Here is a 72,089-nt window from a genome sequence, read left to right on the forward strand (position 1 = left end):
ATTCAAAGATTTTTAATATTTAAAAATCAAGAATTCAACAAAGGCAATCAATGCTTCTTGGCTTAGTTTCTAAGCACCTCTTGGCCTATAAATGAAGCTGAATACTTCAACAACAAAACACACACGAAATTATAGCCAAGGCATAGCAAGAAAACTCACCAAAATTCTCTCAAAATTCCATAACTTGGTAATTTTCAATTTCCATATTCCAATCATTATCAATACAAACTATCACTTTCAATCTTCTCCTAAGGTGGCATAGAGTAAGAATGAACTCATAATATGGTCCTATAAGAGTTATAACACGTGTATAGTACTCTTCACTTTCATACATAATTAATTTTCGTTTTCATACATTTAATCAATATCAATGTAGTCTAATCATTCTAATGAGTTCATGAGGTCCCATAGGGTAGATCTGGGCCCTAACATGTTAGCTCCCACGTGAGAATCATCCCATGCCATTAACAAGTGCTCATGCATGTTCAAACTTCAACTCCATCGAACCCATGGCTACAGCGCTCAAACAGTGAAACTAATACCATATTTGGACTCAGAGCATCCTAATTAGGGGATCTGGGTCATTTGTTACTCTTCCTAACGTTTGTTCTTGCAGGTTTGTGAAGCTACCAAAAATGGTGTTTTTTATCGTAAAAATAGAGGGGGTTTAAAACCGCCGCTATCTATGTTAAAAAATGAAGGTGACGGAGGTTGAAGACGACCACGCGTCCAAGCGTGGTTCGTCAGTCAAAGCTGACTCTTCCCTCCGCTCGCGTGGCTCCTCATCATTGGCAGGTCAACTAGTCTTCCATCCACGCGTGCACTTGTGGGTCCCAGTCAGAAAGTTTGAATTCTCCTTGAATTCAGCGCATGTCCCCCACCATCATATCATGTTCCCTCACGATCTGAGCCCTTGGATCATCTCAACTTTTCATCCAACGCACCAGACAAGTGGTCCATACCATGGACTCATCAGCATCACACACCTGATTATTTTACTTTCTATTTTTCTATTTTTATTTTAATTTCCTTGCAAAATTAATTAAAAATAGTTTTAAAAATCCAAAAAATACACAAAAAATATTTTTAAGTTTCTAAAATAATATTTTATTTTCTGATATAAAAATATTTTATTTTTCTTCATAATTTAAATATTTTGTATAATTAATTAGATAATATGCATATATTTATATTTTAATTATTTTCAACCAATCAAAAATCATAAAAAAATTGTTCTTTATATTAAATATTGTTTATATATCATAGGATAATTTTGTACATATTTAGAATAATTTTCTCTTTAAGTTTTAATTATTTGTGTAATTATTTATATAATTATGTGTTAATTAACTTAATAAATTTCAAATCAATTTCAAAAATCCCAAATAAAATTAGTTTTGTTTTAAAATTAATTAACAAGCATTTTGAACATATTTTGAACTTAATTTTTAGGTTTGAAATTTATTTTCATCTTTATTCCTCATTTTAATTTAATTAATCATGCATTAATTATAATTAAAATCAATCATAAAAAATCCAAAAACATTTCTTTTATTTTCTTGCAATTTAAACTCCTAGATAAATGTATAGGTTGTCAAATTCATGTAAATAGCGTAGTTTACATTTCCTGCACAATCGATGTAATAACGTAGATTTACTTTCCGCATTTTACATTTCCGCATTTTAAATTCCAGCACATATAAACTGCGTGTATGCCAAAGATAAAATTGAATCGTTAGATCACTAACTTCAAAGATAAAATATCTGAATCCAAACACAATCACACTTGCACCTCTTAGGGTAATCCCTTTCTCATTCTTTTCAAAATCAAAATCAAATTCTATTATTTCAAACGCAAAATCGAACTTTTGTTTATATCCGGTGAAAGGATAGATTTTTAAAGGAAATAGGATAAAGACCTTATAACTCAGGGTAGACCTCCTAATTTGCTTGCTCAAATCAAAACAAACAAATCTCTCATATATCATTGTTTTTCAAAATAAAACTTTCAAAAAGACAATACTTTGTATATATCCAAACAAGGATCATTACGAAGTTAACGTTCTTTTTTCAAAAACATCTTTTGAAAGATAAAAACACTTTGTATACATCCGCACAAAGATCATTACAAAGTCAATTTACAAAGGTATTTGGAACCACATACGAGCATTTCAAGGCAATCGAAAAGTAATTGAAAACAAGTGAGCTAAGCAAATTAAAGAGCCCATGGATAACCATGGATACAAAGGGTGCTAACACCGTCCCTTTGTATAACCTACCCCCCTTACCCAGAATTTCTTAAAGGTCTTTTTTCTGTTTCTTTTATAAACCTTTCCTTAATTGGATAAAATAAAAGGTCGGTGGCGACTCTCTGATTTTCAAAAATACAAAAGCAGAAACAAAAAAGAGTCAGTTCGCGTATCTCTCCACGAGAGGTATGGCAAAAAACCGAGTGCACGACAGTTTCCTTAAAGGAAGCCCAACTCGACGTCCTTTCTACTAGTGATGAGGCTTTTGAGAGTGAAAAAGCGCAAGCTTTGTTCCTTCATCCCGATCTAAACGTTGAAGCCATATACTTCTTCAAAATTGTCTATGATGGTTAACTGGTGGACCTGGATGATGGAACTTCTGATGTTGAAGCTGGAAGCATGCATGACAAGGATGATAAAGAGCCCATCATGGAGAATCCCGAGGACCATCCTGTTAACCAACCCGGCGATTGATGCTTTATGTTCTTACTGTCTTTATATTTTGTGCTTTTAAATGTGTAACACCTTTAAGCCCCGAGTGGCATGCACAATTACTATGGCCTCTATGGCCCTCTCTTTTGAATGCATTATTTTGCTTTGAACTTTTAACTTGTATGTTTAAAATTATGTCTTGAATGTATGAATGATGTACAATCGACCTTGCACTATATGAATTCCCCTAAGCAAGAAGTCCGCATAGCGGGGTGAAGTGCTCTATAGACACAAAAGTATACTAAAGACAATTGATCCCTGGTTCATAATAACGTGGAGGGCCGACCAATTTAAGACACAAGACCATGATGGTCTAGTCGGCCTTTTTGTCTAAAGGGCCGCGATGGCGCAATTTTGACTAACGCGACAAGAGACCGCGATAGTCTAGTCGACTTGCGTCAAAAGAGCCATGATGGCGCAATTTTGACTAACGCGACAAGAGACCGCGATGGTCTAGTCGGCTTGTGTCAAAAGGGTTGTGATGGCACATTTTTTACTAACACAACAAGAGATCGTGATGGTCTAGTCAACTTGCATCAAAAGGGCTGATGTTGAGTAAAATCAAATGTAAGTATTGTGTATTATCGTATCCACATGGATTGGAGCAATATCAAAACCGTTCAACAATTTCTCTAGTTCTAAACATAAAGTTTCAAGTTTGTTTGGTTTAAAATTACGAAAAGTAAAAATGCATAAATAACGGAAGATAAGTTCAAAGGAGTGAACTTGTTGGGAATTGGTTTTCATCCACCGATTCGATATGCAAATCTTGGATCAGTTATACATAATTTAAGCTTGTTTCATTATCATCACGTATTGCTCACCAACAAAGTTCATGTCTAAACATTTGTTGAGATTTCTACCTTATGGTTTAATCGACGATTTCTCAGCCTATTAAATGAAATGGTAGCATAAAGATTCAATACTTAAAGTTAATATTAAACCTAAATCTATGTCTAGCATTTAGAGTTGAATAGTTGTTATCTTGGATCGAGATTAGAATCGTATTTATCAATATCAACTTAATCCATGAAATAGACGGTAAAAAAAAGATAACAACAATAATGATTCAAACATAAATTATGTATAACGCCATGATCAAAGAAAATACATACTGTTTCGGTGAACTACGACCAATCCCAACAAGAGAGGGATTTAGCTACTCATGGTAGCTTGATTAACAATGGAAGAATGGAGTTGAATCGACATCAACGATGATTTCCCGACTCTTGATGTGTATCCAGCTCCTTCTACCTAAATCCTCTTCTATTCCTATTTCTATTACAAGAGTATTATAAGGTAAAGAGTAAAAACTGAATGCCCTTCTGAACTGGTTTTCTACTCTATTTATAGCACTTCTGGCCATCATAGTTCGCTACGCGAACAGAAGTTCACTACAACAAACTTTTCCTTCATGGTTAAGTCTTTGAGTTTGAACCGCCTTCAGCAGACCGCCAAAGTTCGCTACAGAAAAATATGGTTCGCTACAGCAAAATATGGTTCGCTACAACGAACTTCCTTTCTTCAGCCTTAAGTATTTTAAATATCTTCCAGAAACCGCCAACGTTCGCTACAGCGAAATATGGTTCGCTGCAGCGAATCTCCTGCGCTGTTGCTTGCTGCTAGCGAAACTGGATGATTTTTTTATGACTTGGTTTGCTACGCGAAAAATGGTTCGCTGCAGCGAATCGGGCTTTCGCTACACATTCGCTGCAGCGAAGTATCTGTTTTCTGGAATTTGCCTTTGACTTCACTGGAGTTCGCTACAGCGAAATATAGTTCGCTGCAGCGAATGCTTTGATTGCTGGTTTTTGCTTTAAAGTCATATCCTGCACAAATATAAATCAAACCGAGTAAATTTGCACAATAATACATTTATTCAATAATTGGGGTTTTAATGTTATAAATTCTTCATTTGAGTAAGATAAATGCTATGTTTTAATATGACATTTTGACATGAATTAAGCATTTATCAAGGGCCGCGATGGCGCAATTTTGACTAACGCAACAAGAGGCTGCAATGGTCTAGTCGACTTGTGTTAAAAGGGATGCGATGGCGTAGTTTTGACTAACGCGACAAGAGACCGCAATGGTCTGGTCGACTTGTGTTAAAAAGGCCGCGATGGCGCATTTTTGACTATCGCGACAAGAGACGTGATGGTCTAGTCGACTTCTGTCAAAAGGGCCGCGATGGCGCAATTTTGACTAACGTGACAAGAGTCCGCGATGGTCTAGTCGACTTATGTCAAAAGGGACGTGATGGCGCATTTTTGACTATCACGACAAGAGACGCGGTGGTCTAGTCGACTTCTGTCAAAAGGGCCGCGATGGCGCAATTTTGACTAACGCAACAAGAGACCGTGATGGTCTAGTCGACTTATGTCAAAAGGGACGCGATGGTGCAATTTTGACTTACGCGACAAGAGATGCGATGGTCTAGTCGACTTATGTCAAAGGGCCGCGATGGCGTAATTTTGACTAACGCGACAAGATACCGTGATGGTCTAGTCGACTTATGTCAAAAGGGACGTGATGGCACAATTTTGACTAATAGAAGGATTGGTTTCTTCACTTTGATTAATACCTCCTTGATGATAGTAATACCTTGAATTAAAAGATCAGAGGCGCCTCATTAAAAACCCCAATAGGGAAAAGAGTACTCCTACTGACCATAATTTATTACAAGCTTCCCGACACAGTTCTCCATCATAGGAAACTAACAAACTTATTCAAAATCCAAATCCTAGCAAGTCCTAAACTGCAAATCTTCCATATAATTGCTCGACGACGGATCATGCTTATTTCTCCGAAGAAGATTGGTGAATCTATCGTTCCTCAACCTTTCGCATTGTCCTCCCTGCTGAAGTAACCCCATTCTCATTAAGGCGTGTCGGAGGACGAGCCCCTTGAATATTCTTCCTGAGATCTTTTACCTTCCTCCACGTGAGACTTTCTCTTTGTTACTCTTGACTGTACTGGATCCTTCTTATCTCCAGATGATGAAAAAGCATCGTTTACATAGGATGACAATTTACCGCGTTGAACCAAGGCTTCGATCTCTTTCTTGAGTTGTAAGCATTCTTCTGTGTGATGAACTCCTACTTGATGGAATGAGAACCAGGGTTCCTTCCCACTGAGCGTTGCCACCCTGCGAGTCCGTGGTGGTCTAATTTTTAGGCCCAGCTGATATACTTCTCGCAGGATATCCGATCTCCTCGAATTGAGGGGTATAAAAGGCCGCTTTCTCCTTCCTTGAGGCCTCCGGCTTCGTTCCCGCATATCATGTTGTTGCACATATAGTTTTTTTCCTTCCAAAGCGTGGTCTTGTTCGATTTGGTGTGAAGCTTCCTTGGGATGCCTGAGCGGTATTCTTCCTTGCTGCTTTCTTGCTCTAACCTCTAAGACACTATATCTGAAGAGGTATATTGTTTATTTGGTGCCAACATTTGGTTTTTGGACGGACTGCCCTTCCAAGTCACGAACCCGGGTGCCGTCCTGGGGAGCCCCGGTGTTATGAGCAGTTATTTCCTTGAAACAAGCTCGATATTCTCAAGCATGTCTGATCAGCCCCGCGCGGTTGCCGAGAAGAGGATTGACAGGTGCTTCCCAGTGCTTCCGAATGGAAAGAACTGAATCATTTTCTATACCAGGTAAGGGTATCCTGAGATGGAAGCCCTGGGGAGGCCCATGTACCAGTCTAACACTTCGCCTTTGAAAGTTCCTAACATCAGTATGCATTTAAGGGTATTTGTAGCCCCAAGTGTGGTGGCCTAATCATTTATGGCCCTGATGTGTTGTCCAGGATTCGTCGTGCCGTCGAAAACGGGTAAGGGATGGAGTTTGAAGTTTTCCGGGATCCCTTCCACCCATGCGGCGTTCGAAAGAGACTGTAAGTAAGGTGACTCGTGCGTGAATTCATCCTCCTTGGGAATTTGAGACTACAGGAATTGCACAAAGCCTTGCAGTGACTCGGTTTACTGTTTCAAAGCTTCTACCATGGTTAGTAAATGGACGATGCCAGATAGAGAACTTTCGTCCATGGTGGATATCTGGTTTCCCTTTCAGTGTGTACGTGTGAAAAATATGCGGACTGAGAAAGTTTTACCTAGGCCCATGGTGGACGCCAAATGTTCCTGCAAAACACTTTAGATTACTCCCCGGAAGAAGATTCCGGGAAAGTCACATAGGAGTTTGTAATTGATAGTTTTAGGGATTTGAGCAGTACAAGTGATGCAAGCTCAATATAGAATGTGTCTTGCTTATCCCTCGGTTGGGAGCCATATTCATAGTTGCAGGAGTAGTAATCACCATCATTAATGGAGGAACCTTGGATTCCCTCCATAATGAGAAACTACGGTAACCTTCACCGCTTGGTCATTAAAGGATTGTAACTCTCGTAACGGCGGTTTCCCTTTCGTGTATGGACGACGATTATGGCCGACTAGGGTGGACGGTTCCGACCCTACTTAGGATAACGTCTACCGACTTGGAGAGTCGGTCTCAACCGGGTTGGGGGTCCCCAACCGGGTAAATGGTTCACGCCGAGCTAAAGGTCCAGGCCGGGCTAAGCTAATAATTTCTTAAAATTAATCCTATGTCCTACCCATCTTATCTTGTGCCCACTTCCTTCTTCTGGCGCCTGATCGGCCTAAACATTTCAAATACGTACAAATCTTATTTTAAAAATTAATTAAATTTGTCTAATATAAAGAATACATGTTTTTAAATTGAAATTTTACAATTTTTATTAAAAAAAATTAAAAATAACGTATTTTAGCAAATATTAATAGAAATCACATGAGTTTTATTAAAGTTTATTATAGATAATCATAAATTAATGTTGACCCTCTATTTTAAACAAATCACAATTTTATAAATATTATTTTATATTATATTTACCTATTCCTATTAATATTTTTTAAAAATATATAATTTCTAATATGTATATATAAAAAACTTTATTTTTAAATAAGGAATATATATTTATTTTCTAAACTTTAAGCAAATTTTACTATTTTTATATACCAATCAAAATCATATAAAAACTCATTCATGTATATATTTTCGGATTAATCACTACTCATACTCTGTATACTTTGAATAGATATATGTTACCATTTTTAATGGATACGAATATTCTGTGTATTCATATGAAGTAAATTTAGATCCAATATCATAGTTAGTTTAAATAAATTTAACAATACCAAAAAAGAGAAGAAATCTAATAACTATTTACCAATTTAAATATTTTTCTTAGTCAAACATACCAAAATTTTATTATAGAAAATTAATAAATAAAATCCTATAGTTTAGCAATTCCCTTAAAAAAAATTAAATATTCACCAAATCAAAAATATTCTTCAAAATTCAATGTATAGTAAGGTAAAAAATAAAATAAAATTGAAAGGAATCATTCAAAATAATGCCACATAAATGAGTCATCCTTTTGTATTATGTGGTTTAAATTAATTTTTTTGGTCATAGGTTAATGCAGATGATTGACCACAGTGAATTTAAATTTTATGTTTAGTATTTTATTCTTTTGTAGTGAGTGTTTTAAAATTGAAAAATATATAATGTTTATATCTATTCGTATTTGTAATGGATTGATAGATGATGAACCATTCTAATTAAATTGTTTTGAATAACTAATTTAAATTAAAATTTAAAATTTATAATAGTGGAAAAAAACTATTGAATAAAACTTACCAAATAACTTATCGTCAATCATTGACTTATCAAACACTTTAGAGCCCATTTGGTGCGCAAGATAAGAGACAAGATAGAATATTTGTATCATATCTTATCTCAATCCAGTGTTTACTGACACAACATGATATGATAAGTTAATCCTGAAACTTATCCTATCCTGCCTCAGTAGTTTAAATTATTATCCTGAATATGACTGAATATGAGCTGGGTTAGAATCCGGCAGAATAAGATATAAGAAAATGATTTACAAATTTACCCCTATAAAATATAATTTAAATTAAAAAATTAAATATGACAAAATAAAAATTAATTTGATATTAAATTAAAAATATTAATAAATAATTTTTAAAAAATATGTATGATTGTCATAAGAATAACTTTGTAACTTAATAAAATATACAAAATTAGAATTTTTAAAATAAAATAATTATTAAAATTTTAAAAATATGAATATTAATTTTAATATTTTATCAAATTAAATATATGTTGTTGCAAGAATAATTTTGTCGTTTACATATTATATATTTTATATATATATATATATATATATATATATATATATATATATATATATTATATATATTATATATATATATATATTATATATATATATTATATATATTATATATATATTATATATATATATATTATATTATATATATATATTATATGTATATATATATATATATATATATATATATATATATATATATATATATATATATATATATATATATATATATACTAGAATTCATGATTTTTTTAATAAAAATTGAAATTATTTACTCAATAGTTAATGAATTTTTTTACTATAGAAAATTATTATTTCTATTACCAATTTTTAAATTTTTAAATATTTTACAAAATAATTTTAACACAAAAATAATTAGAGTAATGCTAACGAGTGCCCAATGGGCACTGGTTAAGAGATTAAAACGGTAAGTTGAAGATTGTTTAATAAAGTAAAAAAATATGTTTTTATCCAAAATATATGTATTAAATGCATTGAAAATATAAACAATTAACTTTTTTTAAAGAAGATTAGGTATATTCAATGCATTGAATCTAGAATATTTTCTTAATTTGGAATGCTTAACCGGTACCTCGGAGCACTCGTTAGCATCACCCAAATAATTATTCTCACCACAACACAAACAAGAAGTGAATGGATCATAAGTAAAATTAATTGTATTAAGAAAATAATCAATATATGAGATATGTAGAATTGTTCATAAAAGCTCATATTAAAGAATAAGATAGGATAGAATTATTATTCATAAAGTTTAGATTGACATTAAAATAATTATTCCCCGATGGATTCTTATCTACCCAATTTAAAAAGTTGAGTAGGATTACCTCTTTTTTAAAATACTTTGAAAATAACAAATATTTATAGTATTTTAATAAATAATTAAATGTGTTAAATTAGATAAAATCATGTGATTGATCGTATATTACCCAACTTTTTGTGATGTGGAGAGAAGTTGTTCCATTATTCCCACCACAACACAAACAAACCAGACACATGTGAATTCCATAAAATTTAATGGAATCAAAATAAATATCTAATCATTTACTCTCTTAACAAAAATGGTACAAAAAAAAACTCTCTTAACAAAAATGGTACAAAAAAAAACTCTCTTAAAAAATTTTAAATAAAAAATTAACTAATTTTATTTTATTTTGGTAGCTAGTCAAGCACAAAATGATCACAATTTATTAAAATGGGGTAGCACTAACTACTTTGCCAGCTACCCTAACAAAATACATTTATTGAACCTCATAAGAGTATTTCCTCCAATTTTTATTATAAATAATTTTTTAAAAAAGTATTTTATTAAATTATAAATGATTTCACAATATAATAAATTATTAATACTATTTTTTATTATATTCGTGAATAATTTTTTAATTTTTTTTATAAAATAAATTTTTATAATTTTTTTATATATTAAAAAATATAGTTTTATAATAATACGTGCCAAAATTTTAAAATAATTTATATTAAAAAAACAAATGGACATACATAAGTACTAAAATGAGACAAAAACAGTAACAGGGTAGGCAAGAATCATAGGAAGACGACAGCACCAGATCTGAACAAGACGACGATGACACTGACCATTTTTTTTAGATATTCTCACAATCATTAAACTATAGTATCTATTTTAATCATAATATAATAATATACTATTACTATTACTATACGTGGCGTGCCCTTCTATACGTAGAATAATTACCCAATATTAGCCTATTAAGTATTAATCATAACTTAACAAGTTAATTATAATTAATCACAAGAATATAAAACACAAACAAAAACCATTTGTTTTGATTCTCTTTTCACTCTTGAAGCTACAACTACTTTTAGTTCAATTGTTATCTTTTTTTTAAGAAAGCGGTTAAGCAACAACCTCTTACACTTACACGCATGTGATAAAAAGCGACAAATATTTTGTACTAACATATCAATTTCTATTTTATGATTTTGTTCCATTTTTGTATTTAAGAAACAAATCACATTTTATTTTATTTTATTTATTTTTTAGTTTCTTTTTATGTATTCCAGCCAAATCCTAAGTCATTGTTATTGCATTTACTTCAAGATAAGTGTGTCTTTAAAACAAGAGGTTGAGCCTTTAAATACAAGAACAAAGGTGTAAGGAATCATTCTTCATTAGCCTGTGTTGTGTTGGTTTATACTTTATCGTTTGTTTGTTCCTAAACCCCAAAAGGATAATGAGAGCGACTGAGATTGTGTTGGTTTTGATTTGGTTTCTTGGTGTTTATGTTCCTGCTTGTTTCTGTGCCAATGTTAGCTATGATCATAGAGCATTGCTCATTGATGGAAAACGCAGGGTCTTGATTTCTGGTTCTATTCATTACCCTCGTAGTACTCCACAGGTCTCTTTCTCGTTCTGATTGAATATGTGTCTCGGTTGTCTGACATGCAAAATGTCAGATACTGTTAAAATTTATGTTTGTGTCGTGTCTGATGTTTGTGTCTGTCTGTGTTTAATGTTTGAACTTAACAATGGTAGTATTGTTGTGATTGTAGATGTGGCCAGACCTTATTCAGAAATCCAAAGATGGAGGAATTGATGTCATTGAGACTTATGTTTTCTGGAACTTACACGAACCCGTTCGAGGCCAGGTTCTGTTCTTTTTCATCATATTGTTTTTCTTCTGTCTTCCATTCACTGTCTTTTACATTGTATTTTGTGAGTTTTCAAAATAAATGATGGATTACATATTTTGGCTTGGCAGTATAATTTTGAAGGTAGGGGGGATTTGGTTGGATTTGTGAAGGCAGTTTCAGCAGCAGGTCTATATGTTCATCTCCGGATCGGTCCATACGCGTGTGCGGAATGGAATTACGGGTAAAATCGGATCTTTTCAATGTATCATTTTTAAGGAGAGTTTCATATTAGTATCTAATCATTGGCTTTAATTTCTTTTTTCTTCTTAAACAGTGGCTTCCCTCTTTGGTTGCATTTTATTCCGGGGATTAAGTTCAGAACTGATAATGGACCATTCAAGGAAGAGATGCAGCGGTTTACGGCGAAGATTGTGGATTTGATGAAGCAAGAGAAACTCTATGCATCACAAGGAGGACCTATCATTTTATCTCAGGTTTCATTCTCTTAAAAACATAAAAATTCAAGCCAATTTTTCTTAATGACCTAATGCATAGTCCTTTAATGTTAAATGTTTACTTGTTTATGACAGATTGAAAATGAGTATGGAAACATTGACAAAAGCTATGGTCCTGCTGCTAAAACCTACATCGATTGGGCAGCATCAATGGCCACATCTCTTAATACAGGTGTTCCTTGGGTTATGTGCCAGCAAGCAAACGCACCCGATCCAATTGTATGTTTTCTCCTTTTAGCTATGCAGAGTTTTATACCGTTTATGTTTTCCCGGATTATATTTTTTAGTGAAAGCCGAAAGAATATGTCTCTGTGCTCATCACACGGTTTCATTTTACTATCTTCATGATAAGGCTATCTTACCATGTTGATGTCTACATTTGTCGTACTTGATTGTTTATTTTCGTGAGATTGTGTCTTGAATGCTCACAGATTAATGCGTGCAATGGATTTTACTGCGATCAATTCACACCAAACTCTAACCAGAAACCAAAAATGTGGACTGAGAATTGGACTGGATGGTTAGTAGTGACTTTTCCTATTTATATCATTTTGTAACTTGAATGGAGTGCTCAAAATATGATTTGATTCAACTTTTCCCCTCTATTGCAACCTTTTGAAATCACAGGTTTCTTGCATTTGGAGGTGCTGTGCCTTACAGACCTGTAGAAGATCTTGCATTCGCTGTTGCACGTTTTTTTCAGCGAGGTGGAACTTTCCAAAATTACTACATGGTAATTCAACCTCACATGTAGTCAGTTTTATCAAACTCAGCTAATATGTAGGATAGTAAACCAACTAATACCACAAATTTTTTTGCTTGCTTGCTCTGAAATAGTACCATGGTGGGACTAACTTTGGCCGAACAACTGGTGGACCTTTCATTTCTACGAGTTATGATTATGACGCACCTATTGATGAATATGGTATGCAATCTTTTAATTTTCATCTTTATTTTGATGGTATAGAAATGCAGAAACTAGCTTCCATTTTAAATCTAGAAGATAAATAAAAATGATTGCAACTCAACGCTATTCGACAGTAAAAATCACAGTGAACAATATTATGTGTATTATTGTTTAATTATAAAATGTGTTACTTTTGATGCAGGAATTATTAGACAACCTAAATGGGGCCATCTTAAAGATTTGCATAAGGCCATTAAACTTTGTGAAGAAGCACTTATAGCTACTGATCCAACAATTTCATCTCCTGGTCAAAATCTTGAGGTAATAAATAAGAGGCTCTTCTAAGGTTTGATCATAGTTTGCTGGTTTAAGTTTTAAGTTACTCGGTGACATGAATGGTTTTGTTATATCTCTTAAGATTTACTGTTCAATCTCAGACTGCAGTTTACAAGACAGGATCTGTATGTGTTGCCTTCCTTGCTAACACTGGCACGAACGATGCAACCGTTACCTTCAACGGCAATTCATATAACTTGCCTGGATGGTCTGTGAGCATCTTACCAGATTGCAAGAATGTTGTTCTAAATACTGCAAAGGTTTGCCTCATCAACTTCCAATTGAAATATATAATTCAATTTACTAGACCGAGTTTTAAACTTCATGTGATTAACCAATCTATCGGTGTTATCTTTTCTTCTATTTATTGTTTTCAAAATAAGTAGCATAAACTAAAGCCTTTTTTTCGTACAACAGATTAATTCTGCATCTACGATTTCAAGCTTTGCAACTGAATCTTTGAAAGAAGAGGCTGAGTCTTTGGACAGTTCAAGTTCGGGATGGAGTTGGATTAGTGAACCGGTCGGTATTTCAAAGGATGACGCATTCACAAAATCTGGACTGCTTGAACAAATAAACACGACGGCTGATAAAAGTGACTACCTGTGGTACTCATCAAGGTATAACAGATTCCAAGGTTGAGATAGCTTTATCTTGACGATTGTTTTTTCGTGTCCATGTTAACTTTTTTCAATTTGTTTTGAAGCATTGTTGTTGAAGATATTTCCGGTGCTCAACCTGTTCTTCACATTGAATCCCTTGGTCATGCCCTTCATGCTTTTATAAACGGCAAACTTGCAGGTATTTTTCTTTACTTCAATGAAGTATTTCAGGAATCATGTAATGAAATTTCTATATGTTAATACCGAGAACTATTTTCAGGGAGTGGAGTAGGAAACAGCGGAAACGCTAAGGTCAAGGTTGACATCCCTACTACTCTTGTATCCGGAAAGAACAAAATTGATCTCCTGAGTTTAACAGTTGGACTACAGGTTCATATTTTCTGATTATAAAATATATAAACAAGCTTCTACAACGATAAAATAATTATCTAGTCATTTCTCATTACTACATCAGCTAACGTGTGTTTTACGTACCACAGAACTATGGAGCTTTTTATGACTTAGTGGGTGCAGGGATCACTGGTCCAGTAACATTGAAAGGTTTGAAAAATGGCAGTACTTCCGATCTTTCCTCACAACAATGGACATATCAGGTTAGTCTCGGCATTATTTAAGGCCTGTTTTCGTTTCTTCTTTTGAGTTTTGGCGAATCAATCAACCGATGATATACAACTGAAACGAAATGAAATTCAAGTTTTTGTTTTTATTGAACTCATACATTACATGTCTGTGCTTTTGTAAACACAGATTGGTCTACAAGGTGAAGATTTAGGTCTGTCTAGTGGAAGTGTTGGAAAGTGGAATTCACAATCTAACTTACCTACAAATCAACCTTTGACTTGGTACAAGGTAATCTTATTAAGAATAGAGCATTTGCCAATATTCTCGTGTTTTTCTCCAGCTAACTAATCTCAATGTGTTATATTAGACGAACTTCGTTGCCCCTTCTGGAAGTAACCCAGTTGCAATTGATTTCACGGGGATGGGAAAAGGAGAAGCCTGGGTGAACGGACAGAGCATTGGGCGATACTGGCCAACATACATCGCTCCAACTTCTGGGTGTACTGACTCATGCAATTATAGAGGAGCCTATTCTTCATCGAAATGTCTGAAGAACTGTGGAAAACCATCACAAACATTGTAAGTGTTAGACATTTTTTCTATATGAATCGCACCTAATTAGTGCTAGCATGATCGCACCTAAAAACTAATGTGTATTTGTCGTTTATATTCAATTGTTCGAATAAAGTAGACCGTTTAGATACTCATTGAGTCAGTGATCCTGCAGATATCATGTACCGCGGTCGTGGTTGCGATCAGGCAGCAATATTCTTGTATTATTCGAGGAAAAGGGAGGCGACCCTACGAAAATATCTTTTACTACAAAACAGATAGAAAGTGTGTGTTCACATGTATCAGAATCTCACCCTGCACCTATAGACACGTGGAATTCGGATACAGAATCAGGAAGAAAGGTTGGTCCGGTACTGTCATTGGAGTGCCCTTATCCTAATCAAGTGATCTCTTCTATTAAATTCGCAAGCTTTGGAACTCCTCAAGGAACTTGCGGAAACTTCAACCACGGACGCTGCAGCAGCAATAGGGCTCTATCCGTTGTGCAGAAGGCCTGCATTGGATCAAGCAGTTGTAGTATTGGAGTATCAAATAATACATTTGGAGATCCATGCAGAGGAGTAACAAAGAGTTTAGCTGTTGAAGCTGCTTGTACATAGACACCTCGCTTCTCTAGCATTCCTACTACTGCCTAGCTAGGACTCAACTAATAGATCAAAATGATTCCTGATTCGCCCAAGTAAGATGCTATTAGAGTTGTAAATTAGAAGTGAATGTTAATGCAAAACAGTGCATTGCTCATTGTAATAAAATATTTGAAAAATAAAAAGTGATCTCTAATGCCTGTGAGTTTTTATGCTACTTTTACTCAAGTTTAGTTTCTGTCTCACAAGACAAGAAATTGGTAGGATAAGGATATACTCACTTAACAAAAGATCAAAATAAATTATTCTTCACAACAGAAAAAGAAAGTACACATTAATATTAATCAGTACAAATTTCAACAAAAAAAGGATCTTGGGCAACATTTTAGGCCCTTATTTATCTGGAAACATTACAACACAACAAAACCAAAATAAAAGACATCACCAGTTCAATCACTCAGCATCACTTTTATTTTTCTATGATCTATGATATGATCAATATTGAGCAATTAATCCTTGGCTAGTAGAAGGCCTCTGGAACCGACAAAGTTTGCAGGATGTTGAAAAGAGAGATGGAGTTTGGTACTTGTCTTCTCCTCCCATCATTGGCATAGCAACACCTCTCTTTACAGGACTAACATAACTTGGCCTATAAGTTTGACCCAAAACTCCTTCAATAAAATCACTAGGATTTTTAAACTTAAACTGTGTCTCCAAATGAGCAAAAGCATCATCTGATGGCAATTGGTAATTATGAGCTTTGTTTTCTTTTTCTCCAATAGGCTTTACCCTTATGTCCATTTCAAGCAAACCCGAAACCGTGACTCTAACACTGTTTTTATCGTCTGTTCTCTCCACTACCACTTCCCTTTCATCTCCATTAGTCTTCCATTCTGCGTCACCGTCAGTAGGAATGGTTACTAATTCACCGTCCCATTTCACGGTAAGAGAGTCAACATTGTCATTCCATTGAGATACTCTATTGGCTGCAATAGCAAGAGTGTGAGTGTCGAACATGACAGAAAGTGCTTGCACCCATGTGTAGTCGCGTGTCCGTCCCTGAGGCCGAGTACCAATGAAGTGCGCGTTGATTTGGAATTCGTCGTCTGAAACAATGGCAAAGTTTCCTCCCGTGGCTCCGTGGAAGTAGAACATCACACCGTCACCACCAACAAAGCGAGGATCATAGCACAATGAACCATAGCCATCACAGTTTGCTCTTCTAACTGCAAATAAACCAAACAAATTCAACATTAATTCAGTATTCTACTTGCTCTATGTATACTAATTTTATTTAATTAAAGACTATATACTGTGATCTTACCCTTGCAAGTGGCTTCACATTTGTTGCTGCAGTCAAGGAAACAACCTTTATCCTTCTTGTTCTTCTTTGGCTTCCTGACTTTGCACTCTTCTGGACATACAAGTGTCTTGAATTGACAACTATTTTTGGCGTTGCAGAAAGCTCGCTCCTGTCCCGATTTCAGAGCTGGTAAATTTTCAGACTTAGCGGATTCATCATCTTTTGGAGTCTTCCTTTTGGGATCTTTCTCCTTCTCCTTTCCATTCCCGTTGTCACCTTTACCATTATTCTTTCCATTGTTACCGTTACCATTATCCTTACCGTCGTTACCTTTACCATTATTGTTCCCATTGTTACCATTACCATTACCATTTCCGTTGCCGTTGCCGTTGCCGTTTCCTTGGCCTTGAGCAATGGAAGCTTCCATAGCGATAAGTAAGACAAAGAAGGCCACACAGATACTCAACTTTCCTCTAGCCATCTTTTGTTACTTTGCTATGCTTTTTTAGTGATTTTGAATGCAAAGGATATATTGATTGATGGAAAGGTGTCTGCATTGAAGAAAATATATAGTGAGACTTTGTTTGGTATATCAATATTGGCCTAGAATTTCGGCTTAAGATTAGCAACTATCCTTTTTCTAACTACGCTTCTTAATAGTATTAAAAATAGCAACTAGACATTAACCAGACTAATTAACTCATTAACTTGATGTTTAAACAATTCCTTTAAAACAATAACAATTAAAATGGAGCTTTTTCTAATCTCGAGGTTCAATTCTACAATGCTACTTGTTAAGATTATGAGTACGATTAATGTAACTAAATTTATTGTTAGATTGTGACTTAAGACTCGGTTATTGTAACCTTTGACGGTGAGAGCATTAGGAATGAAATTAGCTGTGACAACGTGGTTTTATGTGTAGAGTTGAGAACAAGGAGCTTGAAATGATGGCATGTGAGTTGTATGTTATTATGTTGACCAGCTTCTCCAATGACAAAGTCGTTGATGCAGCTGAAAAGCCATTGCTCTTCTTGGGTTGCCTTTTTGTTGGGATATAAGAAATGATAATAATATGTTATTTTCAATTAAAGTAAGAATTTTTTTTTTTTTTTAATTTCTTAAATTTCATTTTAGTTGTTTTACTTTTAACTCTTTTTGGGTCTTACTAAGCCACTGTTTATGAGAAAACTTTCACACATTAGATTTATATTGTAGTAGGCTTGCATCAAATATCTAAAACTCTCAAACATCCTCTCATGATGTTTATGATATAGATTGTTATTTGTATTATTAAAGTAAGTGTGGTATAAAGTTGGAGGTGAGCTTTTATACGGATTATGTATAGATCTTAAAGGTTGACAAACATAAATCACGAGTTAACTTCTTATTCATCAATTTGTTAAAGACTAAATTTTATTATTTAGCCACTCAAATGGTGACAAATTCCATAATTATTAATGTTTTGAAATCAACACCAAGAATAAAGTATAATAGTTTTTTTTTTTTGACAAGAAACTCATAAGGGTAGGAAAAAAGAAGCAAGAAGAGCACAATAAAATAGGTTATAAACTATTATTATTTACTTTCTTTTTGAAATGTTACAAAATAACAAATAACCTCCCCACGTTAATTAGGATTTTCATTGTGCAATGATGATAGACTAGTATGTTATGTATAATAAAACTAAAACATTAAACTAATGGGCTTTTACACACAGACCCTTTACACAAGCTAACTTAGGGAACAAGCTAACTTAAACAATTATACTTAACAAACAGTCTCAATTCGACATGCTAACAATCTTAACATTTTGAATACTACATACTTGAGCATACTTCGACTACAACATTGGAGGTCTTCGACTACAACATGTGAACAGACTTCGGCAGCATGTTAAGATCCTGTCGAATTGTCGAATCAAGAAGCTACCCTTTAACCATACTCAGTGGCGGAACTGAGGGGGAACGTGGGAAGGCCACGACCACCCGTCAATTTTTTTTAATTCATATATATTAAATTACTAAAATATCCTTAAATTAAATTAAAATTAATTTTTATCTTTTCTTTCTCATTCACAATTAGGTTAAAATACATATAAAGTAAAAAGCTTATACCTTTCCTTTCTTTCTCATATGCATTTGCTACCGGCACCGAAATCGGAATAGATTAAAGTGATCGGCATCTTACAGGTAAAAAACTTTATTCATTCTTCTTTTATAAAAAGTAACAAATTAAAGTGATTGCTTGATTTGTATTTTTGAGATTTTTAGGGTTCTTCTTCCTTGATGTGTTAAATTAGATGAACAACACATTAAATCATTAATCAATAATAATCTATATGAGGTTTATTAAGCTAATTCATAACATCGTAATTTACAAATATAGTTATACACTGTAATACGGTTTATTTAATTATTGTTGTTGCTAATTTCTAATAGTGAAGTTACCGGTATTTGAAAACGGGTTAAAGTTGATTATTTAAGTTCATTAATTTTTTTCTCTTTTAGTTTCTATGTTCTCTAAATTTATTTTTGGATTTGATATGATATTATAGGAAAAGTAAAGATGAATAATAGGAAAATTGAATCTTTTTTCAAAAGGAAAGCATGTGAAATTGAAAGAGAAGAGAAAGATGAAGAAATTATAATCCCGACATTCGAATCTGAAACAGTTCTTGAGAATCCAACAATTGAAGAGCACCATGGTTTTGAAAATTCTTTGGAACGCGATCCTGGAAAGCGTCCTCCGATTTGGCCATGTCCACCAAATCAAGTGAATGCAATACGAAGAGCTTATCTAAAATGGGGTCCATATCAAATTCATTTGGAAAACTATCATTTGTCCGGTATCGAGGATCATCCAAGAAGGTTTCAACATACTTGGTTTAGCATATTTCCATCATGGTTAGAATATTCACCATCCGAAGATCCCGCATATTGCTTACCATGTTACCTTTTTAGCAAAAAAATAAGTGGATGTCCCGGATCACTTGTCTTTATTTCTATGGGTTTTAGAAATTGGAAGAAAGTTAGGAATGGAAAACATTGTTCCTTTCTTAAACACATACGGAAGGATCCTTGCTCACCACACAACAATGCAATGAAAGCTTGTCAAGACTCGTTGAATCAAGATAGTCATATTAGAAATGTCATTCAAGTGCAAAGTTCAAGTCAAAGAATGAATAATCGGTTACGACTCAAGATTTCAATTGCATTGTTTGTTAGTTAACACTACAAGCTTATGCTTTTAGGGGTCACGATGAAACTAACAAATCAAGATATCAAGGTAACTTTCTTGAGTTATTGAAACTTTTAGCATCCTACAATGATAAAATTACAAAATTTGTGTTGGAAAATGCTCCACAAAATTGCAAGTATACTTCACATCAAATTCAAAAAGAGCTATTGCAAATTCTTTCTAGTAGGGTAAAAAAGAGTATTCGTGAGGAAATTGGTGATTCCAAATTTTGTATCGTTGTTGATGAAGCTCGTGATGAGTCAAAAAAGGAACAAATGGCTCTTGTATTAAGATTTGTTGATAAAGTTGGTTTAATACAAGAGAGATTTTTTGATGTGGCACATGTTAAAGATACCACATCCTTAACTCTTAAGGAAGCAATATGTGATATACTTTCTCGACATAACCTTGATGTTTCTAACATTCGTGGCCAAGGTTATGATGGTGCTAGCAATATGAGAGGAGAATGGAATGGTTTACAAGCCCTCTTTATGAAGGATTGTCCTTATGCATATTATGTTCATTGTTTTGTTCATCAATTGCAACTTGCATTAGTTACATCATCAAGAGAAGTCAAACCCGTTCATAAATTTTTTGAGAAGCTGATCTTTATTGTGAATGTTGTTTGTTCTTCTACAAAGCACCATGATGAGTTACAAGCTGCCCAATTAGAAGAAATTGCTTATTTGTTAGAGATTGATGAGATTGTAACTGGTAGAGGTGCAAATCAAGTTGGTACATTGAAACGAGCTGGAGATACTCATTGGGGATCACATTACGATTCTATTTCTAGCTTGATAAACATGTATGAAGCAACTTGTTTAGTTTTAAAAAAATTTGCAAAAGATAGAGGAAGTTATGCTACACGTGGGGATGCAGATAGTTGTTGCAATTACTTGAAGGCATTTGATTTTATATTTATTTTGCACTTGATGAAAGAAATCATGGGAATAAGAGATATGCTTTGTCAAGCTTTACAAAAAAAATCAAGATGTAGTTAATGCTATGAACTTGGCTCGCTCAACAAAACATCTTATTCAAAGTTTGAGAGAAAATGGTTGGGAAATATTGTTTACTAAAGTGATATCTTTTTGTGAAAAGCATGGTATTGAGATTCCTGATCTTAATGATGTTCATTCAACAACAAGATTTGGACGCTCCCGTCTTGAAGAGAATCAAGTCACAATTCAACATTACTTTAAAGTTGAAATCTTTTTCACTACCATTGAGAAACAGTTACAAGAGTTGAATAGCAGATTCACTGAGCAAGCAATGGATTTATTAACTCTTTCTTGTTCTTTGTCTCCTAAGGATGGATATAAAGCTTTTAGCATTGATACTATTTGTTCTTTAGTTGAAAAATATTATCCTATGGATTTTAGTGATCAAGAGAAGAATAATTTGCAATTTCAACTCCAACATTTTCTAATTGTTGCTCGTCAAGCATCAAACTTGAATAATTTATCAACTATTCAAGAACTATGTTCATGTTTAGTTGCATCTGGATAGGCTGAAACTTACTTCTTGATTGATAGACTACTTCGTATTATCATGACTCTTCCCGTTTCTACGGCTACAACTGAGAGATCTTTTTCAGCAATGAATATTATTAAGACTAAGTTGAGAAACAAGATGGATGATGGGTTTCTTGGAGATAGCATGATAGTATATATTGAAAGGGAGATTAGTGCAAGCATTAATTCTGAGTTAATTATTGACGATTTCAAGTCACTCGGAACACGTAAGGCATTACTTTAAGGTAGTTTTAAGTCATGTAATTTATGTCGCTTGGGAGAGCGTGACAACTTTGTTGTGTCATGATTATCACGTCACTAAATAGTGACATGGAAATCACGTCGCAACGTGATGCACAACCCAACAACTTTTGTCTGTTGGAACAGACAACGCCAGGAAACAGCAGGATGGCACAGAACACGGAGAAAAGTTGTGGCGTGGAAAGCATGACACAAACTAGCGACGTGGATATCATGTCACAACATTTCCGATTAATTTAAAAGTGTAGCGACGTGATAAACATGTCACAAATTAGTGACATGTGTCACATGTCACAAACATTATTTTTTTTTTAAATTAAAATTATTATTATTATTATAAAAAAGATTTTATTCTTAATATTTTTTATTCAAAATTAATATATATTAATAAAAATATTTATTCAATTGAAATAATAATAATAAACAAAATATTTATATAAAATATTTAATAAAATATTATTTTCTATTTACAAAATAATGTATACAAAATAATATATACAAAATAATATTATTTAATAAAATATTATATAAAAATATTATATACAAAATAATATAAACAAAATAATATTATCTAATAAAATATTATATACAAAATAATATTTTTTATTCAAAATTAATACATATTTAATAAAATATTTTTAATACATAACTATTATTTTCTATTTTAAAAAATATATAATAAAAATCTAACATATAATACATACTATATATTCTATTTTTTAAAGTTTTATTCTAATATAATAAAAATATATATAATATTTAGTGTATACTCAAATAATACATTACATACTAATAATTTTATAAATAGTCAAAATTTAACAATCTACATTATTAGTCTACATACTAATACGTTATATATGTTTCAAATAATAAATATTTTTTAAATACAAATATTACAAATAATACATATAATATTATGTATTACTTTACATAACTATTATTTTTTATTAAAAAACAATTAATAAAAATATAACATAATAACATACTATATTATAAATATTACATTTTCTTTTTTACCAATATGTATATTATAAATTTTGTTTAACATTAATTTTTTTCAAAGCATTTAAATATATTAAATATTTTATTAACTAATAGATTAACTATTTTATTAACTAATATATTAAAATATAACATTAAAATTATAATAATAACATCAAATTTATTATTAATAATTAATAGATTTATAATAACATTAAATAATAACATTAAATTTATAATAATAACAATAAATTTATAACAATAACTAATAGATTAAAATATAACATTAAAAATTTTCCTTACCATTTAAACATAATATAATAACATAACATATTAAATATTTTATTAACTAATAGATTAAAATATAACATTAAATTTATAATAATATAAAATAACATTAACTAATAGATTTTTATAAAAAAAAAATTTAACATTTAATTTTTTTATTACCATTTAAACATATTAAATATTCTGTTTTAAAAAATAATAATATAATATAAATTTCGTTTTACCTAATAAAAAATTTAAATATTCAGTTTTAAAAATATATTCTGTTTTAAAAAAACTAATATAATATAAATTATATTAACTAATATTAATAATTATTTCATTTTTTACCTAATAAATTTTATAAAATAAAAGACAAAATATTTCAAAACAAACTAATATTAACTATTTTTTATCATTAAATAACATATATTTTGTTGTCTCAATAATATAATATATATTCTGTTTTATAATAAGTATATAACTACACATATATTTTTGTTTAAAATTAATTTGTCAATTTTTTTAAAAAAGTATAATATCTAAAAATCAAGCAACAATCCAAACAATATATCAAAATTAAAATTGCAAAAATACTTCTTCTACAATCTTCTTCAATCTTTTTTGTCCAATCTTTCTTTAAATCTCTTCAATATTCTTCAATCTTCTTCACTTCAACACTTAAAGAAACAAAATTCACAGAAATTAAATATCGAAATTAGTATAAATAATATTTGAAGAAAATAAAAAATACAGCTAAAAGATTATTATAACAATATCATACCTCTATAAAAATACTAATGGAAGAAAAATCAATGGAAGAAGATACTAAAGGATTAATGGAAGAAGGAGAGAAATGTGAGGGGAGGAAGAAGAAACGTGAAGAGTTATGGACATTGGGAGATATGTTGTGAAGAGTTATGTGAAGAAAACTGAGTGAAATGGAAGCGTTTAAGGGTTATTATATAAGCTTGACAGCGACGTGGGAACCATGCCACAATTTACTCACGTGGAACCCACGTTGCAACGTTTAAACGGTCAAAAAGTTGAAGGAATCAGCGACGTGGGAATCACGCTGCAACTTTCCCACGTGGACCCCACGTCGCAACACTCAAACGGTCACATATGCTTTTACTGCTGTTCCTTCCATTCACTGCACAAAGTCAAGTCAACTGCAGAGTTGCTTTTTAAGCGACGTGGGAAGCACGCCGCTACTTTCCCACATGGATCCCACGTCGCAACCTTAAAACGGTCATATGCAATTACTGCTACTCCTGCCATTCTGTGCACCCAGTCAAGACAAATTCAGAGATATTTCCCTCTTAAAGTGTTGCGACGTGATATCCACTTCACAACATGAAATTTTTAAATTTCAAGTTTCCCACCCTTTATGTACTTTACAGACTTTTCTTATTTATTTTTATTTTAGATATTGCGACGTGGTCTTAACGTCACAACGTGCCTTTTAAAAAATTATTCTCTGACTCCCCTTGCGTTATCTTAGTTTTGATTATTATATATTAAAAAAATATAGTGACATGATATGCACGTCGCAACAGCAATATTTTTGCCACATGCTTCCCACGTCACAATATTATGTCATTGGGGACATGTTTTCTTGTATTGATAAGATAAAATACTATTGTACCATATTGCTTCTAGCGCAAGTTTCTGATCTTTCTTCTTTAAAATGAACTTGTGATCTGAAGTAGAGAGAGCATGAAAGAGATCATGTAATGTAGACGTCCCAAGAGAGTTGAGTCTTTAGAGTCAGAATGAAGTCTTTAGATTTGAACATAACAGCTTATCTGAATGACGCATCTTGGTTTCTGAGCTGGAAGCAAAAGCTTATCCGAGCTTGAAATGTTGACTTCTAATTTGGAAGAGAAGCTTATCTTTAGAAACACTTGAAAATCCTTTTTCTTATGAGTCATTCAACATTCTTCATAATTGCTGATGTCACTTCAGAAATGAATGAATAGTTTTTCTGATGTGAGTTAACGCTGATTCTGATGATCTTATGGACAACAATGCTTAATCAATCAAAATAGTGAATCTTCACACTCAAGAAACTAATAGAGTACAAAATTGTTACATAAAAAAATATATGTTTTGTTATCATAAAAGCTAAAGATTAAATGCAAAACCAAATCTTGTTCTAACAATCTCTCCCTAAGATGTGCAAGCTCCCCCTGAGTCAGATACAGGATATTAGAGCTTTGGTTGAACTTATCAAAGTATGATTTCATTAGAAACGTTCACTAATCAGAGCTTCAGATATCAGAGCCCATGAAGTTTATGTATCACAATGTGTTGTTTCTCATTGTTACTCAGAACTTAAGTGAATCATATTATGTGATATCAGAGCATCATTTATCAGATCTTATCTTATCAGATTTTTCTGACTGACCATCAAAAGTTTTCTCATCTTTATCAGGATATAATTCATTCATTAGAATTAGCGCATTTCCTGAATCTTGAATTAAATCTCTTTTCACAATAATATAGTAAAATATAAGTAGTGAGATTTTTCAGAGATATAGACATGAATCAAAATCATCATTATTTTTCTCCCCATTTTTGTCTTAGTATAAAAGTTTAAAAAAAGATTAATTAATTTTAGGGTTAAATATACGTTACCCCCTACCATATAGGCGAGATTCAGATTACCCCCCTTTAAAATTTTTGTTGTGGATTACCCCCCTGAAATCTGAAAAATTCTCTGTCTTTTGCCCCCTATAAGCACAAATTACCCCCTGTAAAATACTGTTTTTGGATTTACCCCCCGGTTTTGACACGCTTAGGGGGTACTAAAAAATTACAGGGGGGTAATTCAAAATTTTTTTTTAAAGGGGTAAACCGAATATCTTATATATGGTAGGGGTAACGTATATTTAACCCTTGATTTTAAATGATTAAGCACAAAATCAAAAAGACAGTGAGAGAATAACAAATAAACACATTAATTGATGAAAAGAGTGATTACAATAGGAACATAGGAACGAAACAAAGATAAAAACAAACAGAACAACCATCATGCGAACAACTGATCTATGAAGGTTTCACATCTTTCATCCACAAGGGAAGTGTCTAGACCAACCCTAAGCCTGCAAAATATTCCAACTAAACCAGCCTTATGAATTAGTTCAGATAAAACTATCCCATATTGTATGAAAGACTTGTTTTGTCTTCTGGAGATAATCACAAATTCTTTTAGATGATTGAAGATAGTTTGAGGCAGGTTAATCGAAACCTGATTGAGAAGACATAAAATTAGGAGTTTGTCATTGTGAAACACAAAATCCTTGTTAACGCCTATGTGTTTCAGGTTAGGTAACAGAAGACGAAACCAATCTTGGGCATTGGGAATAAGATTTTCTAGATTTGTGGGTTCATAACTAGACTTAGTGTCATAGATGGTCATGATGTTCTCACCATGAGTGTACATGAGACATGTTTGTTCCGTAGTAACACCCCTTTGAGCACACCCAATGGCTTCAGCAATGATAGAAGGAATGACGATGAAGGGGGAAACCAAAGATACTAGATTGTATGCAGCAATTATCGTTGCTAACAAACGCATTCCTCCAAAAAGCTTTCACAAGGTTTGGATCGATGGGTCCTCTAAGAAAGGCGATATAACTGGTCCAACCTTAAACATGAATGTCGATAAAGAAGTAATTTTTTGAACTAACCAGATTTGGATGCCTTTCATTAATGACTTTCAAAGGATAATCATCTCCACAAAAGGTTTTTGACGGCATGATGAGAAGAAGGAAAGTTAGGTAGATATAGAAATAAAAGACTAAAGAAGGATGAAAAAGGAAAGGAAACAAAGAAGACACTAATATAGGAGGGGAGAAAACGTAACTGACAAGAGAAATGATCTTGTTATATAATAGATCACTCTTGAAATTCTCAAACTAGTTAAGAGAACACTTGGAACAGGAGAGAATAAAAAGAGACCATCTTTTCTAAGACAATTGTCAGAGAAATAAATGCAAAGAGACAAAAGAAATGGGAAAGTAGAAGGTCGTGCTTAACGATATTTATTCTCAACTAAAGCTTGTCTCAACAATTCCATAAATAAACAAGATAGGGTAGAAACATAAAGATTTTAACTATTCTCTAAATTGTTTTCCACTGCTCGAGGTTTCATTCAAATAATGTGTTATGATATATATGACATAAGTCTATATCATATTCATTCATTTGAGAAACCATGAGTTAATGATCTCAGAGTCGCGAATACTGACTAGTTTCTAACTAGAGATATTTCTGACCAAGACATCTTCTAACTTGTAGAAGTATCTTTGACAGAATAACACGCTCGCATAAGATCAAAATCTTATTTTTCTCAGAAGCAGATAGCACGCATAGAAAATATTCATTCTGGACATAACTCCATTTTCAGGTGTTTTAGAATTAATAGAAATCTATCTTCAGCTAAGGGTTTTGTAAAGATATCAGCCCATTGAGGGTCTGTATCTATAAATTTTAAGAAAAGGTTCCCTTTCTGAACATGATCTCTAATGAAATGATGTTTAATTTCTATGTGTTTAGCTCTTAAGTGTAAAATAGGATTCTTACTCAAGCATATAGCAGCAGTATTATAAAAAAGATAGGAATGTTACTCTCGTATATCTGAAAGTCTTCAAGTTGACTCTTCATCTAGAGCATCTGAGTGCTGCACAGTTATGCTGATATATATTCTGCTTCATCAGTAGATAATGCAATAGTTGATTGTATTTTGCTTGACCATGATATGAGATTTTCATCCAGAAACAGACAATTTCCAGAAGTGCTTTTGCATTAAATTTTATCTCATGCATAATATGCATCACAGAAACCTGATAGCTTATATTATGATATTTTCTTTTACATCAAGCCAAGGTTAATTGTTCCTTTCAGATACCTTAAAATTCTCTTAACAACTATTAAGTGAGTTTCCCTTGGATCTGATTGAAAACGAGCACACAAACATACATTGAATAAAATATCTGGACGAGAAGCAACCAGATAGAGAAGAAAGCCTATCATACCTCGATAGAGCTTCTGACAAACCTTTGTGCGTACCTCTTCTTTTTCCAGAATGCATGTAGGATTCATAGGTGTTTTTGCTAGTTTGCTATCTGTCATATCAAATTTCTTTAGAAGTTCTTTTGTATTCTTGCTTTGATGAATGTATGTAACTTCTGGAGTCTGATTGATTTGTATACCCAGAAAATACTTTAACTCTTGCATCAAGCTCTTTTCAAATTCAGCCTACATTAGCTTAGAAAATTCTTGGCAAACAAAAAGATTAGCAGAACCAAAGATAATATCATCAACATAAATTGACATATCATAAGATTGTTTCCAAAGTTTTTACAAAAGAGAGTAGTATCCACTTGCCTCTTGAGAAACTATTCTCCAAAAGAAAAACACTTAGTCTATCATACTAAGCTCATGGAGCTTGCTTTAGACAATATTGCAATTTCTTAAGTTTAAAAATATGTTGAGGAAACTTGGTGCTTTCAAACCCAGGAGGTTGGTGTACACATATTTCTTCAGAAATGTATCCATTTAGAAATGCACTTTTGAGCTTGAAGCAAAAGAATATTTGAGCTTGAAATATCTCTAGAAACACTTGAAAATAAATTTTTTGATAAGTCATTCAACATTCTTCAAAATTGCTAATGTCACTTCAGAAATGGATGAATAGTTCTTCTGATGTTTGTCAACGCTGATTCTGATGATCTTCTTAACAACAGTCCTTAATCAACCTAAATAGTGAATATGCACACTCAAGAAACTATTAGAGTACAAAATTGTCACATAAAAAATATATGTATTGCTTTCATCAAAACTAAAGATTAAATGCATAATCAAATCTTCTTCTAATAGATACAGGTTGTGTATGGAGTCCGTGACCAAGTCATGGAACTGTTTGAACAAAAACTGGTCATACTCTTTGGATTTTAATGATAACAAAGTACTTAAAGAACAATAAGATATACTAACATTTATTTAAGTGTGCAGGATCATTAAGTTAGTATTTAACTTGGTTTTGACCCAGTTAAATGGCTTATAAAGAAGAACCATATAATTTAAATTCTTATTGATCAAAATATGATTTTTAAATAGAACGTCAGCTCCATAATGACTCATCCTCTAATAAGCTGAAAACATAGTAAAATGCCTTTTGGTCCGTACTTTGTGTAAGAAAATCCCACCTTTATATTGCTCATGCTATTCATCTTATTAATCGCTTTCCTTATCCTATCATTATAAATCATTCTCCTAATTTCTTGTTGTAAAACACAATTCTTGATTACACTAGTTTCAAATGCTTTGGATGTCTTGCATATGTCTATACTCTTCATAATAATCGCACAAAATTTGATGTTAGATCTAGAAATTTTGTTTTCTTGGTTATGAGGAAGAAAAAAGGTTATCTTTTATTTGATCTTAACAGTAACACCTTTCTTGTTTTTAGAAATTTTGTTTTTCTATGAATCTTATTTTCCATTCACTCAAACACACGACCATCTCTTTACCCTCTTGTTCCTACACCACCCTTTGACACAACTGACCTTGATCATGTCATTCTCTGTAAAACTCTCCTCTCACAAATTTCACATTTATTACCTACTATCCTCCTCCTCCCACCATCATGAAATCGACTAGACATACTAAAAAGTCTCCCTACCTTACTAACCATCATTGAAGTCTTCTAAACACTTCATTTTTTGCCTCCATTACTTCTATAACACCAAACTTTCCTATTTCTTCTATCCTTTCTTATGAACATTGTCAAACCCCTTACAAAAAATCCTATCTCAATCTTTCCTCCATATATGAACCAACTACTTTCTCTCAAGCTAGTAAGCATGATTGCTGGCTTCAAGCCATGAAAAACAAGATTACAAGCACTTGATCTTACCAACACATGAACCACTGTTAACCTCCAACGTAATAAAACTCCCAAAGGATGTAAATGTGTTTACAAAATAAAATATATTGTTGATGATAGTATTGACAAGTACAAATCTAGAATAGTTACAAAGGATTACACTCAATTTTAGGGTGTTGACTATTTTGATACCTTATCCCTTGTAGTTAAACTAACCACAATAATGACTCTTCTTGTCTTAGCTTCTATTATAAATTAGCATCTAGAACAACTAGATGTCAATAATGCCTTTCTTTATGGGAATTTAAATTAAAAAAATTTATGTGAACATACCAAAAAGATATAAACTTCCTAATTTTTCCACCTCTACAAAAGTTTTCAAACTCAACAAATCACTTTATGGCCTTAAACATGCCAGCAGACAATAGTATTCCAAATTGTCTAATTCCTTAATTTCTATTGGTTATACTTATTCCATTGTTGATTATTCTCTATTTACTAAATCTTGTGATAAAAACTTTCTTGCTTTACTAGTGTATGTATATGACTTAGTTTTAACATGAAATAACATCGCATAAATTTAACATGTTAAAACCATTCTTCACGGCAAATTTTGTATTAAGGACTTAGGGCCTATCAGATACTCTCTTGAATCACTATGCATCACGAGTACGATGACAGCTAAACCCTCTTCAACTTCATACAATCCCTCTCTTAAACTTCACTCAACTAATTTTACACTCTCATAATTCCATTCAATTTCGTAGACTTATTGGCAAACTCATTTACTTAACCAAATTTGCCCTGATATTTTATTTGTTGTACAACAACTTAGTTAGTTTTTTTTCAATCTACTGTCAATCACTTCCTAGCTACAAACAGAATTCTACAATATTTAAAAACAAGCCAAGGTCAGGATTTGTTTTATTCATTTGACTTGGTTCTTTCTGCCTTGCAGATAGTAACTGGACCACATGCCCCACCACTAGGAGATTTGTCACAGGTTTTTCCATCTTCCTTGGCAAAAGTCTCTCATCTATTGAAGTCCATGAAACAAATAACAGTTTCTCACTAATGTTCTAATGTAGAATACAAAGTTGTTGTAGGACTGACATGGGAAATGCAATGGATGCATTACCTCTTCAAGGACTTGCATATCAATTTCTCCAAACCAAACTTTAATTTATTGCAACAGATATTAAGTGTACTTGGCACACAACGCTACTTTCCACAAGCGTTCCAAACACATCGAGATCGACTTTCACATCATTAAAGAAAAATTGGAAAGATACCTCATCAAACTTTTTCCATTCCATCCTCTGCTTAAATTGATGATGTTCTGACCAAGACTCTTATTAAACCAACTTTTTCATCTTTGCTCGACAAGCTTAGAGTTGCTTCTATTCACAATCTAACTTGTGGGAGAGTATTAGAAGATATTACTTAATTAGTTAGTTTTGTGTTTGTTACACGATTATGGAAAATTTAGTTTCTTTTTGTTGTATAAATACACTCGTTGTATTGATATGTAACACAGATTTTATAATAATAATAATAATATGATACTAATTTGGGAATGTTGAAATTCGAATACTGGGCAAAATTTTAGGCCCTTATTTATCTGAAAAAATTACAACAGAACAAAACCAAAATAAAAGATATCATCGGTTCAATCACGAAGCATCACTTTCATTTTTCATGATCCGCCATGATATGATCAATATTGAGCAATCAATCCTTGGCTAGTAGACGGCCTCTGGAACCGACAGAGTTTGCAGGATGTTGAAAAGAGAGATGGAGTTTGGTACTTGTCTTCTCCTCCCATCATTGGCATAGCAACACCTCTCTTTACAGGACTAACATAACTTGGCCTATAAGTTTGACCCAAAACTCCTTCAATAGAATCAGTAGGATTTTTAAACTTGAATTGTGTCTCCAAATGAGCAAAAGCATCATCTGATGGCAATTGGTAATTATGAGCTTTGTTTTCCTTTTCTCCAATAGGCCTTACCCTTATGTCCAGTTCAAGCGAACCCGAAACTGTAACTCTAACACTGTTTTTATCGTCTGTTCTCTCCACAACCACCTCCCTTTCATCTCCATTAGTCTTCCATTCCGCATCGCCGTCAGTAGGAATGGTTACTAATTCACCGTCCCATTTCACGGTAAGAGAGTCAACATTGTCATTCCATTGAGTTACTCTATTGGCTGCAATAACAAGAGTGTGAGTGTCGAACATGACAGAAAGTGCTTGCACCCATGTGTAGTCGCGTGTCCTTCCTTGAGGCCGAGTACCGATGAAGTGCGCGTTGATTTGGAATTCGTCGTCTGAAACTATGGCAAAGTTTCCTCCCGTGGCTCCGTGGAAGTAGAACATCACACCGTCCCCACCAACAAAGCGAGGATCATAGCACAATGAACCATAGCCATCACAGTTTGCTCTTCTAACTGCAAATAAACCAAACAAACTCAATATTAATTCAATATTCTACTTTCTTTATATAAGCTAATTTTATTTAAAGACTATATACTGTGATCTTACCCTTGCAAGTGGCTTCACATTTGTTGCTGCAGTCAAGGAAACAACCTTTATCCTTCTTGTTCTTCTTTGGCTTCCTGACTTTGCACTCTTCTGGACATACAAGTGTCTTGAATTGACAACTATTTTTGGCGTTGCAGAAAGCTCGCTCCTGTCCCGATTTCAGAGCTGGCAAATTTTCAGACTTAGCAGATTCATCATCTTTCGGAGTCTTCCTTTTGGGATCTTTCTCCTTCTCCTTTCCGTTCCCGTTTCCATTACCGTTGTTACCTTTACCATCATTCTTTCCATTGTTACCGTTACCATTATCCTTACCGTCGTTACCTTTACCATTATTGTTCCCATTGTTACCATTACCATTACCATTTCCGTTGCCATTGCCGTTTCCTTGGCCTTGAGCAACGGAAGCTTCCATAGCGATAAGTAAGACAAAGAAGGCCACACAGATACTCAACTTTCCTCTAGCCATCTTTTGTTACTTTGCTATGCTTTTTTAGTGATTTTGAATTGCTTCAATGATGCAAAGGATATATTGATTGATGGAAGCTGCATGTATTGAAGAAAATATATAGAGAGAGACTTTTGGCATATGAATATTGGGCTAGAAGTTCGGCTTAAGATTAGCATGTATCCTTTATCTAACTACGTTTCTTAAAGTTTATGGTTGCTTGGATTAGTGATATATATGAAGGATATTCAAAGGTTAATAGTAGTTTCTTAAAAACTATATAACCATTAAAATGGCACTTTTTTTCTGATCTCGAGGTTCAATTTTATAATAGTACTCGTTAACGTTATGAGTACGATAATGTTACGTAACTAAATTTATTGTTAGATTGTGATATAAGACTCGGTTATTGTAGGCTTTGACGGTGGGAGAATAAGGAATGAAATTAGCTGTAATAACGTGGTTTTATGTGTAGAGTTTAGTATAAGGAGCTTGAAGTGATGGCATTTGAGTTGTATATTGTGTAGAACAGTTTCTCTAATGATGAAAGTCAACTGCACAACACAGTTGTTCATGCAGCTGAAAAGCCGTCCACAATTGCAAATAAGTTGTGTTTTTGGGGCCTCTGCAAGGTCCACGAAAAAACCCAATAACAAATGCCGAAAAAGAGGTATCGCACCAAATTAGTTAACCCTCATCTTTTTCAAGGACACGTGATCATACCCTCTATCATGTCTCTCACGGTTGATATATAATCGAACAACCATTCACACAATGTGTCAAATTACTTGTAGACGGTTTTAACCGTCCATATTATATAACGATCAGATTGTGTTATTTCGGGTATTCAATTAATTGTCACTCTCATATTACTTTTTACACACTGACTGACTTAAGCGTTGGAGTGTTAACTTTGAAGGATTATCCTTTCTCTATCATATTAGAAGTTTGCTTTACTGCTTCTATATATACCTTATTCCAGCACTCCATAACTCCTTTATGGTTTTTGAACAGAATAGTAGCGTCGTATATGGGAAACAATTCTTGATTCACACTGTTTTTCCACGAAAATCGGAACGCCCCAATTTTAATTACCTCATTTATTTAAATTAGTTATGAATTTGGTGTGTTTATTTAACTGTTATGAAGCAATAATTAAATTAAATTGGGTGTTAGGGGTGTGTGATGTTAGGAGAGAGTGTAGAGAGTAATTAGAAGTTAATAGATTTTATTTAGAATTATTTTATTAATTAAAATAAGATTTTAGTTTTATTATTTAAATAAAATAATAAGATAAAAGGAAAATATGAGTTTATAGAAATATTGAGGATAAGGTGGAAATTAGGGGAAAATGCGAGGGTAAAGTGTGAATATCCTAATGAGGGAAATAGATTTTATTTTAAAGGTATAATAGCTATTTTGCCCCCTGCCATATGAACGAGGTTTGAAAAATGTCCTTATAAAAAAAATTAGATTCGCCCTCTAACTTATAAAGATTTCCCTATTATGCCCCCCTCAAGAAATCCAATCATCAAAATTAATGACGTGACAACTTTTTTTTAATTTTTTATTATTATTTTTAATGACGTGGTTGGCTTAGGTGCATTTTTATTATTTTTTTATTTATTTTAATTTTATGTGGTATTTTTTATTATTATTTTATTGTTTGATAGAATATTAAATATAAAAGCTTAAAAATTAGTTCTATGGAGTGTTAAACTCAGGACCCAAAAAATACATGAAAAACACCCTTACCACTAATTTGCACCTTAGTTTGTGTTAAATATATATACCTTTTCTAACATATAATAGTTACTGTTAACTTATTATAACTTTTTAGTCAATATATAATTAATTAAATTATAAAATATATTAGTTAATAGTTAATATTTACATTATTAATTAATATTATTAATTAATAATTAACTTTATTAGTTAATATATTAAATTATAAAATAATAATTAATATTTATTTTACTGTTAAAAGTTAATTAAACTATAAAATATCAACTAAATTAAATTATTATAAACTAAATTAATTTAGTTTTAATTTAAATTAGTTTAATTAGTTTTAATTTAAATAGATTAATTAAACTAATTATAAATTAATTAATATATTTTTAATATAATTAATTTAGCTTAGTTTTAATTTGATTTATTTTTAATTCCATAAAATAGTTTTAATTTGGTTTAGTTTAAATTATTAATTATTATATAAAATATAAAATATTTTTATTTGGTTCAGTTAATTTTAACATTTTTATGTAATTAAAAATAAACTAAATTAAAAGTAAATTAAAATAAACTAAATTAATTATATTAAAACTATATTAATTAACACTACAAAAAAGATGCTCTGCAGCGACGTGGATAGCACGTCGCAACAGGCAACATCACGTGGCAACAAAAAAGTAGCGACGTGGGCCAATACGTCGCAGGAGCACGAATGACAACAATGTAGCGACGTGGAGACCACGTCAGAAAGTAGCGACGTGACTCCAACGTCGCAACAGGCTTACATTGGAAACAGCTACCTGCATACACAGCAGGTGTGGCAGGTGTGGAAAAGTGTGAAGTTGACCAATGTAGCGACGTGGTTTCCACTTGGCTACATTAAATGCTTTTTTTTTTTTAAAATTTAATCACGCTGGATGTGATTGGTTTTATTAGTTTTATATAATTAATTAATATATAATAAAATATATATAATAAAATTTATATATAATAAAATTAATATAATAAAATCTATAAAATAAAATTTATATAATAAAATCTATAAAATATAATTTATATAATAAAATTTTATAAAATAAATTCATATAATAAACTTTATATAATAAATTCAATTAAATAAAACTAAAAATTTAAAACTAATATTTTAATGAATTAAAATGTAGAATAATTTACATAAAAATAAATTAAAAACAAATAAAATACAAAATGTTTTTAAGAGGCATCATCCGGAAAATAATTATTCGGATTAAAATCATCAGCCACTCCGTCATCCTCCGGCTCTTGAGGAGGAGCATTACTGTAATTTCCACCTCCTTGCATAAACCGTCTCATCTGCTCCTCCATCTCAGCTTGCTTCTTCATAATGCCCTCTATCTGCCGCGCATGCTGCTTCTTCATAATGCCCTCTATCTGCCGCGCATGCTGCTTCTTCCGCATCATCTCCATCTGGGCCTCATTTTCGCGTCTCGCCAATTGCCTTATTAATTCAGTTTGTTCCTGTGTCAGATTTGGTTGACGCGATCCACCCTCTCCAACCTGAACTCTTTGAAACAAATTGCGGTCACCACGTCTATAGTTGGCCACCAAATTTCCAGCACCAAAAAAGCAACCATTAGGTCCTTTTTCTTTAATAACCTCACACCAAATATAGTGATCAACATCCGCGTTAACCGGCTCCCCCTCTGCTGGCATGAATTGGGGATTGTTTTCCAGAAAAATGGCAAGCCGTCTATCATATTCTTCCTGCACACATATTCAATAAAAAAAAATTAAGTTAAATATTTAAATGCATATTTAATTATACTAAATAAATATGTACATACTATAAATTAAAATATATTAAAAAGTTGCCACGTGATTTTCACGCCACAACTTATGATTTGCCACATGATTTTCACGTGGCAATTTATCAATTGCCACATGAAATTCACGTCACAAATTTTGTATTAATTTTTAAAAAATAAACAACGTAAATTTCACTTACAAGATACATCTTCGTGCGCTCGTCGACAAAACCTCCCGATCTCCTTGTCCGGGTCCTCGAAATCAGCTCAGGCATCAATGGTCTTCTCCCCAACTCCTTAGCCTAAATAATATAATTAAAAATAATTAGTAAAATATATTATAAATAAAGATGTAACTTAATAATTTTAAAATTTTTACCAATCGTCGGGCATGCTAGGCGGTGCTAATACTTCCAACTGTGTTGACACAACCGCCCTTTTCAGATGCCCTCATCTTCTTAAAAGTTTCTGATTTAGCCCGGAATTCTGGAGTCCTCCAATATGTAACAAGCTCCTGAAAAACCTCCTCGCCTATCCAGTTAGGACGGATGCCATGAAGCTCATAATTCTCCCTTACTCGCCGCAGCATATCAGACATTCTTTTGGAGCATCTGGTATTGAAAACTTTCTGAACACTTTTTCACTCATCTGGTAAATCCGTGCGTACGCACGGGTTTTGGTTTGGCCCGCGGATATGTCACCGTTTTGTTACGAGAATTCAAATAAATTAGAAAACACCAAAAAATTATTGGAAAAAAGAAAAAAAATAGACTGCAAAATAATTGTATAAGTTTTTAAAAACTTCTATTAAAAAAAAATTATTAATCACATCATTTGTAAAAAAAAATTTGTGAAAAATGAAAAATCAATTTGTGCTATGGTTTAAAATATAAAAAAATGAAAAATCAGTAGTATAATTCACATAAAAAATATGTATTTAATGTAATCATTTGTGCGTCGGCACAGGTATTACTGTGTTATTCGAGCGTTCACATGGAATTGAAAATCAGTGAAAAAATAATTTTATATAAAATTCTAAAAATAAATAGAAATAATTGTTGATAATTATACTTAATAAATATATTATTAGAATATTTTTAAATGAGGATCATTAAAAATAAAATTTCATTAGAAAAGGAAACCAATGCAACTATCTGTCTCTCGTAAATGATTTAAAAACCAATATATTAGGAAACCAATGCAATAATTAGTGTTTCTCATTAAAAACATATTAGATATTAGAAGATTGAGATTTTAAATAGGTAGAAAAATATAGAAAATTTCTTTGGCCACCTCCCAACCTTCTAGCCCACCTCTGCTGAAAAACCCAAACTACCCCTGACTTCAGAAATGCATTTCCGAAATGCAAGAAAAAGGTGATTTCGGAGATGCATCTCCGAAAGCGCCATTTTTTTAAAAAAAATTTGACTTATTTCGGAATTGCACTTCTGAAAACACCATTTCGGAAGTTCATTTCCAAAATATTGCGCGTTTTGCAGATTAAGCAAAACAGCCCCCCTCCCCCCAAATCATTTACCCTAAACCAATATCAAACTCAACTCCTCTGAGATTTTCTGCTAACACACTTCCAAGGCTGCATCAAAGGCTCCAATCACCTTGCTATACTACATTCAAAAGCCCTAAAATCACTCAATTTGTAAGTTTTATATTTGTTAGATCCATATTTCAAATGCATGTTAGGGTTGTTTTCAATTGCATAAATGATATAGGGGTAGGTTGTTAGTAGTATTTAGGTTGTTTAGAAGCATTATGGGTTGTTTTGAAGTTTGATTTTGGGGTCTGCCATTGGAGGTTGCAGAGAAGTTCTGCGCAGGGGTGTTTCGAAAGTTCATTTCCGAAAACACCTCCATCCCAGTTTTCGGAAATGAACTTCCGAACTGTATCAGAAGTGCAATTTTTTTTGTTTTTTCTTTTGTCTCGCATATTAATCGATTTCAATTGTTTACAGGAACATGTCAGGCAACCAACCAGCACGCATCAGACAGGGTAGAGAGACCCAGACTGCGTCGGCTAGACGCGAGCGGGCGGCGGCGCAGCTGGCGTCGACCTAGGGACGGGGGCAGGGCCGGGGACGCCGTGTGCGAGTTCCCGTGGACGTGGGAGAGGGTACCTCTTCATCTGGATCTAGGAGTCGGCTGGCTCGGGTATCTTCTTCCCGCCAGCGAGAGGAGGAGGAGGAGGAGCAGGAGGAGGAGGTGGCAATGGCATACCACGAGCCGGAGGGGGTACCGGATGTTGACCCTCCATCCGGGGAGGAGGATGAGCAGGAGGACAGCTACCCGGGAGGGCCCTTTGACACTTCCGTGCTGATATCCTACCGCGATCACGTCGCTAGGCGTATCTGGGAGGGAGAGGTATTTTTTTTAATTTAACCGTTTATAATTTAGACGTTTAGTCGATATTTTCTTAACGGTCTATTTAACATATGCTTTTATTTGTTTTTTTGTAACAGGAGAGAGATCCTTTGAAAATGGTGAACCACGCCCGGAAGATTTTCAGTCTGTTTAAACCAGCAGTTGAGTGGTTTAACGACGCGGTGCGAGGTTCATGGCTTAGCGGGCTCTGCATGACGGGGTACACCACCATCAGCCACGACATGCAGGGGGCTTTTGTGGAGCGCTGGCACAAGGAGACGTCTTCTTTCCACTTTCCGGTTGGGGAGATGACGATCACCTTGCATGACGTGCAGTGTCTTCTCCACCTGCCGATCAGGGGTCCGCTGTTGGCCCACACCCAGATCCAGAGGGTCGAAGTCAGTCAGTGGATGGCGCTCTATTTGGGCATGGAGCCCGAAGCTGCTGACTATGAGTGCATCACGACATCTGGGCCTCATATCCGGTTCACCACACTGAGCGCTTATTTCGAGCACCACTTGGACGCGGCAGCCGAGGCTGAGGAGGCGGGTGACGATCTATTCACACAGTATCACCGCGGCTGCGCTCTCCGGTGCTAGTACATGCATGTGGTAGGCACAGCATGCTTTGTGGACAAGAGTGCAAGGTACGTCGACGTGACCTACCTCCGCTACTTCATGGACCTGGATACCGTTCACCAGTGGAACTGGGGGGCAGCTACTCTGGCATACCTCTACCAGAAGCTGAATGAGGCCTCCAACTGGAGGACGAGGCAGTTGGTTGGATCCTGCACACTACTCACGGTACGTTTCATTTTAATTGTTTCGTATTTATTTATGTTTCGTATTTGTGTTTCGTATTTACTTATGTTTCGTATTTATTTATGTTTCAGAGCTGGATCATCTCCTACTTCTCCCGCATCCACGGTTTCCACATCGATCCTGCGTACGTTGACGCCATGCCCAGGGCCGCCAGATACGTTCTCCAGAGGGGGAACAATGCGGTGGGACTGATCAGTGCATTTTGATGCATATTCCTCTACGGTTGTACTTATACATTTCCATGGTTTGCTTATCTTATTTTTGTATTTTATAATGTTTTTATATTTTTATTTATTTTTATTGTTATTTGATTTTCGTATGTCATTTTCAGGTTTAGCAGTCTGCACAGAAACGATCATAACTGGAGTTCCAGAAGTCCGATTGAGGCGTTCTAATAATCGACGGAAAGCTAAGAGAAAGAGCTATAATTCTTATGTTGGAGTCAAAGTCAGAATCGGACTGTAGAAGGGTCAGAATATTCGTTGAAGTTGCAGCACTAGTTTTAGTTAAGTTTCGGGTCAATTAGTCATGGGCCTGGGTTTTGTTCTTGACCCAGTTCGGTTGTGAAACGGGTTGTGCTATTGTCCCTTAGGTTAGGCAGCCACGAAAATACTGTGCATCATCTTCCATTCACGATTTTGAAAGCTTTGACGAATTTCTATGGAGAACTAACCAAATCCTGTCGAATTGCTGTATTCAGGTTCCGACCTTGAGATTATTTTAATGTTAATCTAGTATTTATTCCTTTCAATTTTGTTCTATGTTCTTGAATGCTTAATTCAAATTGCATAGAGTATTTTGATTCAATTCGATTGATTGTATGACCCTAACAAATAAACACGTTACCGTTTGCTTAATTCGTTACCGTGTATGATTTATCACGTTTGCTTAATTCGTGAAGCGTAACTCCGTTTGCTTAATTAGGATATTAGGATTATACATCGTACAATACTCTTCGCGCTTGTCACTGAGTTTGTAGTCGAATAGGAATAGATTATCCGCATAGGAGATTAATATTGCTTAATCGATGATAGATAGGAACCGAATCAGTAATTCGACTTTTCAGCTTATTTGATAATCACTTTTTCATAATCATTTTTTTTTGTTTAATCGAAACCAAACCAACCCCCCCCCCCCAAATTCGACTTACATTCGGTTAATAAGAATAGGAATCCTTGAGAGACGATACACGAGTTACCGTTACCGTCGTACTACAGTTTTATAAAATTAACTCGTTTTTGACCCGCGAGCGACAGCGGATCAGGGACCATACCGTGGGTACCTGGACCGCACGATGCACGACGACATCACCTAGAGGCCGTTCAGCGACTACACTCAGATTGTCCCCTTTGACGACATATCTCTATATTCTGGCTGGTTGGCATGTGGGACTACCATCATGGTCCGGTATCTCCCTGAGCGGTGCATGCGTCAGTTCGGATTCGTGCAGCAGATACCCAGGTCACCCTTTGAGGCTGCTCCCGACACAGTGACCCGAGTGCAGCTCACTGCCATATGGGAGGACTGGCAGTATCATGTGGTACCGCAGGAGTACCGTCGCACTCGGGTCACACAAGACTGGCACAGTGTGGAGGGATACGTCACATGGTTCTACCGGGTGTCACATCCTCTGCTGAGACCCGACGTTCCCGGCGCTCCTAGGCCAGCACACGAGGAGATCTTGGAGAACCAGCAGGCCGAGGATGACCACGCCATTGATCTCATGCCGATCTGCCAGCGGATAGAGATGCTTGGGCGGGACGCGTTGGATCGAGGTATCGTTCATCAGGGTGGTCCAGAGGCAGTCGCCGTGATGGAGATGATCGTCACTGATGCGGGCCGTGCAGCGACATACAGGCGGCAGAGGAGGTCCCAGGGAAAGAGGGTTAGGCACACCCAATAGTGGTCGGGTTCATTTATTTTTTGTTTTCAGATTGTATCTTTAGCACACTATTTTTATTTGGATTTGGATCGGCTTGTATATATTACTTTTTTTTATCATATTAGTTTTTTCTGTTTATATGTCGCTTATTTTATTTCCCGGTTTCCTTTAATTAAAAATACGAGACTGTTAAGAAAAACATAAAAGAAAAACACAGTTTCTGCATAATTCGGAAGTTCATTTCCGAAACCCCCCAAAATCTGAACAAAGGTGTTTTCGGAAGTTCATCTCCGAAAACACCCCCATGAGGTGTTTTCGAAGATGCACTTCCGAATTGTGGAAATTTTAAAAAAAAAAAGTGTTTCGGAAGTTCATTTCCGAAGCAGGGGTAATTTGAGTTTTTCGCTGGGGGTGACCCCATAAGGAGGTGGCTAAAGAAAAAACCAAAATATAACTTATTAATATACTTTAATTCTAACTTTTAAAAAGATTAAAAACAATGATCGTGATGTGCTTAGCAATGATTTTAATCCAACATAGTTCTAGAATATTGTGAAATAAGATCTCACATACAAATTGGTACACAACACATAACTGTATAAATGAGTATAATTTTTAATAACTATATAATACAGTGTAGTGATTTACTCTAATTGAAAAGAAAAAAAAAAGTTAAGAGAACACAATGCTACTCATAATAATCTTTTCCATCTTTCTCATCCTTTTTGTTGTAATCAAATGATATTTTAATTCTACAATACTAAAAAAATTCACCACCTTCTCCTTTGTAGAGGTAGTGTTATGAAACTAAATCTAAACCCTAACAAAATTAGAGAAAAGTTATAAAACTAAAAAATATAAAACTAAAAATTAAATTTCATTTTTTTTATTGATATCTCAAATGTGTCAAAGACACTACATTATATAACATCTATAATAGATAATAAAATTAAAAACTCAAATATAATTAGAGTCCAATAATAATAATACTAATAAATAATACTATAAATACTATTATACCCTCTATCATTGCCTCCGTGTTCACTTGAACCTTGTCTTCAAGGTTCTAAAAATAGCCTCAAAATAAATATTGTCTTCAAGAGTAAACCCCAAAGCTTTAAATAATGATACATTTTCAAATCCAAATAATAAACCTAATTTATCTTTGAAAATAAATGAAGTAATACTCTCTCGGTCCCACAATGAGTGATCCATTTGGAATAATATGATGTCCCAAAACAAGTGACCCATTTCAATTTTCAATACACTGTTTCCAATTTTACCCTCTAATTAATAAAAAGTTCACCTTTTCCAATACATAATAAGGGTATTATAGTAAAAACAATATTCTCTCTCTTACTTTTTTACACTTTTCTTAATCTAGTGTAAAATGGTGTGCTGGGTCACTCATTGTGGGACGAAGGGAGTATATTGGACTAAAGGATCATATGTGAGGGACAAAACAGATTTGTGAGATTTTTTTCAAGAGAGACAACAAAGTGACACACATAGAAATTTGTGTAGTAGTAGGCTTAGGTGGTACATTATGTTGTAGACTCTTTTTTTATTTATTTTAAAAACGATAATTAATGGGCTGCAAGACACAGTTAATAGAAACTAAAGAAAACATTTCCAAACTTTTTTAAGGCTAAAAGACCCGGCCCATTCAATAAAAGAAGAGAAGAAAAATCTGTAAACCTAGTGTTGTTAGAAGCACAAAAGTGACGGCTCCTACCGTAAAAGCAACCGGTGCTGAAGCTTCTACATGACAGGTGTGGAACTTCATAGTTTTGATAGGAAATACAAATCCGGTGGTCTTAGTGGTAGTTCCGACGGTGGAGATGATTGAAAATATGGTGGTTTTGATGGAGGTCGAAGGTGTGAAATGTTGAACGGTGGCTGATTTGATGCTGACAATACCTTTTGCAGATTTGGTGGTTTAGGTGGCGGTTTTGGTGAATCCGGTCGCTTAGGTGGCAACACAATTGTTTCTGCCAGTGACGGTCATGTTTTTCCCGGCGACGACAATAGATCTCTTTTCTTTAGAGATGACCGTGGAAATTTTCTTAGAGAAAATGACTGAGCAGTCGTCGGATATGCTGCCGGAATACTTATCAGAGTTGTTGCCGGAGTTCTCAAAAACACTGTTGGAGTTGGCGATTTTGCCGGAAAAGACTCCGGAAATACTGTCGGATTTACTGTTGGAAGCAGTTGAAGTGAATCAGGGAATTTTTTTTCTTCTTCCTGTCGTTGTTCTGGTTTTGTTTCAATAATAATTTTTTTAAAATTTTCTGTGCGTTTTCTTTAGAAATCTAAAAACTCTTGTGATGAAGCTTTGAAAGAATTACTCAGATTTTGAATCTGTTCTTTCAACTCTTCCCTAGATTTAGTTGAGATCTCATGAGTTTCTGTTATATATTGTTTTAGGATTTCTAGTTGGTGAAGTGTTTCTGGCTATGAAAAGAAATTTTGAGGTTGAGATTGTGGTGGAGCAAAACGTATATGTTGTTGGTGTGGAGTGAAAGTTGAAAATGGAGGATTTGAGAATGAATAGTAATATGGTGGATGTGGGTTTACGGATGGGGAAGCAGAAATGATGGTTGGAGTGGAATAATGTGAGTGAGTGAATGTAAGATAAAATGGATGATTGTAGTAAGAATATGCCATGGAAGGGAGATTGAGTGCATTAATGAAAGCACCAATGTTATGAAGCTAAATCTAAACCCTAACAAAATTAGAGAAAAGCTATAAAACTAAGAGAAATATAAAACTAAAAATTAAACTTTATTTCTTTTCATTGATATCTCAAATGTGTCAAAGACACTACATTATATAACATCTATAATGGATGATAAAATTAAAAACTTAAATATAATTAGAGTCCAATAATAATAATACTAATAAATAATACTATAAATACTATTATACCCTCTATCAGGTAGGATTTGACAGAATAGGTGGTAAACTATTATGCCTTGTCGATGGATATGAAACATGCATTGAATCTTGATAAGAACCTTTGTTAGAAGGTATCAACCTAGTTGTTGCATTTTCTTTTTCTTGTTTTTCCTGAAATCTCCGTGGTTCTTTCTGTTTAGCCTTTTGCTTTTCTACAACTACATCTCCCAATGGCTTTAAGTCTGAAGGAAGTTGTTTCCTTTCAACAGATATTGTTCCGGCAAGATCATGCGTCTTCTTCCCTTCCTCAGGCTCTAATTCTTTAAGTATTCCATTGTTATCTTCATCATAATTGTTTCACGTAACTGCATCATGCACATCCAAATTGACTTCCTGTCTCTCCGGACGGAGTTTCTGTCATATCAAAAGTAACAGCACTGGAAGTTAACTTATTTTCTCCACCATCCACAGGAATATCTTTCATTGCATGAGTATATGTGACATAAGAATAACAATAACTTACCTCAGAATTAAAATCCTTGGAGAACTGGTCCTTTGTATCCCACAATATATCGAATTCATCACGGCTCAGCAACAAAATATGTGACCGTATAAATGCAGTATGAAACATGACTTTAAACATCATCTCCTCACAAAGGAAAACTTCCCTTAAATGTACGCATTCAAGAACGACATCCCCTTGAACACGACAACAATTGGAAGTATAACAATAATTTCAATTGATAGTATTACAAAAAACTGAAAAGCGAACCTCAAATAGCTGAGCAGACTCGACATCTTCTTCGTTGCTTCTGCATGATATATGTTTAAGAAAAACTAAAGTGAAGGACAATCAATATAGTTGCTTATGCATGGTATATGTTTAAGCAAAACTAAAGTGAAGGTCAATCAAACAAATGTTTTATATTTTCACTATTGCTAACACAGTCTGGGATTTTCAACCATTATCGAAATGGCACAATTGTATCGAGCGGAAATGGCACAATTGATTAAGAATATGCCAGTAGTACATTACCAAAGTATAAAGTATGGATAGTGTCATGTTAAGCCTTTAAAGGTGAAACCGGCGAGGTTATATACATATTGTAAAAGTATTAGAGACAATTAAGATGCTGGCTGAAAACATGAAGAGACTATGGTCATGATTTTGTATATGCTATCATCCTATGAATGGAACAAAGGAGGAACATCAAAGTATACTCACACCAGAACAAATTTGTTGCATAAAATAAACATTATTAAAAATTGCTGGCTTGAGGAAGTTGTTTTTTTCACACATCTAACATAATGAGAATCTGTTGAGTTTAATATCTTCATTAGTTGATTTCGTTGCAGCTGCACATTTAAGTATAAGAAAACATGGTTTGTTAACTTCCCGGTAGTATGAGTATAGTTTTGTAAGTTATGACACAGGTGCATGTATAATTCAGCGATCAATGCGACAAAATGTTAGCATAACTAATCACATAACTTCTATAATAACTTACTTAGATTCAACCAGAGATGAATTACGGTTTGCTGAAAATAGCTCAGATGACTTGAGATGAGATCCACCAACTGCAAAATCAAATCAAGTGAGCCTTGTACTAACATACTCTTACAACTTTTAATTGGAAGACCACTCTTGGGGCTAGTTAGAGATATGAAATGCGCATTGGAAAAAGAAAATCTTAAAACCGTGTTGGACTTTTCAGCTGGTGAATGGCCACTTCATCAAACCACACAAATGGCATGCTTAGCACTAAGGTGTTGTGAGAAGACTAGGCTGAACCGGCCAGATCTTGTATCAGAAGTCTGGAATGTTCTTAAACCATTCAGAACTATTTGCATAAACAGGAGACAGAAGTTGAATTATCAAATAAACCATGAAAAAAATTACCTGAGAATGACAACAATAGTATTTTCCAGATGCTGCGGTATTTTCCAGATTAACAATTGTTTTTACCTTCCCGCCAACATGCAATACAAACGCTAACAAAATGGCCACCGGAAATCCCAAATTGATATATAATTTCAATATTGACACCATTATAGTCGCAAAAAAAGAATTATTTATTTTGCGGTGTTATAAACATGTAGGATATGTGCCACTCTCTCGACCCATCAACTTGACGACACCGATATATCAACATCTTCAACACCTGCAAATTGACAGTGGTTAGAAGCATCATACATAAATAAAATATTTGAATACACAGAAGTTAGAACCTTGGTATAGATCCTTGATCTCAGATCTGCATCTAAAGGCTTCATTCCTAAGATGAAATGATTAACAAAGACTGTAGTCACTACTGGAATAATTCGCATTCCGCCGCTTCCTCCAATGATTTAAGAACACAGTTAAATAGAGCTCATCCAGGCTGAAAGATTTCTCTGAAAATTTGTTGTAGCAATGAGAAGTTCTACTACGGGCGATGATGGGCCTGTCGGTGCACAAGATATAAGGAACGCTTGTAATCTATTTCAAAGCTTTATGCCGTATACGGATGCAGGAATATTTGGCAGATCTACAAAGCTGTAAAGTGATTCAAATAATTAGTTATTATATACAGAAAGGTGTCAGATGTGTTAGAACAAGATTGAGAATTTATGTTCAGAATCTGGTTTTGATGATAACAAGCATATATTTTGTGAGTAACAATTTTATTACTAATGGTTTCATTTAGTGTGCAAATATTATGGTATAAATCTTATACAGGATTCATCAGAAAAAGAGTACAACAACTACATCTAAAACATTCAGAAGATTGACAAAGCTAAACATAATTCATCAGATGTTCTGACTAAGAATACGTTAAACCAGCCAAGATCAGCAAATCAGAAGTAAAGAAGTAACAACGAGGAACAAGACCATTCAGAAGAATATGCAACAACAATAGTATCACAAGAAGCTAGAATTCAACAAGATAATCTTCAAAGCAATACCAACGCTTACAAACAAAAACTATATCAGAAACTGAATTAGATATGAAAGAAGAATCAAACATTCAGAAGATGGAAGAAAGCTAAAAGTCATCATATCAAATAAAGCCTCAATCAGAAAGTACATCAGAAGCTGCAAGGAAATGAACAAGAAAGATCATTACAAGAAGATTTGCAAACATCAGAAGATCACGCAAGTATAAAGATCAGAAGTTATGAAGTTACAAGTTCTGAAGCTACGATACAGTGACATACAAGATAAAAACATCGGCAAACGTCACGTACAAGCCAATGAAGAACCTACAGCTCAGCATACAGAATTGAATAAAATACAAAGAGCTGAGAATCAAAGGGAGAGCCGTTAGAAACATCATCACGTGCAAAATGGTTACAACATTTAAAAGGAACAACTCACAAGGTTAAAAGAAGAAGCAAGCTACATGCAGCAAATTGAAGAAAGAAAAACCAGAGTAACACGCCACAAACTGACATTAGGATAAGATTATGTCATGGACACATGCAGCCAATCAATACGATCCGTTCAAATCCATACTCAACCAGATTGCAACGGCTACATTCCAACGGTAACCACTCATCAAGCTATAAATAGAACCAATCTTAAAATTGGATGTGTGTGGAGTGACCACAGTATATGGAATCCATCCATCCTGCACAGAGTGAAAAATCAATCTATACAGAATGGAGAGTGAGTGATCATCCATCCCTTTAATGGATCCTGAGAGAAAAAGACAATATCCAGTAAGGATCATCCATGAAGATAAGAAGAAAATGTGCAACCAAAGATATATTCTGCACACAAAAAAGAAGAAAGAATCTGCAGAACCCATCTGTGTATTTGTAGATTTAGCAGCTGAGCATGGATACTTAAATGAATAAATATGAAGACCTGCATAAGAAGATACAAGAGGCAACACATAGTCTGTATACGATAAGCAACAATAATGAAATACATTTGTTATACCCCAAAATTTGCCCGCATCTTTTTTCAAGAAAACTCCAATCTGAAAATTAAGAGTCTCATATAATCATGGATTTTTATTTCAACAAATATCCTGACATATGAAATACTTAGTTTTTAGAATTTTTCTTATGCAGTAATTTGGCTTGCAGTTGAATTTATTCTTACGCAAACGCCAAATACTGTTTATTACTTCACACATGCTATTTATTTATTTACAGATAAATAGTACTGACACAATTGGTACAGAGTTAAATCTTTTTGCAGGCGCAGAATCAGGAAACTCAGACTGTACTGGTAACAAGTAGATTATTATTCTCTTTTGTTTCCCACTAATTTTGGTACTATATTCCATTATTTTCAAAAATCTTTTCAAATCTCTTTTTCAAAAATCAAATCCTAACTTTATTCTCTACATCTCTCTTTTTCCCAACATTATCATACACTTTCTTTCAAATCTTACTTCCACTCAAATTTTCCTTTTGTACGGAATCACATCATTCCCCAACGTCTCTATCCTTCTTTCCATTCTATAAATACCTCTCATTTTCTCATAAAAATCTCACATCAAATTCTAATTCATCTCTCAAATTTCTACTTCATAATCCATCCTTTCTTCTTCCCCGACAAAATGGCAAAGCGGTGGGAAACGTGTTTTCTTATGGTCATCACCATTGCTACGGTGATCATGTCTTTCTTCTGTCTACATAGCCCGGAACACTGTGGACCTGGGATGCTTATGCTCCCAATCATCTACATGTTACTATTTGTAGCATGGGTTATCAATCGTCATTCTTAAAATTTGCCGTATTTCTTATTTCTTAAATGTACCGTTTATTCGTCGTACTGTTCAATATAGTATGTAATATTTGTACTGTCAGTATTAAATATTGTACTATTTGTCATAATATTGCTTAATTACTCAGATAATATTTTGTGTGTTTTCTGCCAGTCAAATATTCATTTTTCTGTGCATTAAATGATTTTCAGGGTTATTATCGGTAATTTTGCCCGCATACAGCAAATATTAGTTATTTATTATGTCTGTGTTTTTTTTAACAAGTCATGTAAATAAACTTTCATTTTTTTTCACATAAAACAAAAACAAAAACAACAAAAAAGAAAATTAACTTTGACTGTTGATTTTTCACTCTAACTGCTACGTCAATACCTGAACAGTCAATTGACAGTCAAACTGCTGGCAGTACAATTCTCAGTGTTTTGTACCATCAATCAAATCAATCTTTTACAATTCAAAATTCCAAGATTTTTGTTCTAGAAGTCTTCTGAATATCACGCGATTAGCAGAGACTCAACACTGCACAAAAATCAGGTACGCTTAACTGTCTCCTACACAAACAGTCCCTGACTAGGGTTTTCTTGTTTTTACAGGAGAAACAAGTTTTTGAGACCACAAATGGATTTCATGCACATCCATATATCTCAAAGTACCATCATACAAATTTTCAAACTTCAATTCACTCAGACGCACCGTCAGCAGCTCAAACAGTCAACAGACGACCCGTTTGACCAAAAAGTCAACAGACAGTCAAAAATGATTTTTTTTGTCAAAGTCCATATTTTGTCAAAGGATTCATCATTTGATCATTGGATGATCATAATTCATCAAGGAAAGATCAAAAATCAACAAAACCCTAAGATTCAAAATTAGGGTTTTTGCCTGAAAAGTCAACTCAACTTTGACTGGTCATAACTCTCTCATCCTTCATCCAAAAAATTCAAACCAAAGCTCATTTTGAAGGAAATTCAATTATCTTTCAAATGCAATTGATCCCATGGTCATTGTATTCACCATTTGAAAAATATGACCAAAGACATTACAGGTCATTTTCAAAGTCAACAAAAAGACACTTTTTTCAAAAGGACACACAAGGAGCATCAAAAATCATTTTGACATGAGACCAAAGACATTGGTTAGAGGACTCTTTGAGGTTTCCAAAAAGTGCAAGATCTCCTTCATATGACAAAAATTGAGGGATTTACACCTTGTTGAAGTTGGCTAAAGTTTGGGAAAATACATGAAATCAACATTGCTCAAAAATGTATTTTTTCCAAATGGGGCCAAGTTTTCATGGTTCAAACATCATTTCCATAATATAATGGGCCTCCCACGACCAAGACAAAGCCCACATCATTTTTATCCATTTTTGATTTAATTTTATCACATATAAGATTAAATTTAAAAAGGAAAATGGAAGGATAATGCATAGCTTGAATTCCAAGCATGACTCATCAAGAGAATCATTCAACTCTGTCCCAAGCCAAAGTACAGCAGAGGGAGAGAAGAAAATCAAGCCATAGTGGCTTAAATGCCAAGCTACACATGTGAAAAAAGTCAAAAATTCAACAAAGCACTTATTGCTTTCTAGCTTAGATTTTAAGCACTTCAATGCTTATATATAGGCTAGCATACTTCAGTAATGAAGAGAGACAAGTTCAGAAACAAAGCCTTGCTTGTAACACACTTGTAATCACTTGAAACTTTTCAAAGAAATCTCAAATTCGAATTTTGAATTCCAGTCACTTTCCATACAAACTAAACATTCTAATACCTTCCTCAAGCATCACTGAACATATCTCAATCATTTCCAAGTCTTGAAACCTCATAAATCGAGCTACCTAGGCCACGGTTTGTTCAAACTAAAACTAACTTATATCTCATAACACACGCATATCTAGCAAGATGTAGACATATATTTGAACTTAATGTGGTGTGTAGATCGTTTCTGGACATTTAATTAAGGTTTGGTTGCTTATATACGAAGTTACCATTTTAGGGTTCATACTCTCCAAATTAGGGCTTTCTGAAATAAGCAAAATTACAGGTTCTAAGTGGTACCACTGAATTCGTATGGACTAGACGAATTGAATGGGCATGTCGCGCCAAATTTATATTCACGTTTACACCTATTCGCTATTTTGCAGGCTTAAGCATCACTTATTATAGCGCTTTTTTACAAAAGCGCTGTCAAAGGTGTTGTCTGGAGGTTGAAGATGATGCGTGTCCTCACCCTATTGGCTGGCATGCGCGCGTGTTTTTTAAATTTGTCTCTGATTCTGTGCTTTGCAGGTGTAACTTTTACCACGTGCCTCAATATCTGGGCCATCTGATCTCATTTAATGACTCATCCAACGCATCAGAATGAATCCCCATACCATGGACTCTCAGATTAATCACACATGATCATGTATCCTTTTATTTTCTATTTTATTTTAATTTTCTTTGCAAAATTAATTAAAAATAGTTTTAAAAATCCAAAAAATACACAAAAAATATTTTTAGACTTCTAAAATAATATATTATTTTCTGAAATAAAAATATTTCATTTTTCTTCAAAATTTCAATATTTTGCATAATTAATTAGTATATATTTATATATTTGCTTTTTAATTATTCTAACCAATCAAAAAATCATAAAAAAAAATTGTTCTTTATATTAAATATTGTTTATATGTTATAAACTAATTTTGTACATATTTAGGATAATTTTCTCTTTAAGTTTTAATTATTTGTATAATTATTTGCATAATTATGTTTTAATTAGCTTAATCAATTTCAAATCAATTTCAAAAATTCCAAAAAATTAGTTTTGTTTTAAAATTAATTGACAAATATTTTGTACATTTTTTTAAACTTAATTTCTAGGTTTAAATTTATTTTCATCTTTTTTTCATTTTAATTTAATTAATCATGCATTAATTATAATTAAAATCAATCATAAAAAAAATCCAAAAACATGCCTTTTATTTTTCTTGCAATTTAAATTCCTAGATAAATGTATAGGATGTCAAATTCATGTAAATAGGCTAGTTTACATTTCCTGCACAATCGATGTAATAGCGTAGATTTACTTTCCGCACTTTACATTTCCGCATTTTAATTTCCAGCAAATATAAACTGCGTGTATGTCAAAGATAAAATTGAACCGTTAGATCACTAACTTCAAAGATAAAATATCTGAATCCAAACACAATCACACTTGCACCTCTTAAGGTAATCCCTTCTCATTCTTTTCAAAATCAAAGTCAAAATTCTACTATTTCGAGTACAAAATCGAACCTTTTGTTTGTATCCGGTGAAAGGATAGATTTTTAAAGGAAATAAGGATAAAGACCTTACAACTCAGGGTAGACCTCCTAGTTTGCTTGCTCAAATCAAAACAAACAAAATTCTCATACACTGTTGTTTTTCAAACAAAACTTTCCAAAAAGACAATACTTTGTATACATCCAAACACGGATCATTACAAAGTTAACGTTCTTTTCAAAACATCTTTTGAAAGATAAACAAACATTTTGTATACATCCGCACAAGGATCATTACAAATTCAATTTACAAAGGTATTTGAAACCACATATGAGCATTCTAAAGCAATTGAAAAATGATCGAAAAACAAGTGAGCTAAGCAAACTTAAGAGCCCATGGATAACCATGGATACAAAGGGTGCTAACACCTTCCCTTTGTATAACCTACCCCCTTACCCAGAATTTCTTAAAGGTCTTTTTTCTGTTTCTTTTATAAACCTTTCCTTAATTGGATAAAATAAAAGGTCGGTGGCGACTCTGTGAATTTTCAAAAATGCGAAAGCATAAGCGATAAAAAAGAGTCAGTTCACGTATCTCTCCCGCTCAGAGGTATGGCCCGAAAAAAAACGGAGGTCCACAGAACTGGCGACTCTGCTGGGGAGTCACTTTCAAAAAACAAAATGTTTTCTAAAGGGGTTACCTTAAGAGAATAGATTACTTCGATGTTTTCAATTGTTTGACTTGATTGCTCTATTTTTCAAAGGTTTGTTTGGGTATTTTGCTTGTGTGGAAGATTCTAACCCGAATCTCGAGATACCTTAAGTATATGACAATAGACCAAGAAAACTGTACGGCATGTACCGATACGGTTGATCTGGTAGTCATCGTTAGTGCGATACTTTGGTTTATACTGATGTCCCATGAAAACGATCAAGGAGTATATTAGGCTTCCGAAATGTCATTAAACACTAATTTGTCTTAGAACCTTTTTAGTTGAACTTGACTTGTGGCCTATTAAGTGGCTAGCTTTGAAATTGATCGAAGTTAGTTATCCTCGAGGAATATTTTGATCGGCCGTTCGAGCGCCGTATTGAGATGTTACTTCCAAGGATCATAGAACCCGAATACTATTCTAGGACAGGTTTTAACCAACTCAACTTCAGTGGGGAGGGTATCACCTATCAGCTCCATGCAAGCCTTTAAACCTAAGGCTATTGTTTGATTTGTTTTTGTGTGCCACATGTTTGCATCATAAGCATATCATTTTCTCACAAAACACTTCAAGGATCAAAGAGTTTACATTTGTTTTTGCAGGTAATGGCTCCCGCCACCCGAGATTACATCCGAATCAACATCTCAACGGTACCATCTGAACTAAAAGACTTAGTGTCAGAATTCCCCAGGAATGTTCAATTCACCGAAAGGCATGGTCACCTACTCCATTTGGTTACCTCAAAATTTGAAGAAGACATGATACGGGTCCTGTTCCAGTTCTTTGACCCTGAACATCATTGCTTTACCTTTCCTGATTACCAGTTGGTACCCACTTTGGAAGAATTCTCTGAACTAATTGGATTGCCTGTTCGAAATCAATTACCTTTCACTGGTTTAGAAAGGACTCCAAAACCTGAGGTCATTGCTGCTGCTTTACATCTGCGAAAATCAGAAATCGAGTCCAATTGGGAAACAAAGAGTGGAGTTAAGGGTTTGCTTGCTAAGTTCTTATTGGAAAAGGCTCGATTACTGCTAGAAAACAAAAGTTATCCAACTTTTGAGGAGGTTATGGCCCTTTTGATCTATGGGTTGGTTTTATTCCCTAATCCCGACCAGTTCATAAGTGTACACATCATCAACCTTTTCCTAACCCGTAACCCGGTATCAACATTGCTGGGAGACATCCTACATTCTCTACACACTCGTACCATGAAGAAACGAGGAACTCTTATGTGCTGTATACCACTACTGGCTAGGTGGTTTACATTTCATCTTCCCCGATCAGTGTTGAGAAATGAACAAAGAATGCAATGGTCTCGCAGGATTATGTCTTTGTCTCATTCAGATATCCGGTGGAACAACTTATTTCAAAGAGACGTTACTATCATTGATCATTGTGGAAACTACCCTAATGTGCCACTCCTTGGCATCAAAGGGGGCATCACTTACAATCCCTCTTTAGCTTTACGCCAATTCGGATATGCAAGGAGCAACGGTCCTCACGACATGATTATCCGTGGCATTGTGTTTGATTACGAGAATGATTCCCATAGACACCGACGAAGGTTCATACATGCATGGGACAGTGTCTATAGAATAGAAAGCAAAACTTTGGGGCAATGGAATTCTATCCCTATGGAACCTTACCTCAGATGGGTCCGCACTCATGCTCAGAAACTCATTATGCCATATCCCGTTATTTTACCTGTGACTATTGAGCCAGAGGTCGAAGGAGACGAACCTCAAGTTATTCTACACCCGGATATGCCAACTGACCTAGAAGAGTTGCAAAAATCTTGGGTTCAACTAAAAGAGGAAAGAGACACCTTCAAAGCACACTGTCAGGACTATGAGAGAAGGATATTGGAGCTCACCGGACAGCTTCAAGAAGAACAGCAGATCAACACATTCCTGGGGGCAAAGAGAAAGCGTCCATGGGAGACCTGAAGGATCATTTATTTTATTTCTGTCTTGTAAGCCCAAATGAGGCAAAGAAAAAAAGAGAATAAATTGATTAACTAATGTTTGTTTCTTCTTTAACAAATCTAAACTCTAAGATCCTTGAAAACATTGCACACACATTTCATTCATATACACTGCATTCACATACATTGCATTCATATACATTGCATATACATTTCATTCATATACATTGCATCCAGTCATACACATTGCGTAACAGGTTCTCATGACGGATTTCTCATCTCCTCGCTGTTTATTTCAGTCAGAAGAGATGGAATCTGAGACAAGCATCAAGAACCTCGAAGCACAGAACGCCCAAGTTCAAGTGGCAATTCTGGAACTAGCAAAGGGGCAACAAGAACTGAAAGCCCTGATAATCAAGAAGAAAAAGAAGCCCAAAGGATCTGTAGGCTTGAGTCACCTGAAAAGGAAGATCAAAATCCCAGTCAAAAAGTTCAAAAAGCCACCGATCCCTGAAACAGTCGGTGATGGTGAACAAGAAGACAATCAAAGCAACCAGGGTTCTGCTAAGCCCTCTCTCTCTTCAAATGAAGAAGATGATCATTCTGGGGACGAACCGGATGATGACAAATACCAACAGCTGGAAGACCGTATGAAAGCTATGGAGATACAAAAAGTATCTGGTTTAGATTTCAATGATCTGGGGCTTATCTCGGATGTTGTTATCCCTCCAAAATTCAAAGTTCCTGTCTTTGCAAAATATGATGGAGTTTCTTGCCCGAAACTACATCTGAGATCCTATGTGAGGAAGATACAACCTCATACAACAGATAACAAATTGTGGATTCACTTCTTCCAAGAAAGTCTGTCGGGTACACAACTCGAGTGGTACTACCAGCTGGAAAATACCAAGGTTCATACTTGGGAAGAATTAGCTGCTGCTTTTTACAAACAGTACCAATACAATGCTGATCTTGCGCCAACCCGTACTCAACTAAGGGGCATGTCTATGGGACCAAAAGAAAGTTTCAAAGGATATGCACAAAAGTGGAGAGATATGGCTGGAAGGGTTCAACCACCCTTATCTGATCGCGAGCTAGTCGACATGTTCATGGGCACTTTAACTGGCCCTTTCTATAGCCATTTGCTGGGAAACTCATCATCAGGTTTCACTGACCTGATACTGACTGGAGAACGTGTCGAAAGTGGCATTCAAAATGGAAAAATTCAAATAGGTTCCTCCTCTGGTACTACAAAAAGGCCCATCAGCGGGAGAAATGAGGTCAATGCAACATAAATTCAGAAAAGTCGCAAAAGTGAGCAGCATCAATCTGTAGGGGCAGTTCTGATCTCCGCATCTGCACCTCAAAAAGATCAACAGCCAAAATATACGCATCGACCAGATGCACCAAGAAGAAATTTCACCAGAATCAACATGCCAATCTCTCAGGCATTGCAGCACTTGCTAAAAGCAGATCTGATCACATTAAAAGGTCCTCCAAAGAATGTCAACACTTCCTCTCCGAATTATCGCCCTGATGCGACATGTGCCTATCACTCAAACTGTCCAGGACATGACGCAGATCACTGCTGGGCCTTGAAAAATAAAATACAAGATATGATAGATGCTGGGGAAATTGAGTTCGATCCTCCAGAAACTCCAAATGTCATCACTGCACCTATGCCAAAGCATGACAAAACTGTTAACGCTATCCTGGACACTGTTTACATCTATGATGTGAACGAATTATCAACTCCACTCTGCGAAGTCAAAGGAAAGCTAATCCAAGCTGGTTACTTTCCAGGGTGTGACCCCGACTGCTTTTATTGCTCATACCTGCCCAATGGTTGTGAAAATCTGAGGATGGGAATTCAAAAGTGGATGGATCGTCGTATCATTATGTTTGAGAGGCTCCCTTCTATGGACGTGTTGTGCGAAGTCTTTGCAAACGGGATGAGAATAGAGGATGCCTCAGTGATCTCCAGCTTACCATTCAAAATCTCTGCCAAGGCTCCATTCAAAATTTCTGCTACACTCAAAGTGGCATCAGTAGTCATTGCTAGTCCAACTCCATTTCCATACTCCTCAGACAAAGCTGTCCCATGGGGATACGACACTAATGTTTATGTTCATGGAGTTAAGCAGGGTACCTCGACTGAAGAGGCCGCAAAGTTAACTACTCCAACTGTGGGTAATATTGTGGGTACCAGCAAGATCACGAGAAGTGGAAGAATCTTTTCACCAGAAATTTCTCCAAATGTTGCTGCTGGTCCAGTCCGAGTCCCAGTTCCTAATCAAGATAACAACGCTCGAGGCAAAGAGCCACAAGTTGAACAAGTTCAAACCCCGGTGGAGATCACTGCTGAGGATCCATCAAAGCAAGAAATGGAGGAAATATTGAAAATCATCTGCAAGAGTGATTACAATATTGTTGAGCAACTAGGGCACACCGCTTCAAAAATCTCAATGCTATCTCTGCTAAAATATTCAGAAGCTCATGCCAAAGCTCTGATGAAGTTCCTTAAAGCCGCGCATGTGCCTCAAGAGATCTCAGTCGACCAATTTGAGAATTGTGTTGCCAATCTAACCGTGAACAATGGTCTCGGTTTCTCTGATGTGGATCTAACCCCTGCTGGAAAAAATCACAACAAAGCCCTACATATCTCCATTGAATGCAATGGCACCACTTTATCTCATGTGCTAGTAGATAACAGTTCTTCTTTGAACGTGTTACCGAAAACAGTACTAGAAAAGCTTGACTTCGAAGGAATTGTGTTACAACCAAGTGATGTTGTGGTAAGAGCCTTTGACGGGTCAACAAGAACGGTATACGGAAAAGTGAATCTCCCAATCAGAGTGGGTTCTCAAATCTTCGATTCTATCTTTTACGTAATGGAAATTCACCCAGCCTACTCCTGTTTACTTGGACGCCCTTGGATACATGGGGCAAACGCTGTAACTTCTACCCTGCATCAGAAGTTAAAATATCCAGTAAAAGGAAAGATTGTCACAGTCTATGGCGAAGAGGAATATGTGGTTAGTCACCTAAGCAATTCCAAATATGTTGAGTTGGAAGACGAATTCATCGAAACTCCATACCAATCTTTTGAGGTGGTCTCTCCAGATGTCTCTACCACCAAGCATATTCCTGCTACTCCAACTACAACTATGGCTTCTCTCAAAGATGCCAAAGCCATGATTGAACAGGGTGATCGCACAGTATGGGGACAGCTTCTCGATAAACCCTACAAGTCTGACAAGCTAGGCCTGGGCTATGATAGTGAAAATCAAAAGAATGATCAAGGTCCTCGTTCTGGAGGATTAATGTCACACTTCGTCAGTTAAGAAGTAAACGCTATTGAAGATGAAGGAGTGTTCTTGAACCATATCATTCAGCCATGTCCAGATGAGATTCCACCCATTTCCATGGGAATGTGGGATGCTGTGGGAGAACCAAGTGACGGGTATAATTATCAGTATACCGCACCTCAGAATTCTTATATTGCTATGGAAGACACTACCTCGACTGGATGGGGTGATCAAATTGAAAATGACGAAAGTTTCACAAGTCCCGTCACTGAGCAATATCAAAATCCACCCAAAGAAGTATGGGACACGCTAGGAGAACCCAGCGGCAAATATGACTATATGGTGAAATATTCTGCTCCTCCGAGCTCACAAATTGCTATGAAGGACATTGTCCCAACTGGATGGGATGAACATTACGATGACAATTTCGCTTTTGAAAAAGCCAGGGAAATACCAAATAACGAAGGTTGCTTTCTTTCAGAATACACTCCTCATCAAGATGCACAAGTCTCTATTCAAAACATCATCCGGACTGCATGGGACGGCCTTATCAAGCATCTCGCTCAGCCAACAGAGATATCTCAGCCTGGGCTCTCGTATCCAGCAGAGTATATCCCTTATCCCGAAGGATCACCGGCTCATTTTCCCACTAATGAAATCAATGCTTTGGAAGATGAAGAAGACAACTGCAACTGGAACAGCTGGATACTCCCTGCTCACAACAGTGGATTGAACAACTGGAAAGCTGAGGATGTGATCTCCTCTGACCAGGAGTAAATGCCATTTCCTGTTTTCTTTGTGTATATTGTGCAAAGATAAAAATGGTTCCTGAACAATCGAACCATGAGCCTGAAAGCCGTGTGCCTTGCCCAAAGCACACTGGCCCTTCTATAAGGGCTTATCATATCATGATCATGTGCATTCAATAAAATCATGGGACGCTTGCATATTTAAAATTTTGTGATCCTTTTTCTTTCTTTCTTCGCTTTCAAATAGCTATGTTTTTTCTTCACACACACTCACATAACTAACATGCAGATTCACATACACTCTGGATCCAGTCAACAACGATTCTGCTATTGCCCGTCATGACTTTGAAAGTCCGATCTACCAAACTGAGGACGAAAGTGAGGAAGATTGTGAAGTGCCAAGAGAAATTGCAAGGCTGCTAGAACAAGAAGACAAGGCCATACAGCCTCACGAGGAGCCAATTGAGGTCATCAACTTGGGCAGCAACGAAGAAAAGAAAGAAGTCAAAATAGGGGCTGATTTAGAACACAGCATCAAGCAAAGACTGATTCAAATGCTGCGAGACTACGTCGAGATATTCGCCTGGTCCTATGAAGATATGCCAGGCCTTGACACGGACATTGTAGTTCATCGCCTGCCAATCAAAGAAGGTAGCACTCCAGTCAAACAGAAACTACGAAGGAGTAGGCCTGATATGTCAAAAAAGATCAAAGACGAGGTTGAAAAACAGTTCAATGCCGGATTCCTAAAAGTTGTAAGTTATCCTCCTTGGATAGCTAACATCGTGCCTGTACCTAAAAAAGACGGGAAAGTCAGAATGTGCGTGGACTACAGAGATCTGAACCGGGCAAGCCCCAAAGATGATTTCCCTTTACCACACATCGATGTACTGGTTGACAATACCGCACAATGCAAGGTATTCTCCTTTATGGACGGATTCTCAGGGTACAATCAAATCAAGATGGCACCCGAAGACATGGAAAAAAAAACCTTCACAACACCCTGGGGAACCTTTTGTTACAAAGTAATGCCCTTTGGTCTGAAAAACGCAGGAGCAACCTTTCAACGTGCAATGGTAGCGCTATTTCATGATATGATTCATCAAGAAATAGAGGTGTATGTCGATGACATGATTGCAAAATCCAACACCGAGGAAGAACATCTGGGTCATTTACACAAGTTGTTTGACAGACTCAAGAAATACAAGTTGCGACTGAACCCAAATAAGTGTACCTTTGGAGTAAGATCCGGCAAACTCTTAAGTTTCATCGTCAGCAGCAAAGGTATTGAGGTTGATCCCGCCAAGGTTAAAGCCATTCAAGAAATGCCTATACCTCGTACCGAGAAACAAGTCAGAGGATTCTTGGGACGTCTAAATTACATCGCCCTATTTATTGCCCACATGACTACTACTTGTGTGCCGATCTTCAAACTGTTGAAGAAAATTCAAGTGGAAAGGTGGAATGACAAATGCCAGTTAGCCTTTGACAAAATCAAAGAATATCTCCAAAAACCTCCAATCTTGTTGCCACCTGTGGAAGGCAGACCTCTGATAATGTACCTAACTGTGTTAGAAGACTCAATGGGGTGTGTACTAGGACAACATGACGAATCCGGCCGAAAGGAGCACGCAATCTACTATCTTAGCAAAAAGTTTACCGATTGTGAAACAAGATACTCACTACTCGAAAAAACTTGTTGTGCCTTAGCTTGGGCGGCTCGCCGACTAAGACAGTACATGCTAAATCACACCACTTTCCTAATCTCCAAGATGGATCCCATCAAATACGTGTTCGAAAAACCTGCTCTCTCTGGAAGAATAGCGAGATGGCAAATGATCTTAACAGAATATGACATTCAATACACTTCACAAAAAGCAATCAAAGGAAGTGTGGTAGCTGATCATCTGGCTCATCAAGCAGTGGATGATTATCAAGCATTGAACTTTGACTTCCCAGACGAAGACATTATGCTAGTCAATGACTACAAACAACCAGGACCAGAAGAAGGACCCGAGCCAGGATCCCGATGGACTATGGTTTTTGACGGAGCTTCTAATGCACTTGGCAATGGCATCAGAGCTGTGATCATTTCCCCCGCAGGAGGTCATACACCATTCACTGCCAGGTTATGCTTCAATTGCACTAACAATATAGCCGAATACGAAGCATGTATTCTGGGTCTTAAAGCTGCAATCGATCTAAGAATCAAATTCCTGGAAGTCTACGGAGACTCGGCCTTGGTAATCTACCAAGTCAAAGGGGAATGGGACACGAAGCACCCGAATCTAATTCCTTACAAAGAATATGTGCTGAGTTTGATTCCTTACTTCGAAGAAATCACTTTCGAACACATCCCACGCGAGGAAAATCAACTAGCTGATGCTTTAGCTACCATGTCATCCATGTTCAAAGTCAGGTGGGACAACGAGGCGCCTATGATCACCATTTACAGGCAAGATGAACCATCCTATTGCAATGAGATCGATACCGAAGGAACCGAGGAAAAACCATGGTTCCATGAAGTAAAAAGATATCTCGAAGCTCAGGAGTACCCTGAAGGGGCATCCATTAACGACAGAAAGTTTCTAAGGAGATTTGCTGCCAAATTCTTTCTAAGCAATGGAACCTTATACAAACGCAACCATGACTCGACTTTACTTCGCTGTGTAAACAAGAAGGAAGCAAAACAGATCATGAAAGAAATACACAATGGTGCCTTCGGTACTCATTCCAGTGGACATACAATGGCTAAAAAGATCCTTAGAGCAGGTTATTACTGGTCTACCATGGAAACAGACTGCCATCATCACTCCCGAACATGTCACAAATGCCAGATATACGCTGACAAAGTACATATACCTCCAGTTCCATTAAGCGTCCTGACGGCTCCTTGGCCTTTTGCAATGTGGGGTATTGATATGATTGGAGAAATCAAACCTACTGCCTCCAACGGACATCGCTTTATCCTGGTCGCTATTGACTACTTCACAAAGTGGGTAGAAGCAGCTTCATTTGCTTCTGTTACCAAGAATATGGTGGCCCGGTTCATCAAATACAATCTCATTTGTCGGTACGTGATCGGAAAATAGCAAGTGTACTACTTTTGTTACCGATGTAGTTATTAAAATGGAGTTGAATCCAAGTATCGATCACAAGGACTGCGGATAAAATATAAGCCAGGACTAAATTTCAATTGAACAAAAAGCTATTGTGGTTTTTGATTTTCTTGATAAAACTACTAACTGTTTATAATTAAAAACGATAAGTAATTGATGATTTGGTTCACAAATGAGAAGGCATGCTAAGGTTGATGTATAAATCTTATGTAACTCCTTGAGAACACCGTTGTTCATGAAAAGATGTGACTACAATTGAGTATCAATTCCATAAAATAGTTTTCCCTAATTCCTTAGTGGAGAACTTATTAATACTTAAAAGTCAAGTTCAATTCCTCAATAATTGAATTTAGTATTAAGGCATTATGCATCGTAATCTAGAATGAATGATCACTATGGTGAAATCCTTATTCCTAAGTGATTTACCGGTAATGTTTTGATTCAAAACGCATTAGAGTGGTGTGTCACGCCTAACCCTAATCATAGATCAACAAAATATTTTCCAATATGATGAAGCATGAAAATCTTTGAATCATAAACTCAAATTATAAAAACATCAAATTCATCACAACGGTTTTAACAAGTCATTACATGAAAAGATTTAGGGACATCACCCTAGCATAAAATAGTTTAGCTACTCATAGTGTTTAAGAAAATAACAAGAGTAAATGAAGTCATTACAAGAAATTATCGGTCGATATGATCTCCAATCGCGAGTGCTCTTGAAGATCTCTTCCAAAACCCTTGATTGCTTTTTCTCTGTAATTCTCTATGCTCAATGATCCAAGATGCCTGGTTCCTTCTTCCTGTTAGGTTTTAGTAGTGTTGGCAGTCATCCCTCGTATCCGAAAGGTCCAAAATACCCTTAATGAGCTCAAGGCTTTCAAAATATCAAAAGTTAGAACTCTGCCCGCGCCTACCAACACGGACTGTGTGCAGGAACACGGGTGCCCGTGTTGGTCAACTGCTGCTTAGCCAAAAAAATCACTTTCTGCTCAGCTTTTCACACGGACCGTGTGCAGGAACACGGGTGCCCGTGTGAAACCTCTGCCTAGCTTTCAAAAACATCTTTCCAGCCATCTTTTGACACGGCCCGTGTGCATGCACACTGGTGCCCATGTGAACCTTCTATTTGGCTCTTTCAGCTTCTTTTTCTCGCCTCGGAGTGTCTTAAGTTCCTATCTCATTCCTGGGTCAACCTGGCCAACAACAAACTAACAACCAACGCATAAAATGGCACTTTTATAAAACTTAAAACACACTAGCATGCAAAACTCAAACAACCGACAAATTAAGAAACTTATAATAAAACCTATAACAATGCCACTTAGTATTACCAAGATTATGACTTTTGGTCGGAAAAAGGTGCGGAAACTTACTAGAAATGGTGACCGATCACAACCCCACACTTATCTCATTGCTTGTCCTCAAGTGATGTATCGAGTCAAAACAAAGGTCACCGACGAGACTCTTTTCTCCACAACACAACCAGGTTTTTCGCAAGATTCCTACACTTAGCAATCGAGTGTAAGGTTTCCTTCTTCAGACTATCAATGGCATTCCCACTTTCGAACACGCTTTTCACCTGCAAGCTTTTCACACTCTCACAAAATCTCTCCGGGTTAAAGTATCTACACTCATAGTATCACGGCATGCATATTACTTTCAACTTTGAATAAATCCTCAAATCACTACACACAGAGATTACACACACTTTATGAGGTCTTAGGGATGTAACGTGGCTTTGGTTTGGTGGGTAAACAAAGAACGGGGTAACAAATGGTTTAGGTGCTCGGCATTACATAGGATTCACTTCTCTACTCATTTTGATCTGAATCATAAGAATGGGGTTTGAACCTTTTTCAGATTAAAAGTGGACCGGGGCAAATATCTTATTCTGCTTTGAAATTTAAACCTCTTTTTGTTGGTTTTCACAAGATCATATTCATCATTTTCTCTCTTTTTTTTTTTTAGATATTCTTTTTTTTTTCTTGCCCCCCTTTTCAATGGTTCACAACCCCACACTTAGATCCTTTTAGTGTCTTACAAGTGATTAATCATGAATGCCGAGCGATGACATGAACAATGAGATAACGGGTGATAAAAAGACTAACACAATGAACAAAACAACTATTATGGCTCAAAGGGGGTTAACGATGGATAACATGCATACGGGATGGTTAGAAAGGCTCGGGGTTACGGAGAAAAAACTTGCCTCAGTGTGTGCTTTCATAGTGTGCTTGTGTTATGAGAAAATACGCAAAATCAAAGTGAATAATGTCATACCTGACTGAGCTCTCATATGGATGTTATAAATTTGGCTCTGACATCTCACCGGGTAGGTTAAGCTTGCATGCTTCAAAGTGCTCTAGGTGTTCTGCAATTTCCTTTCCTCCAAAGTTCACCATACTCTCTCTTGGTTCAGTGTTTTCCTCATTGCGTCCAACCTTCTTTTCTTTGATTGTGTCAACTTCCGTGGTGCCTGTAGAGATCAAGTGTGAGATGTGTTGTTCAACCACTATCTAGTCATTCGCCCCCCTCCGACTTGTATCCAACCTGGTAACACAATGTCAGCACTACAAACTCGAAATAAACATAAAAACAGAAAGACACAAGAAAAAGGTTCAAATTAAACAAACTAAACTATGAATTCAAAAACGGAAAGTAAAGCAATCAAGCAAAATAGATCCTCCCCCACACTTGAACTAAACATTGTCTCAATGTTTTAATTCCAGTGTGACGGAGATTACCAATCTCACTGATAAGGCGGAGGAGGAGGATCCTGAGGAAATTGCAACATGAGGCGTCGCATCATCTCCTGGACATCATCCACCACGGCTCCTTGTCTGAACAACTCAACACCCTGTCGTGCTTGCTCGGTGCGGAGAGCGCCAATCTCCGTTTGTACCCACCCCCATTGATCCTGGGTCATGGAAGATGATCCAACAGTGTGCTGGAAAAACTGCCGAGGAGGCGGGACAGGGCGATCTTGAGCGGGAAGGTCATCCTCCATGTCGTCACCTGCAAAATCATGGTCATGTGGAGGGCTTTCACCCATAAACTCACCTGTTGCTACATATAACCAGTTAGCACGATTTGCAATAGAAACAGAATCAGGTGCAGGTAGTGCCATAACATGCTGTCCATGGACAGTTAGTGAGTAATACCCAGGCTTTACTATAATCATCCTCTGATTTACAAGAGTTTGCAAATCAATTTTCTTACCCGGTAATGAAGGCTCATCATTCAACAAGTGGCCATAGTCCAAGTGCTCCGCCAATTGAGAAATCATTACCCCAACTGAAATCTCTCCACTAGAAGCATAACCAACTTGCTTCAGGTGGTTAGCAGCAAAAGCAGCGACATTCACCCGACTCACCTCAATCATGTTATGCAACAAAAATAGCTCTCTTTTTGCACAGACCCCTGTACTATCTCCCCTCCCAAACAAGGTAAAAGCCAAACCTTTCTGAGCATAACGGAAACAAGGGTTATGAATCCCCGAGGCCTTAGCCTTGCTTGGATTGTACCCAGCTGCACCTGTAATGGCTTCCCAGAATTCACAAGCAGGAAAAGTTTCAGGGGCAGCGCCTGGTCCAGAGGACGGTAATTTCAGTGCCTCCCCTACCTCTTCCACAGACAACACATGCTTATGCCCAAACATATAAAACTCTAGATCACCAAAGTACTCCATTTCGGAGCCATTCCATTTGTGTCTCAATTTGAATTCTACAGTGCTCAGGAATTCCAAAGTTAGGCCCTCATAAGTCGGTGCCTCAAACAGCATAAAAGGTAACATACCGATGTTGTGAAACATCCGGTAGACTTCATCTTTGAGGCCTAACTTGGTAAGAGTGTCATCACAAATATATCTAGTCGGTAGCAATTTACGTTGCACTAAAATATCATACCTTGCTTTGTGTTCAGGAAGTGCAAACGTAATGCCATGGGCATTCTCTTCTTGGTCCCCTCTACGAACGGTTGCGCGACTTGGAGCGCGACGGACCCGCTGCCTCGGTTGGGAGGGTTCGGCAAAATCATCCCGAACATTGCGGCGTGTGGTTGTCTTTCGGGGAGGCATTGTAATAGCTCTGCAAGAAAAAGTTAACAAAAACACACAAATAACACAAGGAAAAATTCGGAAAAATAAAATTGCACGAAATCAAAAATCTAAACCGATAGAAGTGAAGAGGATGGAGAGTAGAACAACTTTTGTGAAAGCACTATGGTGTTTTGATGGGTGGTTGATGGTGGTAGGATGAGTTTAGTGAAGGTGGAGGCTAGGGTTTAATGGAAGATGAGAAAGAAAAATGGGAGAATGAATGGAAAGAAGAAGAAGATTGGTTATAATGGAGATGGGCCCCACATGGGGTTTTAAAAAAAAATTGAAAAGTCTGTCCCGCACAGCTCACACGGTCCGTGTCCCTGCACACGGGCGGCCGTGTGAAAAAGCTGGCTGTTGGAATTTGGGGCGTGCTGAGGACAACACGGGCCGTGTTGCTGCACACAGGCGCCCGTGTTGCTGGTGCTGAAGCCACTTTTAAATTTTTTATTTCTTCTTTTCAGTCTGTTTTCAACACGGGCCGTGTTACTGCACACGGGTGCCCGTGTTGATGGTCTTCTATGCATCAAAAATGGACACTCTCCGTGCCTTTTTACTCGAGTTGCGTCTACAGTTCCAAACTCTACCACCTACAAAAGAAACGAAATAAAACAAAGAAAATGAAAGTTAAAGGAAACAAACGTGGGTTGCCTCCCACGGAGCGCTTCGTTTAACGTCGCATGGCTCGACGGTCCATCGTCCTACTAAGCAAGACGAATGACATCAACCTGTCCAACTGGTTGACCTTGGAAATATGGCTTTAATCTCTACCCATTAACTTTAAAGATGTCTCCATTAGCTTGATTCTTGATTTCAACTGCACCGTAAGGGAATACCTTATGAACCATAAATGGTCCCGACCATTTGGATCTCAATTTTCCCGGAAAAAGCTTCAAACGGGAATTGTACAGAAGGACCAGCTGTCCTTCCCAAAACTCTTTTTTCTGAATCCTCCTATCGTGCCACTTCTTGGTCTGTTCCTTGTAAACCTTGGCATTTTCGTACGCACGATTCCGGAACTCTTCTAATTCATGCAACTGTAAGATTCTAGAATTTCCTGCTAGAGACAAGTCCATGTTCAAAAATTTAGTTGCCCAAAATGCCTTGTGTTCAAGCTCTAAAGGCAAGTGACATGCTTTTCCGTAGACAAGTTGGTATGGTGACATCCCGATGGGTGTTTTGAACGCCGTTCGGTAAGCCCATAACGCATCATCTAGCTTTGTTGCCCAATCCTTTCGCGACGAACTCACTGTCTTCTCGAGAATTTGCTTGAGCTGTCTATTAGACACCTCTACCTGACCACTAGTTTGAGGGTGATAAGGGGTGGCTATCCGATGCTTCACATTGTATTTCTGCAGGAGTTTCTCCATGAGGTGATTTAGGAAGTGAGTTCCTTCATCACTAATTAGTGCTCTCGGTACTCCAAACCTAGCAAATATGTTCTCCCTCAAGAACTTGACTACTACCTTTGCATCATTAGTTGGTAAAGCTACCGCCTCCACCCATTTTGAGACATAGTCCACTGCAACTAAGATGTAATTCTTCCCGAATGATGGTGGAAACGGACCCATGAAGTCAATTCCCCAAACATCGAATAGCTCCACCTCTAACATGAAATTCTGGGGCATTTGATTTCTTTTTGAAATGTTCCCAGTACGCTGACACTTATCACATTCTTTTACCATCTCTTGGGAATCTTTGAACAATGATGGCCAGTACAATCCTGACTGCAAGACTTTGGAGGCAGTACGATCCCCACTGAAATGCCCTCCATATTCCGAGTCATGACATGCTCTCAACACATCCTTTTGCTCCTCCTCAGGCACACATCGTCTTATCAGCCCATCTACTCCTCTCTTGTATAGGTATGGGTCGTCCCATAGATAGAACCTGCAATCATGAACAAACTTTTTCTTGCGGTTAGAATCAAAATCGTCAGGTATTATACCGCCAACAAGGTAGTTTGCGTAATCAGCAAACCAAGGCACTCCAATAACAGCTAGGATGTGTTCATCAGCAAACTCATCCTTTATTGGACGCCGCTCTTCTGTCTCCTCAATGGGTGACATTCGCGAAAGGTGATCTGCAACAGTGTTCTCACACCCTTTCTTGTCGCGAATCTCTACATCGAACTCTTGGAGAAGTAAAATCCACCTCAGAAGTCTGGGTTTTGAATCCTGCTTGGCAAAGAGATATTTTAAAGCAGCATGGTCAGTGTAAACAATCACTTTCGAACCCAACAGATATTGCCTGAATTTATCAAAGGCATACACAACAGCTAGCAACTCCTTCTCGGTGGTTGCATAATTGATCTGTGCAGGGTTCAAAACATGACTGGCATAATAAATAACATGAAGCAATTTTTCTCTCCGCTGTCCAAGTACAGCCCCCACTGCAATGTCGCTAGCATCGCACATGATCTCAAAGGGTAGAGACCAATCAGGGGCAATCACAATGGGTGCCGACACTAGTTTATTTTTCAGTGTCTCAAATGCATCAGCACACTCTTTATCGAATACAAAAGTCCTGTCTTTAACCAACAAAGTGGTCAGCGGTTTGGCTATCTTTGAAAAATCCCTTATGAACCTGCGGTAGAATCCCGCATGGCCAAGGAAACTCCGAATACCTTTCTCATTCAAAGGTGGTGGTAATTTTGAGATAACCTCCACCTTAGCTTGATCAACTTCGATTCCCCTGTGGGAGATCTTGTGACCAAGAACAATGCCTTCTCGTACCATGAAATGGCACTTCTCCCAGTTTAGGATCAGATTACTTTCTTGACATCGCTGCAAAACAAGTGAAAGGTTAGCCAGACAATTATCAAAGGAGGAACCAAAAACCGAGAAGTCATCCATGAAGACTTCCATATGCTTTTCAAGCATATCCGCAAAAATAGAAGTCATGCATCTTGGAATGTCGCTGGGGCATTACACAACCCGAACGGCATCCTTCTATAAGCGAAGATACCGTATGGGCAAGTAAAGGCTGTCTTTTCTTGATCCTCCGGTGCAACCGCAATTTGGTTGTATCCAGAGTACCCATCCAGAAAACAATAATAGTCATGCCCAGCCAATCTTTCTAACATTTGGTCAATGAATGGCAATGGAAAGTGATCTTTTCTTGTGGCCAGATTTAGTCTTCTGTAGTCTATGCACACCTGCCACCCAGTGACCGTTCTGGTAGGAATCAACTCATTCTTTTCATTAGCTATCACCGTTGTACCTCCTTTTTTAGGTACCACATGAACAGGGCTCACCCATGAACTGTCTGATATCGGGTAAATAAGACCTGCATCTAACAGCTTCACAACTTCCTTTCTCACTACCTCCTTCATAACTGGGTTCAATCTCCTTTGAGGCTGCACCACCGGTTTGTGATCTTCTTCCATGAGAATTTTGTGCATTCACATCGTAGGACTTATTCCCTTGAGGTCTTCAATCTTCCAACCCATAGCTCCCTTGAACTTTTTCAGAACTTCAATTAACTTGTCTTCTTGTATATTTTTCAAGCTCGAGCTAATGATGGCGGGACATTTTTCTTCAGAATCAAGGAAAACATATTTAAGATTCTCCGGAAGCTGTTTCAATTCTGAACTTTTTGGCTTTTCTTCATTGCAACCCAATGCTATTGGTTGCCTTAGATCTTCCCACCTATGTGTTCGAGAACCTTTAAAGATAGGTTGAGTTTCCAACATTGATACCACCTCCAAGTCATTATCATTGGCTTCTTCATTTTCTCCAAAAATTGACAAGCTCAAAACTCTTTCGAGAGGTAATTGCGATACACTCTCCACATGATCACTTTCTACCACTTGTTGGAGCACTTGTATATTGCTACTAGTGCCAATATCCTCTTTATGCTTCATGGTATTATGAACATTGATTTTTAACTCTTCATCATAAACCTTCAAAGTCAGAGTGCCCCCATCCATATCTATCATGACTCTCCCCGTTTCCAAGAATGGTCGTCCCAGAATTATCGGCATCTCTTCGTCTTCTGGCATTTCAAGAATTACAAAATCTACCGGAAACACAAACTTATCCACTTTCACAAGGACGTCTTGGACTACTCCGTAAGGTCGCTTGACCGAATGATCTGCAAATTGGAGAGTCATCCGAGTGTCTTGGATTGCACCAATTCCCAACTTTTTGTAGATGGATAGAGGCATGAGACTGATACTTGCCCCCAGATCAATTAGAGCTCTCTTGAAAGATCTATCTCCAATAGTGCAAGGGATAGTAACTGCTCCTCTATCCTTCTTTTTCACTGGTATCTTCATGCCCTGCAAAATAGCACTACAAGTTTCTGTTAGAATAATGGGATGGTCTGCAATGGTTCGCTTTTTAGCGATGATGTCCTTCATGAATTTGGCATAGGTGGGCATTTGCTCAAGTGCCTCCAACAACGGAATATTCAGCTCCAGCTTTTTGAATAATTCCAGGAACTTCTCAAAATTCTTTTCTTGCTGCCCCTTTTTCTTGTTTCTTTGAGGGTAAGGCAACTTGACTTCTGGTGTTGGTGTTAATACTTTTTCTTTCGTAACTGGTGCTGGTGTTACCACTTCTTCTTCCACTTGCTCATTCTCTCTTATGTCCAGCTCCACCTCAAGCAATTGATCCTCACTCTCCGAATCCTTTTCCACCACTTCACGTGGTTTCCCTCTCCGTGTAGTGACGACATTGATTTTTTGATTGTCTTTAGGATTAGTAACAGTTGCGCTTGGGAGGGCTCCTGGTGCTTGCGGAATTGCAAGGTGTTGAGCAATTTGACTCATTTGTACTTCAAGGTTCTTGATTGAGGCTCCGGTGTTCCTTAAATTGCTACGTGTCTCTTCTTGGAATTGGGAGCTTTGAGCGGCCATCTTTTCAATGGCAATTTCCCACTCCGCCTTTCTTGGACCCTGTGGTTGGTATTGTTGTTGAGGTTGCTGGTATGGTTGTTGTTGCGGACGATATTGTTGTCCCTGTGGTTGGTATTGTTGAGTCTGAGGCTGATATGGTTGTTGTCCTTGAACCGGCTTCTGGCCGTTTCCTTGCTGGTCTTTCCATGAGAAGTTCGGATGATTTTTCCACCCCGGATTATATGTGTTGGCATAAGGATTATTCTGCCTCAACATATGAATCTGCTCAACCTGTTCTTGAGTTGCCACACAATGCATAGCAAAGTGCGGTCCACCACATATTTCACAAAGAACCGCTTTAACTGGTTCCACCTGTGCTACTGTCTGAGTTCCAATATTCATCTTTTTTAACCTTCTCTCTACCTCTGCAGCAATCTGATCCTCCATCTTTACAACCTGTTCTGGCAACTTCAAATCAATTTTGCCCTCCGGTTGGCTCATGGTACGATCATACAACTCAAGATGCTCATTAGCAGCAATTGCCTCTATGATCCTTTTCATAACTGTGGCTGTAGCAAAATTTGTTGAACCACCAGCAGCGGTATCAATAAGCTGCTTTGTCTTAAGTCGCAACCCATTCACGAAATTCTGCATTTGCTCGGTAGCGTCCATGTTATGAGTAGGACATGCAGTCAAACACCTTTTGAACCTCTTGTATGCATCCCCCAA

The 72,089-nt window shown here is 36.0% G+C and overlaps 3 protein-coding genes and 1 pseudogene across 4 annotated transcripts; 2 read left to right on the forward strand and 2 right to left on the reverse strand.

Moving 5' to 3' along the window:
• Window positions 1-11,036: 11,036 nt before the first annotated feature.
• Window positions 11,037-15,896, forward strand: LOC131630810 (beta-galactosidase 8-like). Its single transcript, XM_058901553.1, has 17 exons — window positions 11,037-11,357; window positions 11,512-11,607; window positions 11,721-11,833; window positions 11,927-12,086; window positions 12,183-12,326; window positions 12,539-12,627; window positions 12,735-12,840; window positions 12,945-13,032; window positions 13,217-13,335; window positions 13,452-13,610; window positions 13,768-13,970; window positions 14,057-14,151; window positions 14,233-14,342; window positions 14,453-14,566; window positions 14,721-14,822; window positions 14,902-15,113; window positions 15,262-15,896. The coding sequence occupies exons 1-17, from the start codon at window positions 11,193-11,195 to the stop codon at window positions 15,704-15,706; spliced, it is 2,520 nt and encodes an 839-aa protein (XP_058757536.1). The 5' UTR covers window positions 11,037-11,192; the 3' UTR covers window positions 15,707-15,896.
• Window positions 15,897-15,953: 57 nt separating this feature from the next.
• LOC131630811 (uncharacterized) lies at window positions 15,954-17,537 on the reverse strand. 2 transcript variants are annotated; one of them, XM_058901555.1, is made up of 3 exons: window positions 17,304-17,366; window positions 17,016-17,244; window positions 15,954-16,917 (listed from the first exon to the last, which is right to left on the reverse strand). In XM_058901555.1, exons 1-3 carry the CDS (start codon window positions 17,364-17,366, stop codon window positions 16,187-16,189), a joined length of 1,023 nt encoding a protein of 340 aa, XP_058757538.1. In that variant the 3' UTR covers window positions 15,954-16,186. The 2 variants fall into 2 exon arrangements, with proteins under 2 accessions (XP_058757538.1, XP_058757537.1); XM_058901554.1 differs by having other exon boundaries at window positions 15,955-16,917; window positions 17,016-17,537.
• A 2,025-nt stretch (window positions 17,538-19,562) lies between these two features.
• Window positions 19,563-21,992, forward strand: LOC131630832 (uncharacterized; annotated as a pseudogene).
• A 9,681-nt stretch (window positions 21,993-31,673) lies between these two features.
• LOC131630824 (uncharacterized) lies at window positions 31,674-33,442 on the reverse strand. The gene is made up of 2 exons (XM_058901568.1): window positions 32,695-33,442; window positions 31,674-32,600 (listed from the first exon to the last, which is right to left on the reverse strand). The coding sequence occupies exons 1-2, from the start codon at window positions 33,158-33,160 to the stop codon at window positions 31,870-31,872; spliced, it is 1,197 nt and encodes a 398-aa protein (XP_058757551.1). The 5' UTR covers window positions 33,161-33,442; the 3' UTR covers window positions 31,674-31,869.
• Between the last annotated feature and the right edge of the window lie 38,647 nt (window positions 33,443-72,089).

Source organism: Vicia villosa, unplaced genomic scaffold (genome assembly GCF_029867415.1).
Source record: "Vicia villosa cultivar HV-30 ecotype Madison, WI unplaced genomic scaffold, Vvil1.0 ctg.000742F_1_1, whole genome shotgun sequence".
Classification (NCBI taxonomy): Eukaryota; Viridiplantae; Streptophyta; class Magnoliopsida; order Fabales; family Fabaceae; genus Vicia; species Vicia villosa.

Excerpts from the sequence above, each read along its gene's own strand:
- LOC131630810 (XM_058901553.1), top strand. The coding sequence starts at position 11,193 with ATGAGAGCGACTGAGATTGTGTTGGTTTTGATTTGGTTTCTTGGTGTT. Across the intron at positions 11,834-11,926 it reads TGTGCGGAATGGAATTACGG|TGGCTTCCCTCTTTGGTTGC; the intron begins GTAAAATCGGAT and ends CTTCTTAAACAG. Across the intron at positions 12,841-12,944 it reads CTTTCCAAAATTACTACATG|TACCATGGTGGGACTAACTT; the intron begins GTAATTCAACCT and ends GCTCTGAAATAG.
- LOC131630811 (XM_058901554.1), bottom strand. The coding sequence starts at position 17,475 with ATGGCTAGAGGAAAGTTGAGTATCTGTGTGGCCTTCTTTGTCTTACTT. Across the intron at positions 16,918-17,015 it reads ATGTGAAGCCACTTGCAAGG|TTAGAAGAGCAAACTGTGAT; the intron begins GTAAGATCACAG and ends GTTTATTTGCAG.
- LOC131630824 (XM_058901568.1), bottom strand. The coding sequence starts at position 33,160 with ATGGCTAGAGGAAAGTTGAGTATCTGTGTGGCCTTCTTTGTCTTACTT. Across the intron at positions 32,601-32,694 it reads ATGTGAAGCCACTTGCAAGG|TTAGAAGAGCAAACTGTGAT; the intron begins GTAAGATCACAG and ends GTTTATTTGCAG.